Source organism: Populus nigra, chromosome 9, assembly GCF_951802175.1.
Source record: "Populus nigra chromosome 9, ddPopNigr1.1, whole genome shotgun sequence".
NCBI classification, from domain to species: Eukaryota; Viridiplantae; Streptophyta; class Magnoliopsida; order Malpighiales; family Salicaceae; genus Populus; species Populus nigra.
The window spans coordinates 3,956,052-4,007,721 of NC_084860.1; the positions used below are offsets into that span (position 1 = coordinate 3,956,052).

General features: G+C 33.5%; 6 protein-coding genes and 1 non-coding gene across 9 annotated transcripts; 4 read left to right on the plus strand and 3 right to left on the minus strand.

Moving 5' to 3' along the window:
* Nucleotides 1–406: 406 nt before the first annotated feature.
* Nucleotides 407–3,436, plus strand: LOC133703921 (sphingolipid delta(4)-desaturase DES1-like). The gene is made up of 2 exons (XM_062128668.1): nucleotides 407–849; nucleotides 2,307–3,436. The coding sequence occupies exons 1-2, from the start codon at nucleotides 553–555 to the stop codon at nucleotides 3,135–3,137; spliced, it is 1,128 nt and encodes a 375-aa protein (XP_061984652.1). The 5' UTR covers nucleotides 407–552; the 3' UTR covers nucleotides 3,138–3,436.
* A 2,368-nt stretch (nucleotides 3,437–5,804) lies between these two features.
* On the minus strand, nucleotides 5,805–7,934 carry LOC133702933 (tetraspanin-19-like). The gene is made up of 6 exons (XM_062127269.1): nucleotides 7,434–7,934; nucleotides 6,966–7,065; nucleotides 6,789–6,869; nucleotides 6,592–6,696; nucleotides 6,156–6,332; nucleotides 5,805–6,066 (listed from the first exon to the last, which is right to left on the minus strand). Exons 1-6 carry the CDS (start codon nucleotides 7,598–7,600, stop codon nucleotides 6,055–6,057), a joined length of 642 nt encoding a protein of 213 aa, XP_061983253.1. The 5' UTR covers nucleotides 7,601–7,934; the 3' UTR covers nucleotides 5,805–6,054.
* A 2,640-nt stretch (nucleotides 7,935–10,574) lies between these two features.
* Nucleotides 10,575–10,647, plus strand: TRNAV-UAC (transfer RNA valine (anticodon UAC)). The gene has a single exon. It is a non-coding gene; the product is annotated as a tRNA-Val (tRNA).
* A 13,350-nt stretch (nucleotides 10,648–23,997) lies between these two features.
* On the plus strand, nucleotides 23,998–31,210 carry LOC133702658 (putative nuclear RNA export factor SDE5). Of its 3 annotated transcripts, none has more exons than XM_062126962.1 (12): nucleotides 23,998–24,115; nucleotides 25,489–26,068; nucleotides 26,412–26,437; nucleotides 27,289–27,366; nucleotides 28,084–28,157; nucleotides 28,302–28,552; nucleotides 29,491–29,588; nucleotides 29,872–29,928; nucleotides 30,311–30,378; nucleotides 30,528–30,634; nucleotides 30,714–30,784; nucleotides 30,910–31,210. In XM_062126962.1, exons 2-12 carry the CDS (start codon nucleotides 25,501–25,503, stop codon nucleotides 31,024–31,026), a joined length of 1,515 nt encoding a protein of 504 aa, XP_061982946.1. In that variant the 5' UTR covers nucleotides 23,998–24,115; nucleotides 25,489–25,500; the 3' UTR covers nucleotides 31,027–31,210. The 3 variants fall into 3 exon arrangements, with proteins under 3 accessions (XP_061982946.1, XP_061982948.1, XP_061982947.1); XM_062126964.1 differs by having other exon boundaries at nucleotides 28,305–28,552; XM_062126963.1 differs by having other exon boundaries at nucleotides 24,040–24,115; nucleotides 25,492–26,068.
* A 4,409-nt stretch (nucleotides 31,211–35,619) lies between these two features.
* Nucleotides 35,620–38,608, plus strand: LOC133703803 (monothiol glutaredoxin-S17-like). Its single transcript, XM_062128486.1, has 3 exons — nucleotides 35,620–35,895; nucleotides 36,020–36,094; nucleotides 37,190–38,608. Exons 1-3 carry the CDS (start codon nucleotides 35,725–35,727, stop codon nucleotides 38,411–38,413), a joined length of 1,470 nt encoding a protein of 489 aa, XP_061984470.1. The 5' UTR covers nucleotides 35,620–35,724; the 3' UTR covers nucleotides 38,414–38,608.
* A 1,768-nt stretch (nucleotides 38,609–40,376) lies between these two features.
* LOC133702509 (pentatricopeptide repeat-containing protein At4g21705, mitochondrial-like) lies at nucleotides 40,377–42,666 on the minus strand. The gene is made up of 2 exons (XM_062126804.1): nucleotides 42,341–42,666; nucleotides 40,377–41,841 (listed from the first exon to the last, which is right to left on the minus strand). The coding sequence occupies exons 1-2, from the start codon at nucleotides 42,584–42,586 to the stop codon at nucleotides 40,603–40,605; spliced, it is 1,485 nt and encodes a 494-aa protein (XP_061982788.1). The 5' UTR covers nucleotides 42,587–42,666; the 3' UTR covers nucleotides 40,377–40,602.
* Nucleotides 42,667–45,228: 2,562 nt separating this feature from the next.
* Nucleotides 45,229–47,080, minus strand: LOC133703955 (heat stress transcription factor A-2b-like). The gene is made up of 2 exons (XM_062128706.1): nucleotides 46,595–47,080; nucleotides 45,229–45,856 (listed from the first exon to the last, which is right to left on the minus strand). Exons 1-2 carry the CDS (start codon nucleotides 46,892–46,894, stop codon nucleotides 45,521–45,523), a joined length of 636 nt encoding a protein of 211 aa, XP_061984690.1. The 5' UTR covers nucleotides 46,895–47,080; the 3' UTR covers nucleotides 45,229–45,520.
* Between the last annotated feature and the right edge of the window lie 4,590 nt (nucleotides 47,081–51,670).

Here is a 51,670-nt window from a genome sequence, read left to right on the forward strand (position 1 = left end):
ATGCTAAAATTCTAATATTATATTTTTATTAAAAAGAATATTTGTTATAAATTTTTATTTTATATATTTAACTTGTATAAACATTAATATTTTTATAAATAACTTTTGTTTAATAGGATAATCTACACAATCTATGCTTCTTTTTTTTTTATCACTATTCTAATAATTTTGAAAAACACCCATCAATACTCATGATGTGCGAGGCACCTAAATTTGTGGCAGAAAAATCTTAAATGATAAAGACAAGCGAGAAGCGCAAAAAAAGGAAGCTCATCCTCACGTCAGGGGGTCATGTAGGGTAGGGAGAAAAGGAACAGGCGTCCATGTCCAAAACCGAACATGCTATTGGCTAACACAGCCAAGACTCCTCACGTTCATGCTATTGGCTATTTGGCTATATGCTTCGCAGCAAAGTGCGAACACCCCTCCCCACTGCCACCCTGTAAAAACTAGAAACCCCGCAATTTCAGATATTACAGACACCAACGTAGGAAAGGGGGAGAGAGGATATACTCACATACATACATCATCATCACCGTCAATCATGCTAACATGCATTTGATTCTCTCCTTTCCTTTCCACCAATTTAAAAATAAGCAAAAAATCCAAGGAGCCAAAAAAACATCAAGGAAGAAAGAAAGTTCCAGACTTGACACAGAAAGAGAGAGAGAGAGAGAGATAGAGATGGGGATGAGAGAGGAGATGGAGCAGAAGGAAGAGGGAGTCATGGCAACTGACTTCTTTTGGTCTTATACAGATGAACCTCATGCTTCTAGGAGAAGACAGATCCTTTCTCAATACCCTCAAATTAAAGAGCTTTTTGGACCTGATCCTTGGGCTTTTTTTAAGGTTACCTACTCTTTCTTCCAATGCATTGTTGTTTTTCTTTTTGGTTTCATTAAATGCGTTTAGATCTAAGATAATGTTGGTGGATTTATGGGGTTAATCTCGAAAGTTAATGTTGTTTGTCTGTCCATGTGTTCTGCTTTGATGTTTATGGGTGTCAAGTTGTTAATTTTGTTTGTTCATGTTGTCTTGTACATTCAATTGGTTATAATGGTACCCTTTTTGGTTTCAGATTCAATGGCATTTTATTATTCTTGGGATTTTTCTTTTTGGAGAGAATTGAATCAGGGTTTAATGTTTGGCCAGATTTGATGGATACATTTTGTTTTTGGCTCTAATTACTTTTGTAGCTTGATGTTTTGCAAGTTCTAAAACGAGCACTTGCTTTATTTATATATGTGCTAAAATATTCTGTTAACATTTGGTTAACAGTGCTTCTTCTTTTTTCTTTTTTTTTGTCAATTACAGATATTTCTTTTTATTTGGATTCAGAATTTTGCATGTCGTAATGATGTAAATTCATAACAAAACATAGGATAGCCTCCCATATTTTCTTCAGAAATTTGAAGCCAAGCATATGTGGCCTCATCGTGGTAATGCTTTTGTTTGCTGATAATTCCCCAGAGCAATTGCTGCTATAGATTTCTTGTTATTTACATGAACATATATTCTTTCATATTTTTGCAATAGCAGAGCTTGTTTTGCAACTTCTTTCCATAATGCTTTGTGTTAGTTTGACCTGTTTTCTTTTTATTTTCTGAGAGCATGAGAATGTCAGTTTTTTATTCGTTTATTACTTTTTGTGCATGCAATCCAAATGGGTGGAATTACAGGATAATTTCTGATTGAACCATTTAAGCATTGTTTGCTGAACTGGGAATGCATCTGGTTGCCTTTCAGTTTTACATCAAAGAACTAGCTCTGATTTTTAATTGCCTTGTCCTCTGGTTTCTCCAATATTTCTAGATTGACTTTTCATCTTCTTTGGTTTGACTTGTTTTGAGGTTCTGAGGGAATCGAACAAGGCATTTCTTCGATCAAAATCATGCAAGGTTTAATATGGTCTAACGAGATCTTAAAGTAGACATCACTCTCAAGGCACTTTTCTCCCTTTCCTTTCTACTAGGGAACAAACAATGTGTCTGACATGTGCCTTGCAATGCCGTCCATTTTTCTTCTGTGGATTGGTTTGATATGTTTTAATACCAAATCCTGCAAAATAAATGAGGAGATAATTAAAACCAATTGTGTTTCTCTGTTGCATGATTTCCCATTTAATTTGTACAAGTTGAATTTAGAACTGTTGAGAAATTATACGTAAAAATATAAACAGTGCTTGGAACCTAGTTTATTTGGATCAATTATGCACACTATTTTGAGGAAACACTCATAAATGAAAATTGTTTTGGTTGCTGTATGCTCTTTACATGGTTCATGATGTTAACATCACGGTGTTGCAGATTACTGTGGTTGTTTCACTCCAGCTTTGGACTGCTACTTTACTTCACGATGCTGGGTGGCTGAAGATGCTGGCAATAGCCTACTTCTTTGGCTCTTTCCTCAACCACAACCTTTTCTTAGCCATCCATGAGCTCTCCCACAATCTCGCTTTCTCAACTCCAGTCTACAACAGGTGTCTTGGTATTTTTGCTAATCTTCCTGTTGGTGTACCCATGTCAGTAACATTCCAAAAGTATCACCTTGAGCACCACCGCTTTCAAGGAGTAGATGGCATAGATATGGACATCCCAAGCCGTGCTGAAACCCTTCTTGTGACAAATGTTGTCGCAAAATCCATATGGGTCATTTTACAACTCTTCTTCTATGCTTTGCGACCTCTATTTATCAAACCAAAGCCCCCTGGTTACTGGGAATTCATTAATTTTTCTATCCAGATAGCCCTAGATGCAGCCGTGGTTTATTTTTGGGGCTGGAGATCTTTGGCTTATTTGATCCTTTCCACCTTCGTAGGAGGTGGCATGCACCCAATGGCTGGTCATTTCATCTCAGAACACTATGTCTTCAAGCCAGAGCAAGAGACATATTCTTACTATGGCCCCCTTAATTTTCTGACTTGGCATGTTGGGTACCATAATGAGCACCATGATTTTCCGAGGATTCCTGGGAGCAAGCTTCACAAGGTGAAGGATATTGCACCTGAATATTACGAGGGCTTAGAGTCGTATAAATCTTGGAGCCAGGTCATATACATGTATCTTATGGACAGGACGGTTGGACCCTTCAGCCGGATGAAGAGAAAGGTGCCGGGCACTGCAAAGAAATCTGAATAGCTGCTCCCATCTCTGGTGCATAATCTTCTGTCGAGAGAAAAGAAAAAGGAACTAGCAAAATTTACCATGCTAAATTATTCAAAATTGCCGTGAAGTTTGGTTCAGACGAAACTTAGTCCCTGAATTTAATCTTTTATCGTGAACTATTTTTGGTAAAAAATAGGCCTTTTGGTGGGATATCAAACCCGAGACATGAGTTATGCACATGTATGATATGAAGGATAGCTTTTTAGTTGGGAGATTGGGTACATTCAAGCCTTGGTTATTTAATTTTATTTAGTTTTATTATTGGACTTTAATTTATATTTTTTTATTGGATTTTTATTAGTTAATGAGTTTTAAGTTCACCTTTGATTCTAATTAGAATTTTATTATTTATATGTAATTTTTTTAACATTACAATTATTATTTTTAATGAAATGAATAAAATTTGCAAGTTATAGACTTTCTCAACCTCTATTGATTCTTTTTTGTCTGTCTTTTCTTCTCTTTCTTTAGCTTCTTCTTCTTAGATTTTTTTTCTCTCTTTACTACTTTTAATATCGTTTATAGGCTTTGAATTATTCTTAAAATTAATTGATCTTTTAGGGCTTATAAAGTAATTCCTTGCCTCCCATGCTTGACACTTGATATGTCAGATTTTGAGCAGCCTTTAGCACCTTTTATACTTCGCATCCAACATCTCATAATATATTTTGAATAAACTCCTAAGCTTCCAAATGCTTTATTCCTTTCGCTTGACATCCAATATGAATTCTTAGCTTTTATTCATGATAATAAGGGTAATGAAGGTCTTGATTCATTGTGTTATGTCCAATCTATATTTACTCATAATTTAAATAGTATTTGTTTCATTCCACTCTCAATTATATATTGTTTATAGTCACAAATTTAGAATGTAGGTCTTCTTCCCATGTTTCTCTTCACTTAAATGTTTGATTCAGTTACTTTTACATGTAGAGTTCATGATTTATATGTTGAGATTATAAAATGAATTCAAACAAGTAATAGATAATACAAATTTAAAATTGATTAACTTGAGTATCATGATGTAGTTAATATTAGAGATTATTTCATGATACAAATTAGACCTAAAAAATATGATTTAAAAACTAGTAAAATATTATAGACGAGCAGTGCTAAATCATTTAAAGTATTACAAATTACTGAGATAAATATTTATGTTATTAACCTACCATCAAAATTTGATATTAACTATACTCTTAATGTAAAAGACTTGGTTATACATAAATTACAACATCTTATCAGTGATTATTCTTTTAAACCCTTGCACTGTTATTCTTACCTTTGTCACAAAAAAAAAATATTAATGATACTTTGAATGCACATGTTGTTTTTATTAGGGATGATGAGATTCAATAAATCCGATTTCATGATCTAGACTACCAGATTCATACTATAATTGGATTATTAGAGAGACAATTCAACATTTGATCATGATCTCTGGAAGCATTATTGGAGATGCTTTGAATTTCACTTAGTAAGATTGAGTTTCTTTAACCGTGGAGAAGTTGGTGGGGACACTAAATCTGAAACATAAATTACAAACATGCATAATCATCGATGATAGAGAATATCCTAGCTCGTAACTCTTTAGTTGGAAGACTAAGAATATCTAAGCTCAAGTTATTGATTGTTATTTAGTTTTATTATTAGGCTTTAATTTATGTTTTTTTTGTTAAACTTTTATTAGTTAGTGGGTTTTAAACCCAAATTTGATTATAATTTTAGTTTTATTATTTATATTTAATTTTCTTAAGATTACAATTATTTTTTTATGAATTAAATAAAATTTATAGAGTTGCAGACTTTTTCAAACCACGTTATTTCTCTACCTTAGCTTTCTATTCTTTTTCTTTGGCTTCTTCTTTCTCTTTACTACTTTTAATCTCTTGTGTCATGCATCACTTTTTTTTTTCAAGGTTTTTGTTTTTTTTTAATTATTTTTTCCAAATCACTTGTGTTTACGAAATCTGTCGTGTTTCTAAACTATTATATATTGTCAAAATTAACAGAAAGATCTATTTTTTATTAACAAAAAATAGTTTGAGGTAATCAAATAAAAAAAAATTCATGGATTAAGTATAGTTTGACTCAAATTCAGTATAATTTGTTTTTTTTTTAATTTAGCCAACTTACTATTTTAGATTCCATTCTTGAGGAGTTAGTCTCTTTTGCTGTAGTTTTAGACTAAAAACCGAGTTGACTATTTATTCAATCTCTTATGACTATTTTTTTGTTTTCTTGTCACCAAACACAATTGAGATACAGTCTTAACTGTTGTGAGTTGGATTTCCTTCCGAATTGAATCTGTTTTGATGCTGAAATTATTTATGTTTTTGGTGCAACCAAGTGCTCATACTGATAGCTGCAGTCCCTGAGTGCCCGCCTCAATGTTTTTTATTTTATTTTTATTTAAGGAAACTCTATTTTCTGGAAAGAGTACTTTGTAGGTTTAGATGAGCGAGTAAAACCCTGGCTGTTCCAAGCTCTTACAATAAATATATGCCCTGACTCGAACTCAAAACCTGCTATACAGATCTTAAACTATTTACCATCACGCTACGCTTCTTGGATTTCAAGCATTATCTTGTATGTTCTGCGTAACTAAATCTTTTGGGATTTAAACTATTAGAGATGTAGAAATACTCAAATACTCCAACATAGCATTGCAAACAATTTCAAGTGCTGGTGATGCACTCCACAGGCTAGGTATTTTGATTAAAAGCTTCTGAAGTGCTCATAATTCTTAGTAACTAGATAATGCCTGTAGCTTCCATCAATTCCCTCTCGATCCCAAGCTCTTCCACCGAACCAAAATGTCTGTCTCGACAATGATCCCTGCTCTCGTGACTCTCTGTATCAAACTGCAGATTGCAATATGGTGGTTTTTCCTTCACTTGTTGGCCTGAGAAGGATTAGAAATATATGTTATATGCCTGCTACACCACAAGCTACCGGTAAAAGACCTATAGTTAACTGAAAATGAATCCTTACATTCCATGCATCATTCTTGATCGAAAACCGTGGTTCACCGACAACGTACGGAGGTGTTTGTGAATGGGGATTGATGAGTGGAAGCCTGGCCGAGGTGTATTCCTCGTCAATGTCATATTTGGATCCATTGTTGGGTCCAAGAGCTCTTAAAGTCATTGCCAATAATATAGAAAATCCCTTCAGGCAAGACCCATAAAGGACGTAAATAGTGGGGTGCTAACTGCTAAAAGCCAAGCGTATCTATTTAAAAATCGTGTGCCGAAACAGGATTTTCATCAATGTTCGTTTCCTTTTCCAAAAAGGAAGACGGCCATCAACAACTAGTTAGTCAGGTAATTAAGAGAATTTACCTTCATCAACAAGTTTGCTTGCCGCAACTTGAAAAAACTTTTGAAGGGCTCAGTTGAAATATAGAAATCAAACACTAGGAAAGTACCTGAACTAAGATGATGAACATGGCTATCCATTTGAAGAAGTCAAAATTAGATTCCACAAACTCTCTGAAATCATGGAACCTCCCTGTCGGATCCTCAGGTAAATCCTAATAGAACAACTCCAAGTATAAGCTGAAAAATACGTAGGATGTTGATCATGGAAGATAGGAAGTAGGAGGAAGTTCAAAGAACAGTGTACCTTCTCCCAGTCTGAATTTAGGAGTATATCTGCTGCAACTAATGTTTCCAGTAAGAGAAGTAAGAAGATAATCACCATGTACTATGTTCTATTAAGACCAACAACATTATTTGGTTTCAAAATCTCTGGTTATCATGAAATGTGGTATTTGGATTCACCAGACTTGAAAAAGGATACACAAGAAAGGCAAATCCCATTTGAGCTATCTGCAGAGATATGGCCTAGGCATGTAATTAGGCACAAGGCAACACCAATGCTGAGAAAAGTATATATGAACCTGCAATTCTAGAAGAATTGTTAGCTAGTTCCAGAAATTTAAATAAGTATATAAAAAAAGGTCTTTAATAAGTGCACAAAAAAGGGAAACTTTTTAACAATTCCTAGATTCATAATCAATTACTCCGCCAAGAAATTGCCAGAGAGCTCCACTCTATAATGGCAAGCAGATGACAGACATGGTGGAAAACAAGCTTCAGCAAAAAATATCCTTTTCTTCTATGGGGATCTTGTTTCAATTTAGTGCAAAAGCAAGCATCAAAATGGTAGACTAGCTGCTATGGGACAGTAGAGTGAAAATATTCGAATGATGAGAAATCAGACAGACAAAAACATGAGTAAAGAGCATTCTAAAGAGAGAGCCTTTACCATAGGGCAGTAGAATCAAAATCATCAAAAGATGGACTTTCCATGTCTCTCTGCAATACTCTAAGCATCCAAAAACCATAGAGAATCATTGCTATGCCAACAAGTCCCAAAGTCGAATTCACAATTTTCAATATTGACCGCAGACAAGTCCTTGCAACTCTTGCCATTGCTGTAATAGTCTAGAGCCAGTACTCCAAGAACTTGCAGAAATTCAAATAACCAACTCCACTTGAAATTTTAGTAATCAAATGATAAGAACTGAAGAAATTTTCTTACAAAAGAAAAACCTGCATAAAATGGTTCAAGCTTTCATGATTTTCTTAGGAAATAAATTCTCACTGACTAAATGGAGAACTGGGCCTTCCTTTTCTCAAGTGGTTAAGTAAAAGCAACACACAAAGTTTCAAACTTGGATTTTCTTTCTTCTTTTTCTTATTCATGTCCTGTAATGTGATATGATCAAGGTGCTTACAGAAAAGAGCCATTATTGAATAATGATAAGGCTAGGAAATTTCTTGGAAACTCTCTGTTTTATAGTTCTTGGCTGGACTCACTTTCCAAGTTGGCAAATAGTGACTGGAGTTCTTATTATGTTTGTCGTTAGGTATAGCAACTGGACAAAGTTCGTAACTGGCCTGATGTATTTACCTGCTATATTTATTATAAAGAAAGAAATATATAATTCACTTTGCAGTGAAAAGAACAAGATTAAATTCAATGAAGTTAATGGTTTTGGATCATCGAAATAGAGATGGTTGACATTTTGATTGGATAAATGAAGGCAATTTCATTAGCAAAATCAACTATGAATCAGGAAATGTTCCTTATACAAGACTATTAGCATGTGTTTAGTACTGTGGTTGTCGTTTGAAAAAATAAATTTAAATTTTTTTACAAATTGTAGCTTTTTGGTAATTAAGGTTTAAAGAGACAGTTTTCAATAATAGAACTATACAAAATTGTGACGTGCTTTCAAAACTGTGATCGAGACATAACACAGTTTCAACCACATCTCACCGTACTGTCAAAGAATTTTGGAACACGGGAACTTAAAGAAAACAAGCTAAACAGCTATTAATAGATATGACTTTGCGATTTTCAGGAACTTAACAAGCAAGAATAGTGAGAACTCTGCTTAGCTTCCTGAAGAGTTCTTGATTTCTTCAATCTGAATTCCACCACATTGACAATCTAATTGAATAAAACATTCAAAGTGGAGTGATAAACACCATGGATCCTGCTATTTATTTCCTTCCAAACAGTTTAAACATATGCAAAAGAAGAAATCCTGAGAAGTTCTACAGATAGAAAGCACCGTTTTTTAAGATTTCTCCTCTCCCATTCGAACTCGCACAACCAATTACCAATCTGTCGGTAAATGCCTCATTCCTGCTGAAGGCATTCCATATATATTTGGTAAATTGACAGGTGAAGAATATGTGGCCAACATCTTTTGGATGGGCATTACAAAACATGCAAGTAGGATCGAGACTTCTCCCCAGATGAACTTGTCTGACCTCTATAGTGAGCCTGTTTAGTACAGCAAGCCAACAGATAAACTTTCCGAGGAGCATTTTCCTCCTTTTTGATAATGACAAGCCATTAACCCGAAAGCAACACAAATATGCATGTATATTGAAAACAATTAGACTCCCCTTATCAAAGTGCATATATTCATATGATAGAGATACATGTTTAAGGCATGTCTGCCCCCAGAAGACATATCTAATGAAGAAAACGCACGCCTACATAAAATCTGAAGACAAAACAAAATGCATGCAGAGATGCACCTGTCAATCATAATCAAGAACATATCTTGAACAAGCTATCAATTAAGCCAGCCGAACCTGAAAAGGAGTTTCAAATTCTGAACCTGAATTTCATCAAGCCTTCTTTGTAATGATACATCATTAACATTCTGATCAATCAAACATTATTATCTTTTTTTCTTTGACGAAATGAATCAAATTTCATTTACCACTTAAAGAACAGCAGGGTTCAATCACTGCTGTAGAGCATGAAACAACAAATACAATCAACAGCTATATGAAGTCAGACCCCAATTTTAGCAAATATCAGACAAAAGAGAATGCCTCACAGAAGTTATTCAAGATAAAGGAATTCTGCAATCTATATTTTAGATTAACAATAAAATGGACAGTTCAATATCAACAAAAGATATTTGAATCTCATTCCATCTTATGTTCCTTTATATCCAAATGAAGTAAAGACAAGCACATTATGAGATTCTCAATAACACAAAGTGAAAGGATTTTTATTCTGTGAATTCTGTTCGGCCCATGTGAGCTATTGATTCTTTATCTCCAATTTGCCTATCAATGTGACAGTTGTGCTCACCTTCAAATCAAACTGTTTTAACAAAATGGCAGTCAAGAAACAAGTCATTCATGAATTCATTCGCGAAGAATACATGCAGGGACAACAGCTCTGCCTCTTTCAAATCTCTCTATCCTTAAACGACAACCCTGTTCAAAATCTTCAACAAGGCTATAAGACTCTGTTTTATGGGATAAAAGCAGGATTAATTCTCAGGATTTTAAACCACAAAAATCATTATGCATAAATTCAAGCAAAATCATCCAACTATTAACATTATCCGTCATACACTAACACATATCCACCGAAATCGTTCTTCCCCTTTTGTCATCAACAAAAATTGGGGTAAAAAGCTTCATAATGCAAAACTAAATGCTAAGATTTCAAGAAATCCTAAACAGCACTAGAAAATAAACACAACTTAAAACCCATAACATAAAACTACTTCAAAAAGAAAGAAAAAAAAGCATAAGTGCCGTCAACTAGCACCCAAAAGATTATGAAATGCAACCATTCAAGCTTCCAGGCTGATCAGTTTAGTGTGAGAGTCAGAGCCGGATTTTAAGTTTCCTTAGACCTAGCTGGAGGGGTCGTCTTGAGCAATTCAGCAAATTATAGTTTGAAATTGTATAAGCCTATCAAAGGCATGCAGTATGTGCGTGTATATATATAGAAAAATCCTATAATATATAGATACTCACAACAATTCATGGCCTTGCATTATGGTTGCAATTGACCATAACTGCAGAGGAGAGTTGCATGTTATCATATAGTACTCATAAGAAAAGAAAACGTAGCAGCGACGTTGCTGTGGTGTAGTGGTTATCACGTTAGTCTTACACACTAAAGGTCCCCAGTTCGATCCTGGGCAGCAACACTCCTTTTAATTTTTCTATGAATTGAATTGCATCCCTAAACTTTAAGGATTCCCAATTATACACTTATGAGTAATATCTTGGGAAAATTACTCGTAATTTCACTTTTAGAAGGTAAATGACTTCAAGATCAATAACTTCAATTTTTGAACATTTTATTTCAAATAAATTGATATTTATTATATTCCTAAAAAACGCCAATAATCCATTTACAAATTCCTTTTAAGGAAAAAGCTCGTCGTAAATTTTAGCTTGTAATTTGTCACAAAAGTTTTCCTAAATTAAGGTAAAACAATCGCTGTCTATTTTCTTTTAAAAAATAAAAATAAATTCTGCCTTCACTACAAGCCGCATTTCCTTTGGATCCTCCCACAGCAAACCATTCGACTCCTGTGCAAAGTCACAAGCAGCCTCTAATAGCTACTGGAAACAACACTCCTTTAATTTTTAATTTTTTTTTAAAGATTTTTAGGTAGTGTTGGTATGACGGATAATATTAATTGAACTAGATTAAATTAAATAAATAATTATTTTATCCTGTGTTTAATGTGCTTTGAATTGAACTAGATAATTTGCTTTGAATTGAACTAGATAATTTGTTTTATTTTGCATGCGGTAGATACTAGACGAGACTTGGTCACCCTGAAGTCTAGACTAGCCCGAGTTTTTTTTTTAAAAGAAGAAGATTAATCCAATATGGTTCGGTCAAAAACTTAAATCAACTCAAGATAAAATATATGTAAAATATTTTATTTTAAAGTAAAAATTATTTTAAAAAATAATTATTATCATAATAATCAATATAATTAACCAGCCTAGATGGTGATATTCCATCTTTCAGCTCACCAAGCTACTGACGGGCAGATTACAACTTTGCAGTGTCACGAACGAGGCATGATAGAGAGGCAAGGTAAATATTGCACAATTTTTTGATGGACCATGTCTCCTGCTCCATTGCATTTTCTTGCAGAGTAAATGAAAGCAATTTCTGCTGAAGACCATTCCCGCTATGATTTTCCCACCTGTTTGATGAAAATAAGCAGAACCATGGTATATTTTCTTCTCAAAGCCTTGGATAATACATTTCTGAAAGTGAGCAGCTTCAAAAGTAATCCATGCCTGAATGGATCTTGTGCAATTACCGAACCACTCCCGACTAACATTGTCCATTTTCTTGTAGAGTAAATCAAAGCAATTTTTTTTTTATTATTGTAAGGGTATTTTGATTATTTTATTGTAGAATGTAAAAAGATTTTCTTACCCCTAACTAGATAAGGGAATGACACAACCATCGTAATCTTGAGTCTCGGTGAACATTGTTTTTTAATGGGGTTTTAGGTTGTTTTAATTCTTTGATCCTGGCAGAATGTTTGCCTTTCTTTGTTTCCCAAATTCTGTGCGGTCTAGGCTTCTCAGGCAAAATATTTATAAATGCTGGCACGGGATGTCAATAGACATCGAGACTCGGATGTTCAGGTTTTATTTCATCAACTTCTTATAGTAAATTCGTCTTCCTGCAGTATTAAACCTTTTGAAATGTATTGTAATGGAATCTTTTATGCCATTTCTTTTTAACTATCTCCCCTGTTTCATTTTATAGCACCAAGCATTACGCATTAGTACGTACTATTCGTTTATGGGTGGCATTACAGCGTTGATTGCCATGCCCTTGAATAGTTTTCCCTCAACTCTTTCTGCAGAAACTCCACGACTCAAGGTGTAAAGGGTGAAGGGTGATTGTATTATTATGTTTAAATCATTCATTTATATATATCAGTGCTTTCAGTAAGATAATCTTACGAAGCTTAAGCCATGATCTTACCACGTTCTTTGATTTTCATGCAGTCTTGGGGAGCTTTCCATTCAAGTCCATTTATCCTTTTGTTTACTTTTATTATGAATTGATGCATGTTATGGGGATTTTTGGTTACTTGAGGCGATACAGTTTACCAACTCCTGGTTGTCCTAATGTTTTTGACGATAGAATGATGCAGCAGAAAACAACATCTATGTTGATTCCTTTTCCTTTCTAGCTTAAGATTCTCGGGGGGGGGGGGGGGGGGGGGGGCGGTGGGGTTACTGGTGATTCAAAATGCATTAAGCATTGCTAAATCAATTGCTTTTTGACAGAAATATAATTGAACGTGCACAGAAGCACTGGGTGGAGAAGTTAGTGCCTGAGAAGCAGTAGGAGCGAAGTGACATGCTGTATCAATCATTGTTGGAGGAAAGAGAAAGAGTGGAAGCTCAGGCCAGGAAAGCTGCATCTCTTCATAGAGAGATTATGGAGCTTTACCAGTAGGTAGAATTTAGAAGATCTAAATGAGCACAACAGCTTCTGATTTTGTTGTCTTCTTTTATATATATGCTTCTGTAGTTGAAACTATTAGTAAGTGGAGACAAACAATGTCCCACCATATGCAAGTGGGAATACCTAATCTCTCACTTGGCACATGGTGGAGGACACAAACGGTGGGCATAAATCAAGGCATGATTTATGCCCCTTCACTCTTAACTTAATATATACATGTGCTCATTGAAGAGTTGTGGGTGTGGCAGAGAAAAGTGAAAAACACAGAGAGAAAAACCGTGAGAGAGAAAGCTGTAGAGAGAGCTTGAGTGTGTAGAGTTGAGTTGAGAAGAGTTTTCTCCTCCTCTTTGTTTGTGTTGTTTCCTTGATTGATTAATACAAACCAGTAGCTTCGTGGAGTAGGCAAGTTGCCGAACCACGTAAATTGATGTGTGTTTGAGTCCTGGAATTGCACAACAACTGGTATCAGAGCATGTTCTTGAAAAAGGAGGGTGTTTGATCTAAACTCAAAAATCAAAGTTCTCAAAAAGTGTTTTTGACATTACCATCTTGTAGGGGAAGACAAGAAGAATTCACTGTTGAAAACCCGGCGAAGAACCGACGTCCTGAATGCCCGCACGCGCCGACGACAGCACTGCCCACGTGTCGTCTTTGCCCGATTGTCTGCAACTGAACCGGGTTGACCCGCCACGTCATCAGCCACGCCAGCACTTCTGCACAGTCATCAGACACGTCATCAGACCCGTTAGCAGGCGCGTCATCACCTGCCATGTCATCCCAAAGTGTGCGTGCATATGCCACGTCAGCACAAGTGGGCCCGGTGAAACTTACGTGTCTGACACGTCATCCTGCCACGTCATTTATTTGGGTTTTGCTTCAGTGCTCGCAGACACTATTTTGGCTTGACACGCGGCTTCATCTGCACCGTCTGTTAACCTAAATTTTGACAGTTAAAATCTGAGCCATCCGAAGTGCGATTTGGGTGATCTCAGTGTCGTTTCTAATATTTTAGTCTATTCCGGACACATCTGTAAGGTCAGATTTGACAGATTCAAATCCGAGATGTATTAAAAATGGCAGATGAAATAAAAGCTATGGGAATTGAAAAATTTGATGGAACAGATTTTGGATATTGGAAAATGCAAATTGAAGACTATTTATATGGGAAGAAACTTTATCTTCCTTTATTGGGGAGCAAACTGGAGAATATGCCAGAAGAAGATTGGCAAATTCTTGATAGACAGGTTTTGGGTATTATCCGGCTATCCTTGTCAAGAAGAGTTGCTCACAATGTTACAAAAGAAAAATCCACTGTAAAATTGATGGAAGCTTTGTCTGGGATGTATGAGAAGCCCTCAGCAAATAATAAAGTGCACCTGATGAAGAAGTTGTTCAACTTGAAGATGACAGAAAGCACCTTTGTTACACAGCATCTCAACAACTTCAATACTATCACAAATCAATTGTCATCTGTAGAGATTGAGTTTGATGATGAGATTCGTGCACTTATTTTGCTAGCTTCACTTCCAAGCAGTTGGGAAGGTATGAGAACAGCCGTGAGCAACTCAGCTGGAAAATCCAAACTGAAATATGATGACATCCAAGACTTGATTTTAGCTGAAGAAGTGCGAAGGAAAGACTCAGGTGAAAGTTCAAGTTCAGGATCAGCTCTCAACATCAACACTCGAGGGAGGAGACAAGATAGAGGCTTATCCAGAGGCAGATCCAAATCAAGATACAGAAGTAAAAGCAAGTTCGGATCCAAAAAGCAGGTTGAATGTTGGAATTGTGGTAAACCTGGTCATTTCATGAGGAATTGCACAAAACTGAAAAAACCTGAAGCTGACTCTGCAAACGCTACCACAGATGAGGTGCAAGACGCTTTGATTCTTGCCGTACAAAGTCCAATTGATGATTGGATTCTTGATTCTGGTGCTTCATTCCACTGTACACCACACCATGAGATGATGCAAAACTATGTTGCTGGAGATCACGGTGTAGTCTATCTGGCTGATGGACAACCAATGGAAATTGTGGGTATAGGAGAAGTGCAGATCAAGACAATGAATGGATCTACATGGAACTTGCAAAATGTAAGGCATGTTCCTGGACTAAAGAAGAAGTTGATCTCAGTCGGACAACTTGATGAGAGTGGTCATTCAATCCTTTTTTCTGGAGGTATATGGAAGGTATCAAAGGGAGCAATGGTTTTGGCTCGTGGAAAGAAAACAGGAACCTTGTATATGACCACAAGATCAGCAGATATAATTGCCTCTACTGAATCAGAAAATCAAGCACAACTTTGGCATTGTAGACTCAGCCATATGAGTCAAAAGGGGATGAAGATACTTCAATCGAAGGGAAAACTGCCAGAGCTTAAAAATGTTGATCTAGACATTTGTGAAAGCTGTGTTCTTGGAAAACAGAAGAAGCTCAGTTTCTTAAAGGCTGGCATGACCTTAAGACCAAAAAAGCTAGAACTGGTGCACACAGATTTATGGGGACCGTCTCCAGTAGCATCTCTTGGAGGTTCTCGGTATTACGTGACTTTCATTGATGATTTCAGCATAAAGGTATGGGTCTACTTTCTAAAAAATAAATCTGATGTGTTTGAAACATTCAAGAAGTGGAAGGCTATGGTTGATAATGAATCAGGTTTGAAGTTGAAATGCTTGAGATCTGATAATGGAGGAGAATACATTGATGGAGGTTTCAAAGAGTATTGTGCTGTTAATGGTATCAGAATGGAAAAGACCGTTCCAGGCACACCGTAACAGAATGGCACTGCTGAACGGATGAATAGGACCATCAATGAACGAGCTAAAAGCATGAGGTTGCATTCTGGGTTACCTCAAACATTTTGGGCTGACGCAGTTCATACTGCAGTTTATTTGATCAACTATGGACCATCAGTTCCTTTGGAGTTCAGACTACCCGAGGAAGTATGGAGAGGAAAAGAGGTACAACTCTCTCATTTAAAGGTCTTTGGGTGTGTTTCCTATGTGCATATAGATTCTGATGCTCGCAACAAGCTAGTTGCCAAATCCAAGACATGTTTCTTCATTGGCTATGGAGATGAAGAATTTGGATTTCGGTTCTGGGATGATCAGAACAGAAAGATTATCAGAAGCAGGAACGTGATCTTCAACAAGAAAGTTTTGTACAAAGACAGATCAAGTGCAGAAACAGATATGATTGATTCAGATATAAGTCCACAAAAATCTGAATTCATAAGATTAGAAGGCCTTCCTGATGTTATCGAGCAGAACAAAACTCAAGAGTCTTTACAAGAAGATTCAAGCACATCTGTACCCACCACTACACAAGACGATGCAGAGCCAAGTGAACCAATTGTTTATGTTCGCAGGTCTTCAAGGACTGTAAAGCCCCCACAACGGTTCACACTTCTACTGAATTATATTTTGCTGACAGATGGTGGTGAGCCGCTAAGTTATGAAGAATCCTTACAAGATGGAAACTCAAGCAAGTGGGAGTTAGCCATGAAGGATCAGATGAGTTCGTTGCTGAAGAACAAGACTTGGGAGCTAACCACACTGCTTGAAGGAAAGAAGGCTTTGCAAAACAAGTGGGTTTACAGAGTAAAGACTGAGCATGACAGAAGCAAACGGTTCAAGGCAAGACTTGTTGTAAAAGGGTTTCAACAAAAGAAAGGGATTGACTACTCTGAGATATTTTCTCTAGTTGTAAAGCTCACAACAATCAGAGTTGTTCTGGGGATAATAGCAGCAGAGAATTTACATCTTGAACAATTAGATGTAAAAACAGCATTTCTTCATGGTGAATTGGAGGAAGACATTTACATGCAACAACCAGAGGGTTTGAAATACAAGGAAAGGAGAAACAAGTCTGCAAGCTAAAGAAAAGCTTATACGGCTTGAAGCAAGCTCCAAGACAGTGGTACAAGAAGTTTGACAACTTCATGTGTAGTTAGGGATACACAAGATGCCAGGCTGATCATTGTTGCTATGTCAAACATTTTGACAACTCTTATATCATTCTACTATTATATGTGGATGATATGTTGATTGCAGGATCCAGTATTGAGAAGATTGACAAGCTGAAACAACAATTGTCAAAACAGTTTAAAATGAAGGATCTGGGAGCTGCTAAACAAATACTTGGCATGAGAATCATCAGAGATCAAGACAAAGGCATACTAAAGCTTTCATAAACAGAGTATGTCAAGAAGGTTCTCAGCAGGTTTAGTATGGATAATGCTAAACCAGTAAGTACACCTCTGGGGAATCATTTCAAGCTCAACAAAGACCAGTCACTAAAAACTGAGCTAGAATGTGGATACATGGATAAGATTCCATACGCCTCAGCTATCGGCTCTTTGATGTATGCTATGGTCTGTACCAGACCAGACATTGCCCATGCAGTGGGAGTTGTAAGCCGATATATAAGCAATCCTGGAAAGCAGCATTGGGAGGCGGTGAAATGGATCATGAGGTACTTAAAAGGTTCATCGGAGACATGTCTCACCTTCACAGCTGGTGGTTTGAAACTTGAAGGTTTTGTAGACGCTGATCTAGCAGGAGATGTTGATAGTCGAAAGAGCACTACAGGATATGTATATACTCTAGGAGGTACTGCTATTTCCTGGAGTTCTACCTTGCAAAAGATCGTCGCTCTTTCAACAACAGAAGTTGAATATGTTGCAGTCTCAGAATCTGCAAAAGAGATCGTATGGTTGCAGAGTTTTCTGAAAGAATTGGGCAAGATGAATGGAAAGGGTACTTTGTATAGCGATAGTCAGAGTGCAATCTTCCTTGCCAAGAATCCAGCATTTCACTCCAGGACTAAGCATATTCAGATCAAATATCACTTCATCCGACAATTGCTAAACGATGAAGAACTAATGCTAGAAAAGGTATGTAGAAGCAAGAATCCAGCTGACATGTTAACCAAAGGAGTTACACTTGATAAACTTCAGTTGTGTAAAACTTCAGTTGGCCTTCAAGGATAAAAGATGATTTCATTGTTTGTCTCAAAGTGGGAGATTGTTAGTAAGTTGAGACAAACACTGTCCCACCATATGCAAGTGGGAATACCTAATCTCCCACTTGGCACATAGTGGAGGACACAAACGGTGGGCATAAATCAAGGCATGATTTATGCCCCTTCACTCTTAACTTAATATATACATGTGCTCATTGAAGAGCTGTGGGTGTGGCAGAGAAGAGTGAAAAACACAGAGAGAAAAACCGTGAGAGAGAAAGTTGTAGAGAGAGCTTGAGTGTGTAGAGTTGAGTTGAGAAGAGTTTTCTCCTCCTCTTTGTTTGTGTTGTTTCCTTGATTGATTAATACAAACCAGTAGCTCTGTGGAGTAGGCAAGTTGCCGAACCACGTAAATTGATATGTGTTTGAGTCCTGGAATTGCACAATAAAAACACCTGGTGATGATGAGACAGTCTTAGTCCAATACGGTAAAACAAGAGTTCGAGTGAAGAGAAGTGACATGAGAGCAATTAAAAGAGATAAGAAAAAGAAGAAGCAAAGCAACCATTCTAGTCCCAAGTTTGAAGAGACAGGTATGTATGGTTTGCTGCTCTAGAGAAGTTTCAATGGCTTCAGATACAACAGGCATTCCTATCTGTCTTCGCTTCAGACGCATCCGCGATTCCTTAAGCTAGATGTCCTTGTCATTCTGGTTTGAATTGTAGGTCAAGAAGAGTTTTTCAGAGCTAAACAAAGATGAGGACGTTTCTTATGGCCCTCGAGTGCACTGTTCTTCGATGTCTGCAAGCGAACCGCACTCGGTTATCTTTGTTGTGCATGGCATGGGCACTGGAGCTGTCAAGGAGTGCGCACTGGAGGTACAAGGTAAGCATCTGCGTGTTGCCAAATATGAACTAGAAAGTCCACTGAATTTTGGCTGTACAGTTTCTTATATTAAGTGATGAATTTTACTTGCTGCTCACAGATCTTTTCATAAGCACCAAGTCTCCAGGTTTCATTTTTCTCTCTTCCATTTCATCCTTTTTTCCATACAAACATTATCTATTGAATTATCTCTATCACAACTGAAACATAAATGCCTTGTTAACGTGGAAATGCATGTTGATTCCCTCAGGTGAGCTTACACTACCACATGCTGAGGAAACCAGCCTTGTGCTAGTAATTAGTCCCCTGGCAGAATGCCCTCTTGCTGGTGAATAATGCTCTTGTTATCGGTATTTGTGAGTCCTTGGGTACTATTATGTTGGCTATCGTGACTGTCAGTTGATTTGGTGGCCGAGGCCGAGCTATGTAAATTCGGCCAATTGAAGTTAGAATCGAAGTATACACCAATTCCTCCACAAGAACCACCATTTAGGCAGCATGAGGGGGAAAAAAAGAAAAAGAAAGAAAGAAGTCATTAGAGTGTCATCGTGTATCCTTCGTCTACACATACTGTATCTTCATAAAAATCTTAACGAGATGAGTCTAGCAACACTAAAATAACCACCATCACAGGTGAGATAACGTCTCACGCGTTGCTCATAAATGACGAGTTGTTCCTCTGGCCAACAAACGTCTCCTTCTTTCACTCCAATTTAGTCCCTGATCTTTAAACAACTCTACAATGTAGTCCTTAAATTTGTTTGACCAATAGCATGCAATGCATAGGAAAAAGGAAGATAAGAAAGTGACTCCACGACGTGCACTAGCTCAAAAGGTTGCACCAGCTCAATGGACTGGGACTGCACCAATTTGAGTAACTATACCAGCTTGAGGGATTGCACTAGCCCAATAGGCTCAAGGGACTAATTGAGCTGGACTACTCTCCAATCCAAGCTCTCGACCCAAACACACACGCGGTCCAACTAGGCCTTATCCCAAACAAGATGAATCCTCTCGTGCAAATTTTCACGAAACTAGCGATTGACACATGCCACAATACAGAGTTACAAGCTCAAGAAAATTAATATGGCACTCCCCTCAAATTACGTGTGATAAAGAAAAAATGCATGGTAAAGATGGCAGACTGAACTTGAATGCATAAATGCAACACGTTGGAGAGTAGTTACATTGCTTGTTAGATTGATTCAGTCCTCATCATCCAAGCACATCATGCACCAGTAACAAAAATCAGTCATGTAGGAATAGTTTTCTGGCATCAGTTTTTCAAACCTTGAACAGTTTATTGAGCTTGATTCGTGCACCTTTTTATTGAAACTGTCTCTCAAGTTCTCTTAAGGCTATCCTACATAGAGAGGTGGAGACAGAAAACAGACACCAAGTGCCTGTCTTAATTACGAAGGCTAAAGGCAATATTTAGGCTAAAGGCTAAATGCTTGAAGCCTACCATTTACGAAGACTAGTGCTAGCTAGGGGCAGCTGCCTCCATGGCAACTACGACCTTGTTAATGAAAAACCCCGTTCGGCTGCCCCAGAACTTCATCCAAAGAAGATATGGGCTCCAAGTCAAATTAAGGTAATAATTAATAATTATATGATAATAGTTGATGTTTATAATTTTGAGTTTTAATTTTAAAATAATTATTTATTCAAGATTATGATAACCTCATAAAAAAAATTATTTATAAATTTTATTTATCAATCAATCCAATAACAAAAGATTAAATTAAATAAAAAAATAAAATAGTTTTTTTAATAATAAAAAACATTAGACTCCAGTTAATTGGTATTTTGTGTTTAACGATATTCTAATAATAAAAGATGTAAAAAGATAATAGCGACCTCGATTGATCAAAAAATAGTTAATCCATAGTAATTGAAGGAGGGCAAATGTAAAAGTTTTTTATAGGAAAATACAGCAAATTAATTCTTTCAATTCACAGTAATTGATTCAAATAAATCTTTTAAACCTGAGTTAATATTTCAAATTCATAGCTTGTAAAATTACAGATCCATGTTCAGTCAAAAAGTTTATTTCTCAATCAATTTAATGTTGAAGAATGAAATTAAAAAATAAATTTCAAATTAAAAAAACTTACCAAAAAAATAATAATAAGGACCAAATATGAGCATCAAATATGAAAAAAATAAAAAATGAGGAGGGTAAAATTTAAAATAAAAGAAAAAAAACAATCTTAAATAAAAAAAACATAAATCAAAATAATAGGGATCAAATCTAATAGACTAAAAATTAATTAAAGATGAAATTGAAAACAAAATTAAATCTGAAAAATTAATTAAAATAAAAGGAAATAAAAAAGGAGGGACAAAATCAAATTAAAAATAATTAAAGGACTAAATTGTAAATTTGAAGGCTTGGTGTGGATGTTTAGAAGGAAAGAGAAAAGAAGAAAAAACAAGAAAGAAAAAGTTGGTGGCGCCCCACTAGAGGTTCATTGACCATGCATGAAAGAAAGCCAAGATGATTCAAATAACACGATAGAATAATGTTTTGACTATTGAAGTCAATTGCACGCGCGCCGCTTGAAGACATTAAAGCACTCATCAGCAGTTATTTATTTATTTATTTATGAAAGTACAATATTGCCCCAAGACCAAGAAATTATTACATAAAAAAAATCATGGAGAGTGGTATAATAATATAGAATAATTACATCTATTTTTTCATAAAAATAAAACAAAGGTTTTTTTAATTAAAATAATTGATTTTATTTGATGTAGTGGCCCGTGAGTCGACCTACTAACTTAGATGTTTTTTCTTTCAGTGTCCGAGTATGAAAGATATTTGTAATATCTCTATTTTTTCAAATTGACTTAAATTGAACATCGTCTTGGATTTTAATATCCCAGAAATGGAAATGAACGCTAGAATTGCATGAAATACTAACACCATCGTTATCCGTTCTTCAAAAATCCTCAGAACTTGATCATCTGCATTTTTATACGTTCCTGCAGGAGCAAGTAACGTGATTCGATACGATACATGAACCTGCCCTTCATTTCTTCACATGAAGGGAGCTCCACGCCATATCCCGAATCGTTGATCATTTTGAGCAATGATTTAATTTACGAGATGATCAGGCACAAAATCTTCCAAGAAAACAGGCCCTCCAATCCCTAAAAGGAAATCTGCAGGAAGCCAGCACAGTACAGAAGAACCTTAGCGCAGATGGTTATTGACTCCATATATATGTCAAAAGAAAGCGAAAGGAGATTCCCCATATGTTGAAGCACCTTCGTATTGAAGGTATCTTGATGCTTGCCTCTCTGTCATTTTCAGCATGCCTTCATCATCATGCCCTGCCGGCCCTATGCTTTCCCAGCGATATCGACCGTAATCACCAGGCTGCAGCTTCTTTGGGAAGACAATACATTTGTCCCCCAACTATGAACAAACTCTCAAATTGCTACCCCAACAAAAAATATCTCCAATTGGATCCTCCATCTATCGAATAGACTAGCATTACCCAAATAACTCGTCATCAAAGATTTATACAAAAAATGATGTCGCTTTAATACAAAATCTTTCTCATTTTTATGATGATCTTAAAGGTGAAGGTACTGATAAGAGGTTGTTCAAGCAATGTCTGGTAGATTGGGGACTTAATTGAATTTTATTTTTTGGATTCGATTGAGAATTAAGTGATAATTTAGGTGTCATGTTGATGTTGTCCCTTACCCCTTCTTCTTTTTTTCTTTCCCTTTTGCCCATTTTATTTGTATGGATGCTCTATCAATGTGCAATAAAGTGATAAACTAATAGTTGTTTTGCTTTTATGGTGATCAAAGATCAAAGCTCAATCGTGTGGATTTTCAAGATAGCTTGAAATTGTAACTTTGATTAGGAAGATCGAATTCCCCTTGTATAAACCACGGAAAATTGGTGACAAATTTTATTTGTGGAGTAGTTTTGGTATTGTCATTTTTTTTATTCGGGTATCTTATATTTTTTAAAATGATGAGATTAGTCTTATTTAGGATCGTGGCTATCTCTCTCAATAAATACGTTTCATGAGAATCAAATTTGTATTCTCATCCTTGCAGGGATATAGCAATGTCTTAACTGCTAAATCAACACTTCATTAGTAGCATTACCATTTAAAACCACCATTTTATATCCTTTTATATTTTTGAGTGTTTTTAAAAAATATTTTTCACTTGATAAAATATTAAATTGATATTTTTTAGTGTTCTTTTATGATTCTAACGTAATAATATAAAAATAAATAAATATATTATTTTAATATATTAAAAAAAAACTATTTAAAAAAATATTATACACACAAATAAAATGTAATCATGCCAAACTAACTTGAGAGGGGAGCTTAATCAAACGCTACAATTTTCTTTTGTTTTTTTATTTTTTAAAATGATTGAATAACTTGTAATCTTTGAATCCAAGCAACATGCATATATATAATTGTTGTGTTGAACACTTTTTTTTTACCCTTTTCAAAGAGTCATGCATATGGAGCCCCCTTTGACCCTTTGCAACTTTTATAAGAAGTTTCTTTCTCATGATTTCTTTTAAATTCCAAGTAATATGTAAATTATTTTTTATATATATTTTTGATTCGTATTAATATATTAACATAAAAAATAAATTTAAAAAAATAAAAAAGAATAATATTTTTAAATAAAAAATTTTAAAAAATAATCTATCAACCACTTTTTTAACTGTTCTGTCATCGTATGGATGAGACGAGAAGGAAGAGGAGAGAACCCAACCTGTAAAGGAAAAGGAAGTCTATTAAGAGCGTGTTTGGCAGTGTGGTTGCGGGTGCTTTTCAAATAACTTTTCGTATCAAAATGCATGCCAACGATGTTTTTTTATTTTTTAAAAATCATTTTTGACATCAGCACATCAAAACGATCCAAAACATACAAACCATATTAAATTTTAACAAAAAAAAAAATTTCAAATTTTTTGAGAACGCGGCCGCAGCCGCGTTCCCAAACGGTGCCTAAATAAATAGCAATAGAATCAAAACATGTACTCACTCTTCAATTGAGCGCCAAAAGGCAATCATTTTGTTTTCTTCCTTTTTTTTCTTTTTTTCTTTTTTCTTTTTTTAGTGATACTCAAAATAAATAAATAAATAAATACGCTACTCAATCAACATTCATGTTTTTTCCATTTCTTTTATATATATATATATATATATATATATATATATATATATATATATATATGTAAACCATACCCTGACCAGAACCTCTTGAGGCCAATAGCATATCTCCCCCTACAAGTTCTCACCGCCAAAGCCTCTCTGGTTAGTTACTTCAGTTCACTCTCCTTAGAAAAAAGATTTTTTTTTTGGGTTTCAGTTGTTTTTTTGTGAAAATGTTTCTTGTGGGGAAGCGAGTTTTTTTCTTCTATTTCTGTTGGAATTTAAATCTTTTGTGACTTATGGATGTAGATTTAATAGCTTTCAATCAAATTTGATTAATTGGTAGCCAAAGACTGGTAATTGGATACAAAGTACGAGCCTTTACAAAGTTTGATGCGTTTTGATTCTAATTTTTTTGGTTTTGACATTTTGTCAAATAAGTAGTCTACATTTCTGGTAATCTGGTTTATTATTAGTTCTTGTTTACTTTAGTGGCTTCCATACTCTTTTTTTTTTTGGGGGGGGGGGGGTTAAGATAATTCTTTTATGCTCAGCAAGTTGGTTGGCAACTGTTATGCATTTTTTTTTTGTTTCTGTCTGCTACCATTCAAAGTCGAATTCGTTCGTGGGCATAGCCTCTATAGCACTACTGGAATGCCTTTCATTTATACTGTTTTTTATTTCTTTTATTATTGGCTTAATTTGGTTCTTGTTCTGTTAGCTGATATGGATGTAATGGTCGTGAATTTTCTTTACATGTTTCAGGACTCTAAGAAATAAATAACAAATTGGGATTTTTTTCTCTGCATGCTTGTGTCTGTTTCTGTTGGAAGTAGAATCCAGTTTTAGTGTAAATTTAATTGCTTCTAAATTACATTTGATTGCTTCAATAGAAAGACGAGTTAGTGGATATAAATTATAGATCTTTTGATTGGTTTCACTACTTCTGCATCATCTTCATGGTGATTTGTTTCGTCGTTGACATTTTGTTAAGCATATAGACTATATGCAGACTGCATTATTTGGGAGATGGGTTTTTATTTAGGAAGGGGTTAGCTTCTCTTTTTATGTTCATTTTTTGTTGCTTTAATAGTTTCTTTTTTGCATCATGGAGCATTTTTCTCTCAAATTAATTCTTTGTGACACCCCACCCTCGTTAAATTCATTTCTATTACTGGTATCATTATTTTGATTGCTTTGTTTGATTTCGGTAAAAATTTATTTTTGGTTCTTGCTCTGTTGGCCCATATGAATTCAATGCTTTATAATCATGTTTGTTATTGCTTAGATGTTTTGCGGGTGTATGCAGATGCGAAAACAGCATGTCTTGCCTGTAGTATGGATGTGAGGTTGGATTTGCATTTAGTGAATCTGACATTTTTTTTCCTTTTTTCTAGTGTATGCATTAGCTGTTTTGGTGAGGGCTATCGTTCAATTCCTTTCTGACATGGTTTATGTGAATGCTGAAATGATCTCTCCATTCCAATTAAATATGCTGAATTGATTATCGAAAATTTTCTCTCTCCTTTTTTCAGTAGTGCATTGAAATGGAAGTATCTACTTCCAACATATTGAAATGTGATGATGAGGAGAAGGCATTGGAGGTCTTGCTTGAGGCATTTGGTTCTAAATTTTCTCTTGAACAAATAGCATCTGCTTATTGCAAGGCAGGCCGAAATACAGATTTGACTGTTCAAATTCTTCAAGATAAGGAGGGAGGTGCCTCTACCTCTTCAAGTCATTCATCCAATGGAGAGGCTATGCTGAGTGAAGGATCTTCTGAGTCATCCAATGGTTATATTTTGAAGAAATGTGATGCAAATGGAAAGTTCAGAAATGTAAAGCAAAAATGGCGTCCAGTTTCTGGAGGCACCGTTTCAAGTGTTCTCGGAAAAAGTTACATTAGATCCATGCCAGTGGGCAATGGCTCTTGTGCCGCAACCAAACCATTGAAATTGGACGCGCAGGAGTTCCCAATGTCTGAACTTTGGGGAGAAGAACCCAAACAAACCCAATCAAAGCATGATCGTATGCACGAGGATATGGAAGATTTTTTATTCAAAATGCTAGGAGATGGCTTCCAGCTGGATAGGGAAATGATTCGACAAGCTCTAGGTAAACAATGCTTTAACTCTTTTCTCAATCATATATTGATGTGAAACCTTCTGTTCCCTAGTAATTGGCTGTTTTGTAACTTCTACCTTTAAAAATATCTGGAATGAGTGGAATCTGTTTTAAATTGATGAGATTTTCTCTAATAAAATGTGAGATCTCCTCTATATGATTTGTGTAACCTACTCTGTATGATTTTGTAAATAAGATAAATCTTCAATCAATTAAAGATTTAAATTTGAGATGGGATGGAGGATTTAGATCTTGAAAGATTCGATCCTGCACTACTATATGCAAATGAACTATCCAACCAGATCGCTAATCAGGTTTTATGTTGATTTTGCAGATACATGTGGGTATGATATGCAAAAGGTATGTATAATGTCCTCTTCAATGTTCAAGGACTATTTTGATTTTTTTTACCAAATGCCCTCTTTTCTATCATTTATTTTCAAAACCAAATCTTGATTACACTTGTTGTTAGTTAAAGCATTGATGCTTTTATAGGTGGGACATATTGTAGGTTGTTGGCATTTGTTGCTTGCCTAGGATTCAGAATTATATACTTTTGGTTGCTTCCAATGGTTGAGCTTTATAAATTAGTTAACTGAGAGGATTAAAAGGCATCACGGATTTATGGTGACAATGAACGAAGGCCTTTTAAAAGTAGGCTAGAGTTTTTAGCCACAAGGCTTGGGCTTTAATAGTTAAAATTTGTGATTACAACATGATCGCCTTCAAGAAACCCTAAAATTTGTGCAACTATTGACGTTTTTTTGGTGCATGGCTTGTTTTTTATATTTTAGACTAATAAGCCATTCTTTCAGTATGCTATTTTGCCCACAAGTATGGCTACCTTATAAAAGTTTATATAATTTTGAGGGTGTTTGTTGTGAGGGAATTTTAAGGTGGAATGTAACTGGAACCACCCATCATGACCAAACCAACTACTTGAGTATAACCAGCGTACATGTGCTAAAGCTTCAGTTCTTTTTAGTAGGATGCCTCAACTGATGAACTTCACCCTGATCTTCCTCAATGAGCCTATCAAAGAACCTATGTTTAAACATCGCTGATGAACATGGATGAAACTTTTAAGTTAATATGCATGATGAAGTAACTCATGAAGATACTGCGTGTTTTAGTTTGTTCTTAATTAATGTGATCTTATCATCTGTGTCAGTAAGCATTTCTAAATCTTTCTTTCTTTTTGTACCTTTCAGAGCATGGAGAAACTACTTAATTTGTCAGCAGTGATTTTGGACAAAAGGAACAATTATGATGGTAGATCCACTGGAAAGGTTAGCATGACCAGCTCAGTTTAGAAAAATCCTCATTTATTGAGGGATCATTGTACATACCATTTAGTGCATATCTTACAGAGAAACTTTTAGTTTGTACTAGTTGTTAACTTGAGTATTTGAGTAATTAGGCAAAGTCAGTTGTTACTAGTCTTGGCATTGAATTTGCAACTGTGTTTGGGTGCGTTTCAAAATCTTGTTTGCCCTGAAAATACATTAAATTGATGTTTTTTTTAGTGTTTTCCAATATTTTGATGTGGTGGTATCAAAAATGAAAAAACAATTCCGAGAAGAAGCCACCACACTCCTAAACAGGCTTGAGTAAAGCTGGGAGAGTATTTTACATGCCAAAGCTTTCCTGTTTGTCCTATGTGATACAAATTTTACTCTTGTTCTTCTTGGTTGGTATGAGATTATAATTCAATAATTAGTTGTCTATTGAATACAGTTCTTCCTAGTATTAAAGAAGAGGTTTAGTGGTAGGAAGCTCATGATGACTGGCTTCATGGTTTTTAAGTGTGCAATTAATTATTCAATTGAAAAATATGGATGTGTCAATTGTTCAATTGTGCTGCTTTTTTTCTCCCTCAACAAGTTGGTATTTGTCTTGTGGTTCACATTATCATCTTTGAAATTAAGTGAACTTCCTCCAATTTAAGGGTTATAATGATATACTTGATTTACATATCTTTTTCCTCTTGCAATATTGTCTTACAGTTCACAGATGCACGGTCAAATAGTGGAGGACCTTCATGTCAAAAAAATTTACAGTTTATGAGTTCCTATGGAGGGTATGATACTTGCAAAATTTCTAGCGAGTTAAATAATTTGCTTTTATTAAGCTATAGGATACTTTTCTCATAATTAAGGAAAGATCAGCTTATCATTTTGATTATTTTACGTCATAATACATTTGTTTGCTTGTATTTGCTCAGCAGTGCAAATAGAATTTCAAATGCAAATGGGGGAGGATCACCTGGCCAGGGGAAAGAGAGAAACAACCTCCAGAAGGAAATTTTGGCCTCACTTTTTAATGGTGCTGAGAGATCTGGGGAGTTATCTGGAAGAATAACAAAGGCTGAGAGGAGGTCAATAGTATATGGAGAGCCAGTGGTTGAACCTCCTACTGACTTTACCTTAGAGAACAGGACTGATTTTATGGACTCTCTGCAAGATTATGACAATGGTAAGAACTCTTTTGAGATGAACTTCATTAACGAAGTAATTTGTATAGAAAGTTAGAAGGCTTGTATGCTTTAGTAGCTCATTCAGAAGAAATTTGGGACCTGGAGCCCCCTTTTTGGCTTCTATGGACTAGATTTCTTTTCGCTGCATCTACATTGCTTTTTAATTCATGGAGAGCTGAGCAACACGTTGGATATGTTTTTGCTAGTCCCTAACACCCCCTTCACCAAAGAAACAAAAAAACAAACTGAAATATTCTTGCATGGATCTGGGAACTTACAATTTTCTTTCATATTTGCTCACTGTCACTTGAGTTAGAATTGTTTGATGGCCTGTTTGTAATGTTTTTCTCTGGTATGAATTAAAGCACTGATTCAGTGATATGCACCATTCTTTCCTTCTTATTTTATGGCTTGATGATAACTAAGGGATGCATCAGGCAATAAAGTTCAGGGCAGGTGTTTTGCTGGTTGCTCTGAAATGTTTTAAATGGGCATGCCTGCGCTCTCTCCCAGGCCTATCATTGCAGCTTGTAAACTCATGTTGCAAATTCTATTTGTTTTTCCCCCCTGAAATATTGCATTTTTTAATAGCAATATGATGCACTTTGAATAGGTCTCAGACACTGATAAATTTTACTTCTTTCATCAGAAGAAACAAAAAACAATCTCTATGGACATTTACATGTTACCATGTGGGGTTAGTAAGAATCCGTGTTTGTAAAAGAAAAGGTAATAAATTGCTTATGGACCTCTTCACTTGCTGCAAAAAAATGGTTCTGATCCTGTCTTGTTGAGCTTTATATATATTTTTCTTTTCTTTTCTTTTTTGTGTGAACTGTCTAGACTTTTTTTTTGTGGTTAAAATGCTATATCCCCTTTCAGTTTGCTAATTTTTTCTTGGTTGGTTTGTTAATGTTCTTCTCTTTATGCTAAGTAGTGTTATCAGTTGAAGATGTAGATGAAGATGATAGTTACCATCTTCTTCGTAAAGCTTGGAAGGAGTATCGGACCACAATGAACGAATTTTACAAAGCTGTAAGTTGCTAATTCTATTTTTCCTGAAATTTGGTCTACCTATGATAATGGCATTTATACCTATATTTTGTAAATTTGCAATTCCTGAGTAAATTTGGTTATATATGTCATGATACTGTAACATGTTTTAATAATTTTAGTAACATGAGAAAAAATTTCCTATGAATATTAATAGCTACAGGCTACTGCAATTTGATAGCTCAGACTAGCTTTTGCATAAGAAATCTGCAATGTGGTTTGTATCAATCACCTTTCATGCTAAAATAAGAATGTTCCTTGTCAGGCTGGTGATGCGTTTGCCAAGGGAGATGATGAGCGAGCAAACAAACTAATGGACGAGGTAAGGTTTCTGACTGTGTCACAAAGCAAGATGTCTGTTTACAAGTCATCACGTTTTTTTTTTCCTCTGGCAACATGATCGGCACTCAAGATACAAACAAGATATATATACTTTTTATTTTCTTGGATGTTTATCAATTAGTTGACCGCAAGATCAAAACCAAGTTGTGACTGGTTGGTAGAGCTGGTCAACACAAGAGTATGGGTAGCTTAATAGCCAAAATGAAACGTTCATAGCCAAAATGAAATGTTCAAGAATGGAAGTTCCATGTGTGTGCTTTTAGCTGTGGGTTTCAACAGCATCTCAGTTGTGTCAATTTCAATTAGAAGGTGTTGTTGGGTAATATAATAATTTTAGTTATAAATGTCCTTGGTATTTGCAGGGAAATTTTTTCCGTGACAAGGCTTATGAGGTAGATGAGGAATCTACTCAGAAGATTTTTGGAACCAAGTTAGTGATATTTGTTTATGTTTTTTTCCATTTCATTTAGTATCTAATGGTGTGCACTCTTTGTTTTTTCTATTCTCTTTGCATTATAAATCTTTATTTGCTTCCCTCCATGCTTTTTTTTCTAATCTCTTGGTTGCTTTCATTATCAGAAATGTTGAGACTCAAGACCAGATGTTGCTTGATCTGCATGAACATGGTGCAAAAGATGCAATACGCTCCTTGAAGAGTAATTTTCTCTTACTCTCAGGCATCCCATGTAAGCTATCATCATGCCTTCTTTTGCCCTCATAATTTCCTCGTCATGTATCTTATCAAAGTCAATTTTCTTGCTTCAGCATTCAAGTACCTCAAAGTCATCATTGAGACAAATGAGGTGGATGCTACGAAAGGGGCTCGTAGAAGATTGGTAAGATTGCTTTGATTCTTTTATTTGAGAGATTGAACCAAAAATGATTCACTTTTTCAAGTTCTACTTATCACATCCGAAGGATCCAAAACAGAATTTATAGCTTACCCGCTTTACTTTTGCAGATTATGAAGCTATTAGAGAAGGAATCGATAAACTGGACTGAAGGACCGGATGTTGGAACAATACTAATTCAACTGGATAATATCAACCCTAAGCGCTTGAGTTTCGCCAAAAAATAGCATACAACATGGAATCAAGCGGGTTTCTTGAGAAGCAGGCAAGCAGCCACCATTTTTTTTTTTTTTTTTTTTGAGAATCATTGTCATGATCATTTGTTGACAAGTTACTATTTATCAAAATGTTGACCGTGTAAACACTATAAAGAAGCAACGAAGAATAAAATTTGATGCATTCTTTGATGTATTCTCAACTCGTCTTCTGTAATCCAGTAATATGTTTCAACTTTCTTGATTTTAGCTCCCTTCTTGAGATGCTTAATACTTTTAATGGCATTAGAAAAAGGTTAGCCGAATCCTGATGAGTGTTAAATTTTATTTTTTTTAATGAATCAGGTTTCCAGTTTATAAAATATCAAAAGCTAAGTTTGATATAATTATGAGCATAAATAATGTTTCTACTCTTCAATCAACTTTTGAATTTAATTTCATTTTCTCTGTTTAAATTCTTGCAACTCCATAAAGCTAATTTTCTTGGTGGTTTTTTTTTTTTTTTTGTTAGTGATTAGTGAAGCTGCCTGGTGGTTTAAAATTGGGAATTATTAATGAAAAAGAGAAAAATAAAATTGGGAATTCTTGTGATTTACAAATTTGATCATGGGAGAATTTCGTAGGTTTTCAGCAAGGATTTGAATTATCAGACAATTTGGGATAAAAACCATATTGACTTTCCTCTAGAATCACCTATTTGGGATTCTTAAGAGTTCAATACTAAGAATTTCTTCGAAACACAAAAAAAAAAAAAAAGGATTTTTTTTTCGTCCGAAAAGGAATAGAGATGGAGAAAGTGCGATGATGGTCCTTATGAATGGCTGATTATGAAGATTTGCAAGTAGCATCATTATGGACGAAAAGAGAATTTGTTTTTCGATATGTATTTTTTTTTCCCTGAGTTCAAACCTTTTTTATTAAGTAATACTATAAAAGATGTGGGGGACACCTGTACTTATATATTATAATTATAATTATAATAATAATATAATAATAATAATATATATTAAAATATAGCTGTCTTTTTTTTCTTTTTTCTTTTTTCTTTTTAATTTTTTTTGTTTTTTACTGTTTTTATTTAATTTTTTTTGCTTTTTTCTTTGTGTTTTTTTTCTTTTAATAATTTTTTTAATTTAGTTTGTTAATGTTATTTTTTTTATTTAGTTATCAGATTTTCATGACATAGATCCCGAGTTTGATGAGTTAACTCGGAATTTTTTTTACTTTTTTTCTTTTTAATTAATTTTTTTCATTTAGTTTAGTTTGTTAATGTTAAATTTCTTTCTATTTAATAATCAGACTTTCATGACACGTATCTCGGGCTTGACGGGTTAACCTGTTTTGACGGTTTAACTCAGTTAACCTATCAATTTTTTTTTCTATTTAATTATCAAACTTTCATGACGTGAATTTAAGGTTTGATGGGTTAACTTGAGTTGAAAGGTTAACTCAGTGAATTCAAATTTTTTTTCTTTTTCTTCATTATTTTTTTTCCTATTGGTTTTTTTCTTTGTTTTTTTTTTTCATTAATCTATTTAATTATCATACTTTTATGACACGACCTTGCAGCCAGACCCACATCTAACTGATCTAAGGCTATTAGATCTGGTATTACAGCCAAACTCACTTAAACTTTGGTCATGCAAGTTTAATGTTATTATTAATATTATAAATTTTATTTTTGGGTCAGGCGTTGCAGTCAAACCCAAAACTCTTAAATATAGCTTTACAGAAAGACCTAATATTTTTAAATCTTATTTTTTTATATATTTTTTATATAAAAAAAATAAATTGTGGCATCGCGTGGGTCTTGTAACTAGTATATATTATTTTGTGTAATTTTTATGAGCTTCTTTTTTACTTCATAAATTGATGGAGTTTTTTTTTTTTTTTAGTGTTTGTTTGTTTTATTTTTTCTAAAAAGGTGTCTTTTATTGGATATATTTATGAATTTGTTAGACATATAATATTTTTGGCATATTTAGAGCCACCTATAAAGGATTAACGTTTGTTTAAGGTACGGTGGATGAAAATGGTGCACTTCTTGGTAGTTTTACAGGCTGCCAAGGAACTTCGTGATATATATATATATATATATATATATATATATATATATATATATATATATATATATATATATATATATTACAATCACTAGCATATATATAAATCATATAATGTATTAATTTTAAAAAAAATAGGATATTTAAAGCACTTTAGATATAATTAAGTTTTGTTGTCAAGGATTAATATTTTATTCAAAAAGTTTTATTACTTATTTCTTTGTATAAATAACATGTTTGTAGTAAATCTTCTAAAATTATTAGAATTTTTAAATAAGGTCAATGAATATAAGAAAATTGACTTAATTATCTCTCTCGGAATCAAAACTAAATACTATAATTTTAACTTTAAATATGATATTTTTAAGCTGAATAAATTTCTAAAAACTATTTAGATTATTAAAAATATTTATCAACTTTGTTCATGAGATTGATATAATAAACTAAAAAACATAATTTTTTATGACTAAAAAATTATTAACCCAAATCCAAGCCTATAAAAAAGGTTAGCAGTAAGAAAGCCTCAAAAATCCAAAGCATGAGCATCAGCCTATTTATGTTTAAATTCAAAATCCACTTTGTTTATAACATTTCTTCCTTAAAAATTTAAGTGTTTTTTGAACTAAATTTTAACTTTCTATCTTCTTATGGTATAAATAACAAAGAAAGCTTCTTCTTTTTTTATATGGAATAAAAGTTTTTATAGAGTTTTGAATTTCTCTATAACTTGTTGATGAATGATTTTTTAAAGTTAATTTTTTATTCACTTATAATTAATATTTTATATTAAAAAATTTATGTTGGAGAATAATTTTCAATAAATTTTTAACTCTGAAAGTGAGTAAACTTTACTTTTAATTTAGCTTTAAATGTACTAATTAACAATATCTTAAAACTAAAATTTCAATGTAAAGCAACGTACCTTATAATTTAAGCATCTAAATAAAAAAAACAAAACATATAATTATAGTTTTTAAATCTAACTCGTTCCAAAGCTCGAGTTTTGGGTTTAGATCGGGTCACCGAGTTTTGACTGAGTTATTGGATCGTCCAGGTCAATTTTTTTTAATCAAAACGATATCATTTTAGTAAAAAAAGTCAACGGGTTTTTGATTAGGTCTTGCCGGGTCAACCAGATCGCTGGGTCACACAGGATTTTTTTTCTATTTTTTTCTTCAATTTGATCCAATTCCAGCCCCGGGTCGATCCAACGGGCCGGACCTGGTTTCAAAACTATGCATATAACAATAAATTATTGCAATATTTAGTGGGTTACTTAAGATAAAGTTTTCAATTTGAGTATTAATCCAATGTTATAGTTCATGTATAAAATTATAATAGTAGTAGGAGAAAATTTACATTTAAATATTTTTCTTCGGTGATAATTTAATTTTCAATACCGAATTAGGCTAATATTTCAACCTAATTTAATAGCTAATCTAACTAGTATGAACAATGATAAATTACTCTTGAAGATAAAATCGAGCATTAATTATATTTATGCTTTATACAACTGCTATACATATAAAGTAATATTGTCGTTTAAATTTATCAATTAATGTGCACAGATGAACTTCATCAAATAATCAATATTGCAACAAATAATAATAATAATAATAATAATAATATAAATTGCAACAAATAATTAGTTAACATTCTAAATAAATAGGTAGAGTAATTAATTATATAACTAATAATACAAACAAACAAACAATAATAATAATCCCGTCTCCCATCTGAGTTATAACGTGTAGCTCAGTCAGGAATAATTTGGGCTCCCAACCTAGCTACATTTTCTGTGGGCCCGACTCACCTATCATCTGTTCAATCAAAAGCGTACACGTGTCCTACACAACCACATCAAGGGACCCCCACATAAGGCATCCCTGAAAATAGACGGTGACTGATACTGATGTATGTATGCTTGTGCTGGTGCCATCAGAAGTTGACGAGTCCCCGGCAGGAGAAAAGGTAAAGTTTATTTTGGTCCCAATTAAAGATATATTTTCATACAAGCCCATATTGTAAAATTAAATAGATAGACAGCGAAAGTTGAAGAGCACCTATTTTCTCCTTCTTATTATTTATTTTTTTATTTTTTTATTCCATTGGAAAGAGTCAAGGATATCCAAACCATTTGACTTACTAATCTGTATATTAATTTATCAGATATTAGATAATTTGTAGTTAATGATAACGAAATTAAACATTAAACTTAAAACAAGCATTTAATGATGCAATTCAAATATGCATTTATTGGGTTGCATAGATGAGATTCAATTTATATTTTGGAGATTCTTAGGATTTTACAACAGGAAATCTTAAATTGAAGGGATGAATTTGAAACTTGTTGAATTGTATGGGGTCAAAATATAGTCTAGTAAAAAACCCAATAAAATAAAAGAATATTAAACAGTGTTTGAGATTGCGATATTGTTTTTAGTTTGAAATATATTTAATTTTTTATTTTTTAAAATTTATTTTTAATAGTTGTATATTAAAATAATATATTAAAAAAATTTAAAAATCACTTTTAAAAGAAAAAACAAAGACACAGGTTTCTATTGATAAATAAAGGAAAGGGAAGTTCTGCTGTGTGTCTGCAAATTTCTGCGAGTGTGTGGTTGCAGGCTGGAATTAAAAAAAAATGAGTGGGTCGGTAAAGGCCGTGAAATCAAAGGCTGAGCTTGATAACATAACCAAAAGTGGAGAAGCAGTAATCATTCACTTCTGGGCATCATGGTGTGATGCTTCAAAACAAATGGACCAAGTCTTTTCTCATCTCTCCACTGATTTTCCTAACACCCACTTTCTCACGGTATGTAATGTGAATTTCTTTGTTTGCATGTTCGTGGGTGTTTGTTTTGTTTGAATTGGTGATGTGGGTTTTGTTTCGTAGGTTTGTTTTTGTTTGAATTGGTGATGTGGGTTTTGTTTCGTAGGTTGAAGCAGAAGAGCAACCAGAGATATCAGAGGCCTTTTCAGTGTCTTCTGTGCCTTATTTTGCTTTCGTGAAGGTATCTTCGTTTTCTTTAAGGGGGTGGTTTTGAAATTTTTATGTTCTTTTGGGTTGTTATTGATGTTTTGTTAGTAAGTATCCGTACCCAGCTTTGTTGTTGGAAATTTAGGCTGTAATGGTAGTCATAGAAAAGGACATGTTTTGGCTGTGTTAATACTGATTACTTTGCTCTGTTTTAATGGGTTTCATGATTCTAATCGTCTCTTGTATAAGATGGACTAATGAATTGAATTATGTAATTCACTTGTGCAAGTCATTCGTATGGTTTTAAGTGATAATTTGGTGGAGCAGGGTGTAGTCATTTAGCTTGCAGGTTTAAGGATTTCTTATTTGGGTCAAAATTAAATCCATGAAGCACATTATTACAGTCTGTAAAATGAAGGAGTAATGCCAAGTAAAATCGGTTTTTAAGAACAACTATCTAGAATTCATGAGATACATGGTACTGCTGTCTGGGCTTTGAGACAGACGAGATGTAGTGACTTTTTTGTTTGCTTTGCATGCTTTTATTGTGTGCTGTTTAATAATCCCGTGGAAAGATGCAAGTTATTTTATACTCCTATAAATTTTGGATTAAATTTGCATCCAACTCATGTGATATTGTTTGTGGGTTTTGCGGCTTAGCTTTGGAACATTTTTTAAACCCACCTGACTAATCAGGCCACCGAACTGCTCAAAACCAAAACCATTCATTTTCGAAACCTGCCTGCCTAATCATGTAACACAACTTCTCAAAACCAAACGAATTATGAAATCCTTAAAATTGCTAGGTTTGGATTTAGTTGGGCTGAACTGTGCATCCGGCAAGTAGATGGTTATACAATGTCTAGTTCCGAGCCATGTAAACCAGAAAAGTTCTTGATATGTAGCACACACTCAAGTCACCGTAAAGGGCCTATTTTCATCATCTTTTTATTCCTAAAAATTAGAAAATGACCTGAAAATTTCAATTTGATACTCTATTTTTTTGCAAGATTGTCTACATTCGTGTATATATAGCAACCTAGGAATGGATTACTGCTGTTCTAGCCTCCTGAAAACATAGTTCTCATTGTGAATACTAACCAGCCATTTCATGCATTTTCTTCATCAGGATGGCAAGACAGTTGATAAATTGGAAGGTGCAGATCCTTCCAGTTTGGCAACCAAAGTCGCTAGAGTTGCTGGCTCAGCTAACCCTGGAGAACCTGCAGCCCCTGCCAGCCTTGGAATGGCTGCTGGACCTACAGTTCTTGAAACAGTCAAAGAGTATGCCAAAGAAAATGGCTCCTCCCCACAAGCACAACCTGGCCTCAGTGATGCATTAAAAAATCGATTGCAACAGCTGATTGACTCTCACCCTATCATGCTATTTATGAAAGGGAATCCTGAAGCTCCTAGTTGTGGGTTTAGCCAAAAAGTTATTGATATTTTGAAGGATGAAACTGTGAAATTCAGAACTTTTGATATCTTATCTGACAATGAGGTTCGTGACGGGTTGAAGTTGTTCTCGAACTGGCCCACATTTCCTCAGCTGTACTGCAAGGGAGAGCTTCTTGGCGGATGTGACATAGCAATTGCAATGCATGAGAGTGGTGAATTAAAAGAAGTTTTCAGAGATCATGGAATTGATGCTATTGGTTCCATTGAGGCAAAAGTGAGTGGAAGTGAAAATAGAAAGGGCGGCATTACACAATCCACTGGCTTGAGCACGACCTTGACCTCCAGACTTGAAAGCCTGATTAATTCAAGCCCAGTTATGTTGTTTATGAAGGGAAAACCTACCGAGCCAAAGTGTGGTTTCAGTGGGAAGGTAGTTGCAATCCTTCAAGAGGAAAAGGTGACCTTTGAGAGCTTTGATATTCTCACCGACGAAGAAGTCCGTCAGGGGCTTAAAGTCTATTCTAATTGGTCCAGTTACCCTCAACTGTACATCAAAGGCGAACTTATTGGCGGATCAGACATCGTGCTGGAGATGCAGAAAAGCGGGGAACTCAAAAGGATTTTGGTTGAGAAAGGGATTGTTCAGAAGGAGACTGTAGAAGATCGCTTAAAGAGCCTGATCACTTCTTCGCCAGTGATGCTCTTCATGAAGGGCACCCCAGATGCCCCCAGATGTGGTTTCAGTTCCAAGGTTGTGAATGCCCTGAAGGAGAAGGGTGTCAGTTTTGGGTCCTTTGATATTTTATTAGATGAGGAAGTGAGGCAGGGACTAAAGGTCTTCTCGAATTGGCCAACCTTTCCTCAGCTTTATTACAAAGGTGAGCTAATAGGTGGTTGTGATATTATACTGGAGCTGCGAGACAACGGAGAACTAAAATCCACCCTATCTGAGTAGGGTTGACATCGATTCTTTCAAATAATGACCAGCCAAGCCTAAATTTTCTACTCATGTTAGTGATGTCTGTTGATGTTATACTTGAGTGATGAGCCTGAAGATTGCACAATATACTTCTTATCAATGTTCTGATGCCTTGCTTGGTTTTCTGATAGATCATAGATTTAAGCTATATTATGAAAGTTTTTCTTGCAACGTGGTTCAAGTGGTATCAAGTATGATATGGATTGCTTTTACGATGGATGAATCCAGCTGGTAATGTTGTAGGGTTCATGCTTTCATTAGCCCTCTCGCACAGTCCTAAAGTCATTTGTTAGTGCTTGCAACTTGCTCGACTTTTCCTGTTTCTTATCATCGTGAAGGGTTGATCTGTTATGTCGAATTTTGCTCGTTAAATGCAGTCTTAATGGCCAAAACAAACAGTCAGAGGTGACAGACATGGGGTAAGATTGGTTGAACAGAAAGGGAGATTAGTGTTCGGAAAAAATTTGAAATTTTTTTTTTTTGAATTAATATGTTTTTGAAGAATTCAAATCATTTTATATGTTAATTTTAAAAATAATTTTAAAAAAATAAAAAAATATTATTGATATATTTTTTTTAAATAAAAAATATTTTAAAAAATAACCACAACTATACTTTCAACCATCTGAACGGTGGTTTTGGGCTCACAATACATGACATGTCCTTGACTGCTTGCTTGGGCATGTACATGTTTTCCTTTGCAAGATGAAAGATAGAGGTTTCATCACATGGTCATATTGCCAGTTCAACTGAAATCAAATACACAGACAAGTTTTCCTGACTAATAATTGTTTGACGAGGTCAGATGCTTGGATGAGAGCATGTATTGCACTAGAAACTTCAGAAATTCAAGTAGGAAGCAGAAAATTACAAAATCGATTTATTTCATATGAACTTCTATTCACACGAGGATTTTTCATGAACTCTGCCAAATTCATTATGGGAAAAAAGAAAGAAGCAACAGATGCTTAATAATTGCGCAGTTTCTTCGAAGGAATCTTGCTTGGATGCACTCGGAATGGAGACCCTAAGGGAAGCATTTGAAGTCTTTGCAGTTATCATAGATTTAGAACTTTTTATGACAACCCAGAGGAGGTATGGAAAGAATACGATTCAAAGGCCTAAGGAAATAAGCTTAAAAATCCAATTTTAAAGCAAACAAGAAAACACAGATGATATTGAAAATCAATAGAACATAGTATTTGTATTTGAGGAGATTTAAAGAAAACCTCAAGAGATCAAAATATTTTTTAAGCTGGTCATAGGTTAAGATGTTGAAAATGAATTGATGTGATTACTGAGAATCATGAGCATCTATAAACCAAGTTATCTGTTGAATTTATGGACCCTGTGATGCTAGAATTTGTAAAGTTGTAGGAGAAACGAAGTCTTAGAAGCTACAAGGCGTCAATTTTTACAGAAAAATGATGAAAAAGGTGATAAGGATGCTGAAAATATGAAGTTGTAGTCTTGCTTAGTTCATGGAAGTTTATATATCTAAAAGAGGTAAAATACATTCTGGTTTTGTGGGCTTGGATCCACACCCTAGCCCATTTATTTTTAGGCTTAGGTCGTGTCTCGTATTTTGAGTCTTGGACATGAATCATGCCTCGTATCCTATGTCTGAGCATTTACCTTCTTGAATGTGTCAAATTCTGGCTTTGTTGCTAGCTTAAAATCTAATGTTTGCATCTTTGAAGTTTTTAAGCAATCAATGCTACAAAGAAAAAAAGAACAAGTACAAGGATGGGATTATCTCCTAACGACACACTGTAAGTAGTTTTTAAGGGAGAAGGATTGTCTTCCACCTTTAATTTGTGTGGGGGTAGAAATCTATCTTCAAACCAGAGAGAACGGGAAGACAGCAAATCCCAAGCAGCACTCCAGCCAATTCATTATGCATGGAAAGGCTGTTGATAAATTAAATGGACCAAGCATATAAATAAAACCCATCACGATTAGCTCGAACAATTTCATATGGACAACTGGAAGCAAGCAAGGGAATAATCTTGATAAATTTGAACTACCAATTGCTTCAACGCAACTAGACAGACAAAATGGAGTGCTGCATCAGTTGCATGATTCTCTCAGGAACAAACTTGATTTGAATACGGGAGTTATTGTGGTTCTCAATGGAATAACATTAAGGCCTTACGTTGTTGAATTTACTTCTGCATCATGCTCAAGATTTTCTTAGTTTCTTCGTCCTCCTTTATCTTGTAAGTTTTCATGCCGTCCAACAGTCCATGCACTTCTTTCCCAGCTCTTATATGTGCCTTCAATACAGCATGATACATTTCCTTGTTCATTGGGATGACATTCTTCAACGAGGACACAAAAGCTTCTACGTCTTCAGCACTACCTTCATCACCAAGCCAACTCAAAATGCCACTGATCACCTTTTGATTTGGCTTCCATTCTTTATTCTCCTCATATAGGCAGAGGGCAGCCTTCATACAGCTGAAAGCTTTTGCCACCTCATTTTTGTCAAAGAATCCTGCAGCAACTTTGCCCCAAATGTTTGGGAGAGTCGCCTTTCCTTTCTCGGTCAAGTTCTCAAGCAGTGCCTTTGCTTTCTCATACAAGCCTTTACCAGAGTACCCAATAATAAGGGTATTTGGCACCCGAACATCGTAAAAATTGCCAGATGCTTCCCACTCTTTTAGCACTTTCTCAACTTCTTCAAACTCATCAAGCTTCACTAGAGAAGCCATAATGTTGATATAATCCTTGTTTATAGGCCTTTCACAAGTAGATTTCTCCAGATCCCACAATCTCAAAACCTCAGTCTTCTCCCCTAGTGCAGCATAGAGTGAAATCAGATGATTGTAACCAGTTCCATCTTTCTTATCTAGCCTTGTTTCTGATTTTTTCAGGGAATCAATGGCCTTATCAGTAAGGCCACCTTTGATGTAAGAACTAGCAGCAACAGCATATGAGTTCCAGTCCACAACAATGTCTGGTTGGTGCTCCATCTCATTCAACATCTTTTCCATTCCCTCAAGGTCACCTCTAGCACCATAGGAATTCATGCAAAGTCTGTAGCTGAAGTTATCAGGTGAAACATTATTCTCCTTCATCTCATTTAGGACCTGAGGAACCTTCTCATGCTGGCCAACATTCGTGTAGAGGCACATAATGTCATTGTAAGAGAGAGATGATTTGGCAAAGCCCATCTCCTTCATTTTCTGCAAATGCGAGATGGACTTATCAGTTTCACGCTTCTGAACATAACAATTCAGAAGTGCACCATATGTCTTTTCATTTTTATCCTGGTCCCTCAGGTTATTGAAATAGTTCTCAGCAGAAACAAACCCATGAACTCTACCAATCAAATCCAATTGAACAGCATGTTGACTTGGTGAGAATATGCAAATGCCCTTTTTATTCATCCATTCTGACACCTGCACCCACAAAGTGCCACAAACTTAGAGGCAATACAATAAAAGTACATATTACCTGAACAAAAATTCTAAAGAGTAGCAGATTAAATTAAATAATTCTTTGGTAGCCAACATTAATAACAAAAAGTTCAAATGAATAAAAAATTTATGCTCTCATTTACCTCCATTTATAAACATTGCATCTTTTATCAACCGAAAAAAAAGACATTTGTATGTTTTCATAAAGAAAGATATATAGATTAAAAAGGCAGCAATCCATCCACCAACACGGTTGAGATGCACATACGGTCAAAATCCGTACATAGCCAAGAATTTTTTCTGTGAAAACTCATTTTGAGGCAAAATTCCAACATGGCATTGACCATTAAGCAAATTGATCGACAATTAGTTTAATGTTCAACCTTCCTTTCTTTTCCTTTCCTACATTTTCTCAGCAGCCAAACAAAACCCAAATCAACAAAACACAAAAGAAACAAGAAAAACCCAAAAAGAGAAAAACCTGAAGGGCGTGAGTGAACCGTTTTCGCATGCGAAAATCGTGGATAATGCGTTGAAGCTCAGCAACCTTGACCTTTTTTCCGCTTTGGATCCAACTGTCAAGCTCAGGCTCCAAACTTGGGGTGCTTCCTAAAGGACTGAGCTTCGAGTACAGGGTAGCTTTATTAGTTTTGTTGGTGTAGTAAGATCTGGAAATGATTGCATTTTGATTTTGGATTAGGGTTTTAGAGATTAGTTTTGTGTTCATTGTTAGGGTTTCGCAGGAAAGACAGGGTAAAAGAAACAGCGGAATTTTATTTTTTTCCTGCCAGGAGGGTTTAAGAGAAACGGGTCTTAGAGCTCGGCTGGGCTTTTATTGGGCTATCAGCGGTGGTTTCCAAATTAGCTTAATTAAGGATAATTGATCATAAATTAAAAAAAAAAATATATATATATATATATATATATATATATATATATAGAGAGAGAGAGAGAGAGAGAGAGAGAGAGAGAGAGAGAGAGATTCATTACACTGTATATTGAAAATGTTTAATACTGTTTTTGTTTTTTGGAAAGTGGTTTTTGAGAAATCATTTTCCAACTTTTTCTGTGTTTGTTTGTCATTAGAAAAGTTGGTTAATAGAAAACACTTTTCAGTCAAAAAAAAATTTGGCTTGGTTTTCAGGAAAGTGTTTTCCTGAAAAATTTAGGCGAAAAACACTTTTCGAAAGTTGTAAAAAATTTAAAAATGTCATTATTTATTGATTATATCAAATTTGATCCTCAAACTTTTTATTGCTATATATAATTTGTTTTGAATATTTATTTTTCAATTCCATCTCTTAAAATTTAATTTTTATATTAATTTTAGTCCTTATTTTTATAATTACTAATTACTTTTTCCTTATCATTTTTTTATTGAAATTTTTTATCTATCAAATTTGATCCTTATTCTTTTGATTGTTACTTATTTTATTTGAAATAATTTATGAAATATTAATTATTATTATTATTATTTTAATTTCTTCACCTTTCATTTTTTAAAAATTTTTAGATTTGATTTCTATTATTTTGATTATTATTTATTTTATTTGAGATAATTTATGAAATTATATTTTTTTTCAATTTCATTCTCATTCAACTTTTTAATTTGTAAGATTTGTTCCTCATTATTTTAATAAACTTGAGAAAAATAAAACATTAATAAGTTATTTTCCAACTCATTTTTCATGACATAACCAAACACTGGAAAGTGTTTTCCAACTTATTTTCCATTAAACTACCAAATATCGGAAAATACTTTCCCGGAATTCACTTTCTCGAAATTCACTTTTCAAAAGAAAACTACTTTCCAGCAAATAAACGAGGTCTAATTATCATTTTAATATTTTCAAAGAAAACCAATGAGGGTCATATGGTCTTTTTATAATGGTCTAATAGTTATTATATTGATAGATGACAAATCGTTGTGTTTGGCGGCCTATGATGGCTATCAATGCAATGTTTAAATCATCTAAGCGATTCTTTTATCTATAAACAACATTTGTGGCTTATTAATCTCTAGTTTAATATCAATAACTTTTTTTTCTTTTCTCTTTCATTCTTGATTTCCGCACCCAACCCTCCAGGTTTTCAAATTTAGCAATTTAATAAATAGAAATATTATTTACAAAAGTGATTAATACATACAATGCAAGTCTCAACACATAGGTTGTGGTTGCACCATTCATGCAGCTCGTGAGGAGGAATTTGATGACCAAACAATGGCTTTTAAGGTGGTGTTTGAATCGTCTTGGCACCTCTCCATCCATAGATGGCCCATATGACTTGCAAACTTCCGGTTTGGTATTAATGACATTTTCTTCCTTCTTTTTTTTTTCTCTCCTCCTCAATTTTCGAGTCTAACCCTCTAAATTTTCAAAGCAGCTATTCAATTTATTTTTTCTTTAAATTTGATTTGTATTCTTTTGATTAATATTTGTTTTATTTGAAATAATTTATAAAATTAGATTTTTTTTTCAATTTTATCCCTTTTTAATTTTGTTTTTGTCAGATTTGGTCTCTATTTTTTTATTATTATTTGAGATAATTTTTACAATTAATTTTTTTTTATGATTTCTTCCTCCTATTTTTATTCTATCATATTTGATTATCATTCTTTTTATTGCTATTTTTTTTACTTTGGTAAAGTTTCTAATTTTTTTTTTCAATTTCATCTTTTAACATTAAATTAGTTGTGAATTGAGCTTCTTGATTGAACCCGAGTCTAAGATTTCACGGGTTGTGATTTTGAGAGATTAACCCAACTTTAAAAGATTCGCTAAGGTTTGCTTTTTCCTTTTTTAAGTTCGTGTTTTTTCAATTTCATTAACATTTATTTAATTGGATATTAGGCTCTATTATTTTTTTTTATTTTCTTTATATAGGGTTTGTCATTGAATTTGTAAATAACTTGGGTTATCTCAAGTTTTTTTATTTGTCATTCTTTGTTAAATTTAGCTTTTTTAAAATAATTTTCTTAATTAAATTAAATTAATTGATTAAATATGAGCACAAAATACTCACTTCATGATATTTTATTTGGTTTGCTTTTCAAATCATTGCTTTGACAGCATGCTTAGCTTGTTTCAGTGTCATCGTGTAGCCTTTAATGGTGATATAAAAACCATTTTAGTAAGCTCTTTCTTGTTATGGGATGGTGCCAGGTGAAGAGACAATTCTAATATGTTTTTTTCTTCTTTTCCTTCTATATATAATATGAGTAGCTTATTTTTTTAGTTAAATATGATCCAACTTATAGTGTAGCACTAATCACCTAGAAACTATAAATCTATAACCCAATTCAAAGAGCAGGTTATGAGTTTTGAGTATAGTTTCCAGATTTTTCTTAAATATAAAAAAAAAAACATATACAAGAAGTCATGGGTTGACCTATTTCATTACGAGTGGACCTACGTAGTTGTCCTGGTTTAATAACAAAGCAGGAACAACATTCGTAGAAGAAAAAACGCACACTAGAGAGAACTAGACAAAAACATAAATCTACTTCAAAAACTAAAACTACAAGCATCTCTCTCATCAAGACAATATTACAAATATTTAGGGAAAAGTAAAACTAAACACTAAGCAATATACTGGGGAAGGAGACCTGCTGAGAGAGCACTCCTAGGACTTTGCCAAGTTTTTGTAATTTCATCAGAACTCAACATAGCCTCCTGGTTTTGTTCTGGTGGTTTCCCATATTGTATTGAGTAAGACAGTCCAATAACTTAGTTTCTAGAGCCTTGAATTGTGCTATTTGGATTTGCAGTTCAAGTTTCTCTCTTCGAAGGTTCTTGTTCTCCGCCATGAGCATCAAACAATTAGTTTCTTCCATGTCAATTGTTGCATTCTCTTGATTAGAAGAAGCCTTTAAATATGCTGGAAACATGCTAGGCTCACATTTTTTTCGAATGATCTCGACTAGCATGTGCCTCCTCCCTTTCTGAAACTTTTCATGCTTGAATTCCCATTGCTTCGATGATGTTTTCTTGAATCCCTGCTTTAATTTAGAGGATTAGATTCACTATAAAATCACAAGGTGAGATTCACGGCACCGAGCCTAAAATGTTGCTATCCTGGTTTATACTAAAGCACCAAGGCCCATTTGGATACCAAATTAAATGAAGATGATGATTGGTAATATTTTTGAAAAATTTTAATTTTTTTAATATTTTTAAATTATTTTAATGTATTTTAAGTGGACGGCAGCTCCACATTCCTAAACAAGACAAAAAATGAATCCATATATAGTAGCTTATACGTAGATCATAAAAACAGTATAACCACTAGCCTGTGGTGCTTGCATAGATTGAAGTGCAGGTTTCTAACGAAAAAATGGAGTACAGGTTTGCTCCCTAAAAAAGTCCTTGTTAGAAGAGAGAAAAACTGGCTCTCACCCACATGATTGAATTGTAAAAGTCATACAACAACTACATTAAACTTAGCAGTAGGACATTGTTTACCCTATACTTTAAGCAGTCAAATATGAACAATCAATCCCCTCCTCAACTTGGATCAGATCATTAAGAAAAAGGAGACAAAAAATATTCTAAAATTCCCAGTATCTCGTGCTAAAAAGAATTTCCCTATATATTATATGGTGAACCCTAAAAGAAACTAACTGCAAAACAAAAGGGGATCATGTTTGTCTAGAGGAAAGTTGCTGGCATTTGATAAGAAGACATGGCATTAAATGTTGAAGAGATGAAAGAATATAGTAATAGTAATTGCTCACATAAGTGTTAAGCTGACGAATGAAGCTAGAGAAGTTGCTGTGCTTGAAGTATCTAGGCAAAGTGAGCTCTGAGAACTCAGCTGGAGACCACACTACGAACCCATTTCCCTCTGCATTCCAAGAAACAACTCTCTTGCCATGAGGATGATAATCAACGCTACCATGAGCCCCGCCTTCTTCTAGCAAGTCGTAAGTCTTGGATAAAAATGGAGCTGGGCTTTTTGTTCTTGGAGACCTGGTGTTGCTTGAAGAACTCTTGCTTGTTGTGTCTTGGTCAAGCTGAGAGAAAGTGGCCGCCATGTTTTAGCTTAAGCTAGATTTATGATATCCAAAAGGTTTCTTTAATGTCGAGGCTTTCTACTTGTATCTTCAACACCGGCCGGCCTTGGGAAACTACTAGCACCGTGGAAGGTGGAATGTTTCTTTTCTATTCTTTCTTCTTCTTCTTTCTTATCCTTTTGTTTCTTTAGGTGCATGTAACTTTCATATTTTGGAAGGAGATCATAATCATTGGTGATTGTAGGGGACTATCTAGAAAATGGGCGATAATTCAATTTTTTAAAAAAAATCAGAGTAAAATAAAAGGGAAAATTGTTTGAAAGTTTCAAATGCAATACTTCTCAATTTATAAAATTGAAAAAATAGTTTTTAAAATCTATATAAATGAAAAGAAAACATGAACTATAGGGTTTTTTTCTTCTTTTATATACAAGTAAAAATATGAAGATTTTATTAGTTAATAATATTTTTTTCATTATAGTTTTTAATTTGAATGAAAGAAGATTAATATTATGTAATTAGATTATCAAAGATATAAAATATTAAGATTATTATTATAAATTATGGTTTTGATTTTTATGAAATATACAGTTCTAATTTTGATGTATTTTTTTTAATGAAAAACTTTGTTTTCATTTTTAATAGATGAACATCTTCTCTAGTTTCTTATTAGAAAGGAAAAATTGAAAAAGAAAAAAAACTAAAATTAAAAAGAAAAACTGTTTTTTTTTTGTTTTTTTTTTATCACTGAACACGCCCATAGTATTGATGTGATATTCTCAATTTATTCCAATAAAATAAATAAAAATAAATTGAACATGTTTACTAATCCCTCAGTCAAATAAATACAAAATTAATCAAAAGAAGGGCCGGGAACTCTGACCTTACTTTAGGAGTCCCTACAAGCTATATTGTCTGCCTATGCCATTATTGAATTGTGATTCACTGTATGATTGTGATCACTACATTTGTCCGAACTTATCAAACTCTGAACGTCTTCTTAGGTCAGTACAGTGACTCGTACGGTGTCTTTGAAAATTACGGCAGCTGTTGTAATTTAAAATATTTTAATATTTTAAAAAATTATTTTTAATATTAATAAATTAAAAATAATTTCAAAACTTAGTTGGAGTTTTTTTTTAATAGTCAAGAGAGTTAACCTACTAGATAATTTTAGATATTTAGTACAATAATTCATAACTCGAGCAAAATTTAGTTATTTTTTTATTTTTATTTAAAATAATATTGTTTAGGGTTTTTTAATTTATAAAAAATAATATTATTTTAAATAGTAATAATATAAACTTGATAAACCCGAATCGAATTGACTTGCTTAATTTATAACCCAAGCATAAAACCCAATCATACTGCGAACTAGATTTATTACTATGCATTTATCCAAAGTCGGTAGAAAGTATTGGGAAACCATAAGATGTAACATGTTTTGCTCCTGAAAAGTTAACAACCTCAAGAAGATTAGTGAAATGATTAGGAGATTACGCTCCCTCTTAAATAAGATTAGCAAAATGGTTAGAGGGATGTCCTTCTTGACTAATTAGAATTTTGTATCCTCAATTTCTAAGTTTTCATCCTTATCTGGAGGTATTTGATCGGAAGGTATTTAAAAGTGTAGTATTTTTTATTTAAAAATATATTAAAATAAAATTTGTTTTACTTGTTTAAATTTATTTTTGACATTAACACGTCAAAACAATCTAAAAACACTAAAATAATTAATTTAATTTTTAAAAAAAATAATTTAATAAAAATCAGGTTTTACCGCGATCCAAAATATGTCTTGATCCAAGATTCGAACAACGACATATATCAATTAAAGTTTTAAAGTTAACTATAATTGTTGTTTTATAAATTAAAATAATTTTATTTTTATGTTTTAAAAGCATTTTAAAAAAAATAAATTTTTTTTGCTTTAATTTTTTATATATTTTCAGATCATTTTAACTTTCTGATATTAAAATAAATTTTAAAAAATAAAAAATATTATTTTAATATATTTAAAAAAACTACAACTAATATGATAATAAAAAAAATAAATAAAAAAAACTTCTAATGGGATTGTTAGATAATTCCATGGCTGGGAACAGACTTGATTTGACTGCTGAAGTGGTTAGGTGTTCACCGATCCACAATGTGCTTAAAAAGCCACTAAGAGCAGCCTCCATCTTTCTCTTGCTTTCCCTTTTTCTCTAGACCATACCTGTCATGCTCTATCCAAAAGAGTTTTTTCTTTTTTTTCCTCTACTTTAAAGTTTAAAGTAATTTGCTAACAGCACGGCAGAGACTTCCGGAAATTCCTCCGGAAAAGCTTGCTGGTTGAAAGTGAGTTCTGATTTAAAAAAATAATAATTTTTTATATTTTTAAATTATTTTGATATGATAATATTAAAAAATAGATTTTAAAAACTAAAAATATATTTATTTTAATAATTTTTAAATAATTTTTAACTAAAAAAATTAAAACAACCTTATAAAACCAGAAAGAGGATCGACCGCCTCGAGTTTCGACCGCCTCGAGTTTCGACTGCGAAAAGTATTCTAGGCTTTCTTTCCTGCTGTCTGCAGGTTTTAATCCTGTCTGCTGGGGTTTTGGTCATTCCTCTAATGTTTAATGATTGCTTAGGACCCTCTTATAAATAATAATTTAATTCAATCCCCATGATGACTCATCTCATCTGATTTTGAATGAATAAATATTTTTTAGATTTGATGGATAATAAACAACGCATGAATATTATCAAATTTGACTTAAAATCTAATTAACATGAAATACATATTTATATTATATCAATATATTTATATAATATTTAAGTTTTTTTAATACAATATAATATATACATACTTTAATATTGATATAAAACACAAACACACACACATCCATGCATGAATATATATATATATATATATATATATATATATATATATATATATATATATATATATATATATTGTTTTATCATTTAATATGCATATACATACTTTACATATATTTTTTAACTATTTTATTTTTTATTAATTAATAAATAATAGTAGATAATGAATATTTATTAGATACTTAAAACTTAATAAATAATTTATGAATATTTAAATTTCTTAATATATGGATAATAGGTACGGTATGAATATCAAAAAATCTGATCCACGGGTATTCATTATCATCCCTACCTGCTATACACCCCCAATGTCAGTACTGATAAAGCTTCTAGTTCAAACCCTAAAAGCAAGAAGTAAAGGGGGCGGTGATTGATGAGGAAGATGTTTTGTTGTTGGAAGTGTTATTGAACATACCATATAGTCAATCAGTTAATTACACATAGCTCTAGATTTTATTTATGTAAAATATATTTATTATTAATAAATAATTTATTTATCTTTAATATTCATTAATATAATTAATATTTGATGAATGAATTTAAAGGAAAAAATTCACGGGACAAAAATATTTTACAAAGAAAATTATAAAGTTTTTTTATAATTATGTGATTCATATTGCATCAAAATATTATTTATAAATGTTCTCGATCAATATTCTATTAAAACTGGACATTAATTAAAGTTGTTGAAATCGATACATATTATATTTATTCATTTATAAAAGGAGACAATTGCTCTTATAAACTGAGATATGAGAGATATCTGGAACAAATATGTAAATATTTGTTGGATGACATGTACATTGAATTGACCTGCAAGAGAATTTTATATAGAGAGATCATCTATATCTATAAAAAAGCTCATGTAATAGTTGTATAAGTGATTCTTAGATTTTATATCACTAAATTATCTTATATAAGGAGTGTTATACTTTGATCTTGACCTCAAGTTATCTTAATCAATGGTAACAAACTAATAGATATTAGATATAACATAAACTATATAAAGGTATTTGAGTAATCAATAAAAAATTCATCACCCTAAAAGAATTAGAAAAAAAAATATTTTATTTATTCTTAAATAGTATTAATTGTGAATTTTTTGTCAATGTGGAATGAAATTTGAAAAGAGTTTCAAATCTTATTCAAAGAATTAATTATTATAATGTTGAGAACTAAAATGATTTTAGAAGGTTGGCATATTCCATGCTATAATGTCTAAATCAAAATATTATTGATAAAGGGATAATAATTACACCGAAAAAATAGTTACTGAAAGATTAAATCAAAATACTTATAATTTTTCTAATATTTAGAGGGTCATGACAGGTTGTTAGACATTGTATTTGATTTTCAAATATAAATCAATCAATTATTGGATTGATAATAAATTAAATTATTTAGTTTCATCTTTTTATTGATATTTATTTTGTTTTTTTATCTTTTTTATTGCATTTGTTTTTAAGTTTCACCCATCAATATTTTATTGATTTAGAATTTTATTGCGTTACTTTTTAAGGTTTGCCTTCTATAGGGTTAGTGCAGGGTTTATAACTAGGATTACATTTGATTTATTGGAAATTAATTTTTATATTTTATTTTTTTTATTTTTATTTTCATGGGGTTATTCCAATCATGTACTCATAGTTGCATGGTTAGTAGGTTAACTCAGGTTGACTTGAATATTATTTTTTTCATTGCTTGTTTTAATTTATTTATTTTTGAGCTCATCATTCAATCTTTTTTATTTTTTTTATAATTGAGCTTTATAGTTTTATTTAATTTGTTTTCAATGAGATTACCCTGATATCATAATTATGTTGCAAATCTAGCATGTTAATTGGATAGCCTCGGGTAGAATTTTTTTTTATCTTTTTTATGTTGTCAATTTTTTTATTAGTTTATT

What these genes read in the sequence shown, in the direction of transcription:
- LOC133702933 (XM_062127269.1), bottom strand. Translation starts at nt 7,600, where the DNA reads ATGGCAAGAGTTGCAAGGACTTGTCTGCGGTCAATATTGAAAATTGTG. An exon ending in ATGGGATTTGCCTTTCTTGT is followed by an intron (nt 6,870 to 6,965) that starts GTATCCTTTTTC and finishes AATAGAACATAG; the next exon opens with TACATGGTGATTATCTTCTT. An exon ending in TGTTCATCATCTTAGTTCAG is followed by an intron (nt 6,333 to 6,591) that starts GTACTTTCCTAG and finishes TCTTGCCTGAAG; the next exon opens with GGATTTTCTATATTATTGGC.
- LOC133702658 (XM_062126962.1), top strand. Translation starts at nt 25,501, where the DNA reads ATGGAAGTATCTACTTCCAACATATTGAAATGTGATGATGAGGAGAAG. An exon ending in GTGGGTATGATATGCAAAAG is followed by an intron (nt 26,438 to 27,288) that starts GTATGTATAATG and finishes TGTACCTTTCAG; the next exon opens with AGCATGGAGAAACTACTTAA. An exon ending in AAGGGGCTCGTAGAAGATTG is followed by an intron (nt 30,785 to 30,909) that starts GTAAGATTGCTT and finishes TTACTTTTGCAG; the next exon opens with ATTATGAAGCTATTAGAGAA.
- LOC133702509 (XM_062126804.1), bottom strand. Translation starts at nt 42,586, where the DNA reads ATGAACACAAAACTAATCTCTAAAACCCTAATCCAAAATCAAAATGCA. An exon ending in GGTTCACTCACGCCCTTCAG is followed by an intron (nt 41,842 to 42,340) that starts GTTTTTCTCTTT and finishes TTGTGGGTGCAG; the next exon opens with GTGTCAGAATGGATGAATAA.
- LOC133703921 (XM_062128668.1), top strand. Translation starts at nt 553, where the DNA reads ATGCATTTGATTCTCTCCTTTCCTTTCCACCAATTTAAAAATAAGCAA. An exon ending in ATCCTTGGGCTTTTTTTAAG is followed by an intron (nt 850 to 2,306) that starts GTTACCTACTCT and finishes ACGGTGTTGCAG; the next exon opens with ATTACTGTGGTTGTTTCACT.
- LOC133703803 (XM_062128486.1), top strand. Translation starts at nt 35,725, where the DNA reads ATGAGTGGGTCGGTAAAGGCCGTGAAATCAAAGGCTGAGCTTGATAAC. An exon ending in CTAACACCCACTTTCTCACG is followed by an intron (nt 35,896 to 36,019) that starts GTATGTAATGTG and finishes TTTGTTTCGTAG; the next exon opens with GTTGAAGCAGAAGAGCAACC. An exon ending in CTTATTTTGCTTTCGTGAAG is followed by an intron (nt 36,095 to 37,189) that starts GTATCTTCGTTT and finishes TTTCTTCATCAG; the next exon opens with GATGGCAAGACAGTTGATAA.
- LOC133703955 (XM_062128706.1), bottom strand. Translation starts at nt 46,894, where the DNA reads ATGGCGGCCACTTTCTCTCAGCTTGACCAAGACACAACAAGCAAGAGT. An exon ending in TTCGTCAGCTTAACACTTAT is followed by an intron (nt 45,857 to 46,594) that starts GTGAGCAATTAC and finishes AAATTAAAGCAG; the next exon opens with GGATTCAAGAAAACATCATC.